Source organism: Mastacembelus armatus, chromosome 6 (genome assembly GCF_900324485.2).
Source record: "Mastacembelus armatus chromosome 6, fMasArm1.2, whole genome shotgun sequence".
NCBI lineage: Eukaryota > Metazoa > Chordata > Actinopteri > Synbranchiformes > Mastacembelidae > Mastacembelus > Mastacembelus armatus.
This window is the reverse complement of record NC_046638.1, coordinates 14536775-14596374: the sequence shown is the minus strand read 5'-3', so window position 1 is coordinate 14596374 and position 59600 is coordinate 14536775. Positions and strand designations below refer to the sequence as shown.

The 59600-nt window shown below is 39.1% G+C and overlaps 5 protein-coding genes across 16 annotated transcripts; 3 read left to right on the top strand and 2 right to left on the bottom strand.

Moving 5' to 3' along the window:
- The first annotated feature begins 3223 nt into the window (after positions 1 to 3223).
- LOC113133565 (uncharacterized) lies at positions 3224 to 7245 on the top strand. 3 transcript variants are annotated; one of them, XM_026312459.1, is made up of 3 exons: positions 3224 to 3490; positions 3794 to 4421; positions 4749 to 7245. In XM_026312459.1, exons 2-3 carry the CDS (start codon positions 3891 to 3893, stop codon positions 5334 to 5336), a joined length of 1119 nt encoding a protein of 372 aa, XP_026168244.1. In that variant the 5' UTR covers positions 3224 to 3490; positions 3794 to 3890; the 3' UTR covers positions 5337 to 7245. The 3 variants fall into 3 exon arrangements, with proteins under 3 accessions (XP_026168244.1, XP_026168242.1, XP_026168243.1); XM_026312457.1 differs by having other exon boundaries at positions 3791 to 4421; positions 4749 to 7244; XM_026312458.1 differs by having other exon boundaries at positions 3224 to 4421.
- Positions 7246 to 8054: 809 nt separating this feature from the next.
- Positions 8055 to 23169, top strand: anpeplb (alanyl (membrane) aminopeptidase-like b). Of its 2 annotated transcripts, XM_026310776.2 has the most exons (20): positions 8055 to 8916; positions 10747 to 10889; positions 11007 to 11140; positions 11405 to 11525; positions 11638 to 11792; positions 12038 to 12151; positions 12438 to 12581; positions 12793 to 12858; positions 14920 to 14985; positions 15126 to 15274; positions 16107 to 16186; positions 16409 to 16542; positions 17174 to 17229; positions 17485 to 17632; positions 17805 to 17893; positions 19758 to 19868; positions 20610 to 20777; positions 20915 to 21055; positions 22108 to 22171; positions 22995 to 23169. In XM_026310776.2, the coding sequence occupies exons 1-20, from the start codon at positions 8309 to 8311 to the stop codon at positions 23139 to 23141; spliced, it is 2838 nt and encodes a 945-aa protein (XP_026166561.1). In that variant the 5' UTR covers positions 8055 to 8308; the 3' UTR covers positions 23142 to 23169. The 2 variants fall into 2 exon arrangements, with proteins under 2 accessions (XP_026166561.1, XP_026166563.1); XM_026310778.2 differs by lacking the exon at positions 14920 to 14985.
- Positions 23170 to 24273: 1104 nt separating this feature from the next.
- On the bottom strand, positions 24274 to 32634 carry arpin (actin related protein 2/3 complex inhibitor). Its single transcript, XM_026310779.1, has 6 exons — positions 32285 to 32634; positions 31556 to 31631; positions 31074 to 31206; positions 28500 to 28706; positions 25997 to 26158; positions 24274 to 25773 (listed from the first exon to the last, which is right to left on the bottom strand). Exons 1-5 carry the CDS (start codon positions 32374 to 32376, stop codon positions 26064 to 26066), a joined length of 603 nt encoding a protein of 200 aa, XP_026166564.1. The 5' UTR covers positions 32377 to 32634; the 3' UTR covers positions 24274 to 25773; positions 25997 to 26063.
- A 1708-nt stretch (positions 32635 to 34342) lies between these two features.
- Positions 34343 to 40882, bottom strand: fam169b (family with sequence similarity 169 member B). 8 transcript variants are annotated; one of them, XM_033325274.1, is made up of 10 exons: positions 40190 to 40299; positions 39631 to 39740; positions 38896 to 39048; positions 38649 to 38751; positions 38486 to 38571; positions 37961 to 38123; positions 37182 to 37364; positions 36648 to 36758; positions 36363 to 36431; positions 34343 to 34584 (listed from the first exon to the last, which is right to left on the bottom strand). In XM_033325274.1, exons 3-10 carry the CDS (start codon positions 39025 to 39027, stop codon positions 34580 to 34582), a joined length of 852 nt encoding a protein of 283 aa, XP_033181165.1. In that variant the 5' UTR covers positions 39028 to 39048; positions 39631 to 39740; positions 40190 to 40299; the 3' UTR covers positions 34343 to 34579. The 8 variants fall into 8 exon arrangements, 7 of the variants coding, with proteins under 7 accessions (XP_033181165.1, XP_026167622.1, XP_033181164.1 ...); XM_026311837.2 differs by lacking the exons at positions 34343 to 34584; positions 39631 to 39740 and adding exons at positions 35461 to 35893; positions 40714 to 40742; XM_033325273.1 differs by lacking the exon at positions 34343 to 34584 and adding an exon at positions 35461 to 35893.
- Positions 40194 to 55064, top strand: ldhd (lactate dehydrogenase D). Of its 2 annotated transcripts, none has more exons than XR_003295960.2 (11): positions 40194 to 40324; positions 43501 to 43622; positions 44249 to 44390; positions 44477 to 44618; positions 45211 to 45370; positions 45520 to 45719; positions 46502 to 46630; positions 47257 to 47415; positions 47838 to 47928; positions 51727 to 51838; positions 54292 to 54319. XR_003295960.2 is itself a non-coding variant. In XM_026311834.2 (11 exons), exons 1-11 carry the CDS (start codon positions 40223 to 40225, stop codon positions 54470 to 54472), a joined length of 1509 nt encoding a protein of 502 aa, XP_026167619.1. In that variant the 5' UTR covers positions 40194 to 40222; the 3' UTR covers positions 54473 to 55064. The 2 variants fall into 2 exon arrangements, 1 of the variants encoding a protein (XP_026167619.1); XM_026311834.2 differs by having other exon boundaries at positions 47257 to 47384; positions 54292 to 55064.
- Positions 55065 to 59600: the final 4536 nt, after the last annotated feature.

Genomic DNA, 59600 nt, shown 5'->3' with positions numbered 1-59600 from the left:
TTGCCACTTTCTTATGCCATTCTACCAAAACTTATACCACCCCATTCTACATCCAGCACAGCCACGCAGACACCTGGAGACCATGCAAACTCCACACTGACAGCCCTGGCAGCATTGTACATTGTTCCAGGTAAAAAAATCTAAACTTATCAGTGGCCCAGGAGTTGTAGCTTTTACATAAATGATAAAAGTTGTATGAAAAGTTTTACACACTACATTACATTTAGTTCAAGAAGGAACATTTAAACCACTCTTGAACCAATATGGCAGTTCCTTCATTTACAAATACTTTCAAAAAATGCTTTGAACATAATTATAATTACATTATTATTATTATTATTACTGTTGTTGTTACTATTACTACTACTGCTACTATTCAATAGTATTATTACATATTATTATATGTTGACCTGTCCAGGGTGTACCCCTGCCTTTCACCCAAAGAGAGCTGGGATAGGCTCCAGCAGATCCTGTGACCCTGGTTAAGGAATAAGCAGGTGTAAAAAATGGATGGCATATTATTATACGTATCATCTTCTGCCCTACCAACACAACACAAACATGTGATCAGCACTTCAAGAAGATCTGTAAAAATGAAGAAGTGAAACGGTCTGTCTTACAGCTCCTGTAGACACCACAGGAGAGATGATACACAGTTCACAGTACTAGAAGAAAAGCTGATAAGTGAGTAGGTTATTATTTACACAGACTAACTGACACTGAGTGACTCTTGGAACAGAAAACTCTAAGTCAACTCAGTTTTTTCTGGAGCTCTCCCAAGGCTATTGAATTTAAAAATCCAAAAATCGATTTTCCAAGGAGTCCTTGAATGCAACATGACCGTCTGTCAGTTCTCACCCACGTTATTCACGTACCCGAAATTCCGTTTATCACAACATGCACTGTACTATTGTAGAAACACTGAGTATTAGAGTATTAGCCTGAGGATTCCAGATGAATGACTGTAAATCCTCTGTCACAAAGTCCCCCTCCTAAAGCTACCCTCTCTGGCTGTACAGTGAAAGTCACAATGTGGAAATTTGTCAACAAACAAAGCACAAACTGCAGGATATCTTGACTTTAATTTATTTGGCTGTTGTGACATACACCAACCCATTAAACTGGCAGAAGTTCTTCTTATTATTATTATATAATGTGATTTTGTGATTTTTATGGGCTGAAGAGGTTTTTGGATGAAAATTAAATGACAAAGACAATAATTACTGTGGAAATCAACTGCTCAAACATATTATTAAGAAGAAACTGTTTAAAACAAGCTTTAAAGTTATGTTCTTATTAGCTCTTAAAAGTCAGAACAAATGTCTATGTTTACTCGTGATGTCCTGAATTAAATAGCAGTGTACCTAATCACTGAATAGGCTACTAAATGAATGTATGCGGTTTGGGTTGAACAGAGAGCAGAGTAAATATCATTTATTTAACTTGTATTTAATGTTTACTCTTTGTAATTGTTATTTAAGTTTAGTTTCAATGGTTCCGGTCGGGAGTCCCTACCAATTGTTGTAGGTGGGGTCTTAATTAGTAGCACACCTTAAGAAGAGGTATCACTTCCCCTTTAGGCACTCACTTTCATTGTGGAGCAAAGCAAACGGGAAGCATGGGAGTGAGAGAGTAACGTTAAGATAAGATAAGAAAACCTTTATTTGTCCCACAATAGGGAAATTGTGTTGTTGCAACAGTAAGTACAGTGCACAGCAGAATGCCAGAAGTAGCAAGATGTAAGATAAATAATAGTAAGATAATTAAAAATATTAAAAAATACTAAGTGGAATAAAACTATGAAGCTACAAAAATTATATATATATATTTACAGTATATGGACATCTATGGATAAATAAATAAATACCAGGTAAAGTGACTACAGTATGTTGCACTGATGGTGATTCACCTTATAATACAGTATTGTACATGATTACAGCAGATGGATCACAAATGTACAGTGTTAGTCATGTTCATTGTGGAGTCTGACAGCAGCAGGAAGGAAAGACCTGCGGAATCTCTCCTTCACACAATGAGGGTGGATCAGTCTGTCACTGAAGCTGCTCTCCAGGGCAGACAGGGCGTCCTGCAGGGGGTGAGACTCATGGTCCAGCATAGATGTTAGTTTAGCCAAGACCCTTCTGTCCCCCACCTCCCTCACTGAGTCCAGAGGACAGCCCCGGACAGAGCTGGACTTCTTGATGACCTTGTCCAGCTTCTTCCTTTCCCTCTCCGTGATGCTGCTGCTCCAGCAGACCACACCGTACAGGATGGCTGATGCCACCACAGAGTCATAGAAGGTCTTCAGGAGTGCCCCCTTCACCCCAAAAGACCACAGTCTCCTCAGGAGGTAGAGTTGACTCTGGCCCTTCCTGTACAGTGCATCTGTGTTATGAGTCCAGTCCAGTTTGTTGTTCAGGTGAACACTCAGGTACTTATAAGAGTCTACTCTCTCAATGTCTATTCCCTGGATGTTCACCTCATACTACTCTTCTTTAAAGGGGAATAAATTTTATCAGTCATCCCATCCAAGTGTGATCGTGCTTCTGTCCAGAGATTACCGCTTGACATCTGCTACAAAGATACACCATAAAGTGCCCCACTCAACCAGAAGGTTACAAGCCGGTTACAGATGGAGATTATGTTGGCATAGTTTCAAAGGACTGGATAAACTGGACTTGCACATCCTGACTGAGTTGCTATATAACCAAACAAAGGCCAAGGCAGATATGCAAATGAAATCTGTCTGTACTTGTGTTTTAAAGAGTTACGCCTGGAGGATGCCAACATGCCTCACCAAGCCCACGATGTTCTTCTAAGTTCACAGTGCCATCTAATGGTGAAAAAAGAATATGGGTATTAAAATTAAAACAAATATTTTAGGTGAATGTGAATAAATTATTGTGGTGAAAAATATCAACTACAATACTGGAAACAACACAGGAAATCAAAATGTTCTTCCTCATAGCTGTACATAAGAGAGTAACAGCCTTTGTTCTTTCTTCCCAAATCAGTTTGACATCTTTAAATGTTACAGACAAATGCTATCAGCTGTGGTGTCATGCGTGAATCAGTTTACAGAAGGTGCTCTGTCACTGCGCAAGAATAAACGCCATTATTCTTCTAAACCATTCCTTTTGGAACTTTAGACTCCGCCCGGCGGTGCGACGCCGCGGTACAAAACATGCCGCCCAGCGCATGTTGATGTCGTCATCACCCAGCAGCCACAACAAAAACAACAACAAAACTCAGCTGTTTGGCAGCTAACTAGCCGGCCTAGTTACTGAGTACTGTTCTTCACAGTTTTCTCTTAAACTCTGCATTTATATCTTTTGGTTAACATTTGCGTGCATGGTCGTATATAAAGCAAATCATGTAAAACCTTCAACAATGCGCAGTAATTAGATGTAAATGTAAACTCCTTTGTTCCTCTAGAAGCTAGCAGGTTAGCTTTGTAACTGAGGACCGAAGGGAGCTGTTCGACTAAAAGGTAACGACGCGATTTCTGTCTCGATAATAATGCAAAACAGTCCGTTATAGTCCGTACGGCTACACGTGTGTGAGTATGACCCTGTTATTGTGACAGAAGCTCAATAAGTGCGAGTAACGGAGCAGCATCACGTTAACGAGCGTTATGCAGCATTACGTGATCTGCCCAGTTGTACCAGGAAGATTTCTGTCTGCTGTGAACTAGTAGTTTGTTGTTGTTTTTTTATGGCTGTTACCTTGAAAACAACAACATTATAAATTAGTTTCACACCGTTTGCTTTCGTTGTTCTTAATACTTCAGCAGACTAAAGATATTGATGGAAAAGCCAGACCACAAGACTACCCGGTGGAGATTGTGACCTCCACCACTGACCACCAACACAGTTTCTTCGTCCGTCATCATGTCACCACGAAAAAGGCCCCTGGTCCCTTTAAACAGCCGACGGAAAGCAGTGGACAACTTCTTCCCTTTCAACTTCCTGCCGGTGGAGTGCCAGCTGCATGTCTTTTCCTTTCTGAATGAGGTGGACAAGTGCAGCTGTGCTTTGGTTTGCCTAAGCTGGAGTTGTCTCGTCCGTTCATGGAAGCTGTGGCGCGTGGCGGACTATTCCCGCCGTGGTGTCTTCCATCTGGGTCAGGAGGGTCTGCTTGTTTCAAACCGGGAGTTTGAAAGGTGGAAATCCTGGGTCCACCTTTACACCCACCATCTCATCTCCCGCCGAGCAAGTCTGCTGACATTGAAGGCCAGTTTTGACCTGGGGGATCGCTGCAACAAGTGGGGTGAGCTGCTGAGCCACCTGCTGGATAACGTTCATTGTAGAGACCTCAGTCACCTGGATCTCAACTGGACCTTTACGCTTCTTGAGCCACTGGACCTCAGGGTCAACTCCAGCTACAGTTCACACCAAGACAGCATTACCAAAATGGACCAGGTAACTACATTAGAATTAAAGCCTTAGCTTCTCATGTTGGTGGTTCCTATCTCTGTAATTGCACACAGAAAAGTTATGTTTATATACAAAAGCAATGATGGCTGAAATCTGAGCTGCTTGAGTATCAGGGTCCTCATATAAACCTTTTATCATCAATTAAAGTGTAAGTAATAACACAGTCTGGCAGTGACCATTTTTAAGCTTCCAAAGAGGGAAAAAGTTTTGGAACCAGTTCTTCTTCATGGCAATATGGTCACAATGAGATGTTACTTGTTATACAGTCATATCTGCAAATACGCAGTTCATCTTTTTCATTTGATTTGACAGGTGACCAGTTTCCAGGAGCTCTTGACTAAACTCACTCACAGCTGCCCACGCATCTCTAAAATGCGGTTACACTTTGACTGGTCCGATTTATCTGTGTCGCTCCTCACCCAGTTCCAGCAGCTCAGAGTCCTCGAGCTTAAATACTTCTGGGTCTTTAAAGGCGTGACTCCCTCGACGCTGCAAACCCTGACCAAGTCCCTGCCTAACCTGAAATCTCTGACTTTACACATCCTGGTGCCATTGAGAAACCTGGGCATCTCATACACCCTGGAATCTGAATCTCTAGAGTTCCTGGACGTGTCGCCCAGCCGAGGTTTAGTATTCTCCTGTCTGAAGCTCCCTGCCCTGCGCGAGCTTCGAGCTAAGAAGATTGTCCGCGGCATCACGCTCGACCGGAGGACCAGACTGAGGATTCAGAGTCGGTGGCCCTGCCTGTACCAAGTACTTCGCGAGGGGACACCTAAGCTTCAGGCCCTAAACAATGAGAGGCTTCTTCCCACATGGAAAGAGGAGAGCTATGGGGATCTGTCTACCATCCTGGAACAGTCTTGTTACTGTGTTCAGCACCTAGATAGCTGGCTTTGGTAGTCAACTGAAGGACAATAAATGAAGTTCAGCACTTGGTCATCCATTCCAGAAGAAAGATATATTGCTTTTACACTCACTGTTTTTGACCTGATTTGAATGAACTAAAGATGCACTGACAAAGACTTATAGTTGCAGATATAAACCTGAAGCAAAATCAAATGCATCAATCGTTGGTAAGACAGCACATGTATAATACTTGTTGTTCCAGTATCTTCAAAAAGCAGCAATGCTTCACGCTGATTGCACTCTATTGTGCTGTGCTGGACAAATGACAGCATTAACTACAGTTCTACCCGAGCCAAGTGTCTGTATTTTAAAAAGACTAAGTGACAGCTGTAACATGTTCTCCAAGCTGTGGAGATTGGCTTTTAAAATGTTCAAGGAAAAAACTATGAAAGCATACTAGTGCCCACTAGTGATGAAAACAAAAACAACAACTGCCCAGAATAAAGGAATGATATTTGGAAAAACACTTAAAATTGTTGTTTCACAGATAAAAATCAGAATATTTTGATAAAAAAGTCAGTTGAGAAAAAAGTCATAATTTGAAGAATAAATGTTTTAAAAAGTTGTAATTTTATAAGAAGCTTTAATGTCAGTGCTGAATCACTTTTAGAAAATAGTTATTTAATGAGAGAAACGTGGAAATTTCAAGAAAATGTCATAATATTATGAGGACAAATGTCACACCCATTAAGTCTTAAATATCAAAACATTGCACTTGTATTTTTTTGCAATATTCCACCGTTATTCTTAATGACTTGTATTGAAATGTAAAAGATTTCTTTCTACAAACATTACAAATATATTCCCAAAAATAATGTCTTTTTTATTCTGATCATTTTTACTATAAATAATGCACATTCACTTTCAAGATAATATGACTTAATTCTCAAAATATTCAGTTATTGTGGCTTTATTCTCCAAATATTCCGGTTTATTGTCAGATTACATGTGATTGTGTGTTTCTGTTAAAGCAGAGACAGCTAATTGTGTTTTTTGAGGTTTTAAGCATTTAACCTCCCTTTCTAAAATTCATCAACTATTGATATTTGACTGCTGTCATACGGAGTTGTTGTTTTAATCACTATAGCAAACAAGTGACCAAATTCCATATTTCCACAACTGGATAAAGTTCCTGTTTGTGATCCATATATTTTACATGCATGTAAATTTGTGAAATTTTGCTTTGTTTTTTTGGGGGTTTTTTTTTTCTTTCTTTTTTCCCCCCAGACTTCCCAAGACATTCCTTCTGATGGCAGAGGAGTGAAATCTGGGCTTTTGCAGTTGTCCTCCTAATCAGCAGAGGTCCTTATTCACAAAGGTTTCTCACCCAAAGGCCTCACAGTAGAAGCAGGATTGAGTTTACAGCTGCACTAGTGTGACATTGTCTCTTGAAACCAATGGACTGTGCATTTCACTGCAGTACTTTTGCTTATGTGCCGTATTATTAGTAGATGTGTGTGTGCTCTTCAGAAGAAACCAGTATACGTATGAGATTTGGTTGATGTAATGAAACTTTTTTGAGTGTAAAACATTTTACGAGAAAATGAGGACCAGTTTGAGTTTTAGACTACCCTTTCAATGGGCGGTTTTGAGGGATAAGACGTGTGTGTGTGTGTGTGGACTTGTCCCTACTGTGTTTACAAAAATCAGCTAAAACTTTCGCAGAGCTACTTGAATAATCTAACTGATGACAGCTCTGATGCCAGAACCCACCTCTGATTTCCTAAGGAATAAATCCTTCCTGAAAAGATATACACACATATGAGTATTTGGTCCTGACAAGATTTTATTAACATCTGGTCCATAAGAGCTTGTTCACATTATATAGTGATGAAGGCTTTGAATTATCTGGAATCCAAATAGAAGGTTCTAATAAATACACACCAGAAGATTGTTTCTGTGGTTTTTATTTGCTTTACCCCTTTTTTTACATGTAGCTATATGACTGTGAAGCAGGAATGTGGCCTCCACCAAGCTCCCACTGCGTTGATGATTTGGCCTTATTGTTGTACCACTTCAGTGTTGCAATACACTTGGGTTGCTTTCATTTCCTAGACCCTCCAACAGCAACATCTGTTATCAGTACAAATACGTGCTGGAGCACACAGCTCAGACCCTCTTTCACCCACCTTGCCTATTTTTGTTACTTCTGAGGTGTCGAATGTGTTTGTGTGTGGTGGTCACAGTTCCCCGATGTTGGAGCTTTCCAGCAAATTCAGTGATTGCCCTAATCACTCTGTTTTCTACTCTCCTCTTTCTTTTCCACTGTTATCCAGCCCACGCAGCATTCCTCTTCTCATATGCTACTTGCTTGTTGGGAGTATGTCAGCTTCATAGGATCTGTATTGACATATATCTTTGGAAGCCATCGTCCAACCCTCTGCATTGCTTTTACCTGGCTGTGGAGGGCAGTAGTTGAAAGAAAGGTGACTCCAACTTGGAACTCTGAACGTTGGAGCGATGATGCCGATATTCGTTGCAGCAGTTCTCCTGTTTAGTGAGAAATGTTGCGCTGATGGTTTGAGTGCTGTGTTCATAGAAAGGGAATGTGAGGAAGTGTGTGTGTGTGTGTGTGTGTGTGTGTGTGATGGAGAATGCAGTGTGAGAATAAGTGTTCCTTAAGGTTTACCTAACCCCTGCATTAGTGGTAAGAACACAGTAACTGACTCCAGATGTTTGAGAGCACAATCTGACAAATTATTTACAATAAAGGCAATGAACATCGGCCAGTTCACACTATGATGTTTTACTCTTTGCTCTTTCAGCAATGCCTAAGTTAATGCTTAATCTAAGTACAGACTCTTAATTGCTAAGGCCAAGCCCTGTTTATGGGAGGGAGGTTACTTGGATGTGCAAAAATCAGTCCTTGCAGACCAGAGGCTTACAACCTGATGAGGGACTCAGCAGACTCATCTCTAGCAGTCAAAGAACGGGACCTTGAGGACTGAGCAAAGGAAGCAGCCACTATGGCGAAAAACTCCTACATATCCAAGGCTGTGGCCACCACCTTTGTCATCCTGACCATCTCTCTCATCGTTGGCATTATCACTATGGTCATTCTGTACAACACAGAGATCTCCACAATGCATCCAACACCCCGTCCGACCTTCCCCTCCACCACCACAGGACCACCACCCGTCATGCAGCTGCCGGGGAATCTCATTCCTGAGAGTTACACGATCTTCCTTCAGCCTCACTTCTACACCCGAATCATTGAGGTGGTAAATGTCACCAGTCCAAACCAGACAATGCTCTTCACTGGAAACTCTACTGTTAACTTTCACTGCGTTCAGAGGACTAGCACCATCTACCTCCACAGCAAGGACCTGACTGTTTCTAATCCTGTGGTAATGAACAAAGACACTAATGAGAAGATATATGTTTATGCAATAAAGCACCATGAAGATGAAAGTAACTTTCTTGAGATCCAGTTGAATGATGCATTGAAGGCAGGAGGAAACTACAGTTTGTTTCTAGCTTTCAGAGGAGAAATATCAGAAAACCTTGAAGGGCTGTATCTAAGCTCATATCTTGAAGGTTCCCCAACTTATGAAGATTATACAAGTGCAGAGAGGTAAGTAAAACAATTTAACAATCTTAAAAGTTAAAGACCTAAAGCTATTATATATGTGTAGAATTTACGATTATTGTGTCTTTCCAAGTATGAACTGAAAATGAAACAATTGTTTCAGGCTAATCTGTAGATTTACCTCCTGTTGCATTGTCTAGTTTTAATTCTCCATCACAGCTGTCACACTGAGACAGTTTTTACCGATTGCGGTTAAAAAAAAAAAAAAATAGCATTAAGTATTTTTGGTTGACATTCATATCTACAACATCTCTGTTTTGTAAACTGGACTTAATTAAGTAGTCACATGGTCAGTCAGCAATCCCAAATGATTTTTGCCTTGTATGCTGCAGCACTAAGTTTTTTGATGAATGTATTTAACTATTCAGTTGACATTACTGATTGATAGAGTAATTATGTTCATTTGATAAATACTGCAGCAAAAAGGGCTTACATTTCTCGTTAAATCAATTTTTATTTCTTAGCCCTAACCGAAGTTTAAGCCTCTCATAATATCACAGCGGTAACCATCAATTGTAATCATCAAATACCACTGTGCTGACGGCATTTTCAAAATCCCCAGAGTCTTTGACTCTCTGGATGAAAAGACATTCCATTTGATGAAAGATTAAAGTAGATATTTAATGAATTTCCAAAGTTGCGTCTCTGTTTCCAAATCAAAACAAAGATTGGCAGCCTGGATATGTAACAAACTCAAAACGTGGGAAGCAGCTTTCCAGTGCTTGATTACAGCAGCTCACAGCTCTAAGGCCCTAAGTTAACATGAAACTGAAACATGAAACGAACTCCTATTTAGACAGCTAACAAAGTATATGAAAGGAGATAACAAAACATACACGGCTTGGAATAATACGCCAGGATTTTTTTTTTTTTTGTTGTTGTCCAGAACCAATAATGAATGAAATTACTGGCTGCAGTTTTGAATTAAGATGTAAAATAAAAAGTAAAACTAAAGAATGAACCAATGACTCTAGTCTACACTTTCACACATTTCTTTCTTGACAAAGTAAACTTGCAAAAGCAACATTTAAATCCATATGGACTGCAGTTAGTGTGAGGCTTTAACAAACACCAGAAATACGATGTCTGTGGTTTTACAAAAACAGAGTGGGTTGTTGTTTAGGATCTAGTTGTTCATTTGTCTGCTTGTGGAATTAAGTGATCTAAATTGAAAAGGAAACACCAACAAACAGATTTTATTTAAAGCAATCAAAATCCACTGGTTTGTGGCTGAGACTATTGGTTTGTCTAATTACTATGATTAATCCATTTATCATGACAGGGCCAAGGGGTAAAAGGAACCCAAATTATGCAATTATCCACAGTATATAATTACTGCTTGGAGATGTGCATTTACCCGCACTGTGCCACTGTGGATGGATGCAGAAAGTTTGTGACATTATATTCTGGTCTGTCCCAGGAGGAAACAGGATTTTCCTCTAGTCACCACACTGGTTTTATACAATCATTTCCACTTATTTGAATTTCTAGACCAAAGTGCTGGTACTTGTCACACAGATGTTGCTTCATGGTCTTGAGCTGGCTGTTGTATGTGTTTTTTCTCACTCCCTAATGTGTAATTGACCATCTGGCTTCCTGTGTACTTTTCAGACACTGTGGACACAAAATGAGCACTGTTTCCACCAGCATCTTAAAGATACAAAAGCATGTCACCAGTGCTTTTAGTTTTATCAACTGAAAGTCATTTATCAAGAATTCTTTATGAAATCCTACTCACTTTTTTATTATTTTTATCTTGTGTTGCTTCAGTATACACCTGAAAACAAAAGGCCGACTGTCTTTATCTATTTATAGAGTTCTTGCCACCACTAATTTGGAGCCAATAGATGCCAGGATGGTGTTTCCTTGTTTTGATGAGCCACAAATGAAGGCTGTGTTTCATGTAACCATAATCCACAGACGAGACACAACAGCTCTGGGAAATGCAGAAATATTAGGTAAAAACCAATCTTCTATGGTAATCAGAATGTTTCGTGTCACATGAATAAAAGATAAATGGTAATGACTGAATAAAACATATCCTTTCTTGTTTTTGGCACTCTGCATTCTTTCAGGCTCCAGTATTATAGACGATGACTGGAAATACACTCGTTTTTATCCAACACCAAGGATGTCTACATACTTGTTTGCCTTCACAGTTTCAGAGTTCACATCAATCCCCTCCCCACATAAACGAGTGGAAATCAAAGTATGTCTTCTATTGTAAGACTCAGAATGAGTGTGCTGGAAATGCTTTGGTATGGCCTTGACCTTGGTGGCTCATTTTGTTGGACTTTTTGCCAGTAAATCTTTATTGGCAGCACCATACACCATGAGCCAAAACAAACTCATTTTACTGCTTTCTGACCTGTTTTTATTTTTTTAGCTATTTGACGTTCATACGGAGCTCACTGTTTTTGTCAAAGTGAGAATGTCCTATACCACACCAATGTTTTTTTTTCCTCTCGTATAGACATTTGCTCGTCCAGAGGCCACTGCAGCAGGATACACTCAATATGCAGCGAACATCACTGGAAAGATTCTTACGTTCTTCGAAAATCATTTTGATATTGAATACTCACCAAAAAAGCTAGGTAAGAGTTGTTTAAACCTACTGGATACCCTCGTATAGTATAACATGCTACTGCCTAAGCAAATTTATATATATAAATAATCATTTGTCCATGATCAATGTGATTCCTTTAGACCAAATTGCACTGCCAGACCTATTTCCTGGAGCAATGGAAAACTGGGGACTGGTCACATACCAGGAAGGAAACCTACTCTATGAAGAAGGAGTGTCCTCACTGTTGCACAAGGCAGATATTGCTACCATAATTGCACATGAACTGGCACATCAGGTAAGAACACTCTGTGTCCTCCCTGTAATGAAAATCAAAATGATATACACTTTTATGGCTCAAGCAGCTGCCTCCTCTATCTGTGTGTAGATTCAGGGTTTACAGACTGAGTGTAACACAGGGTGACACTTTTGCCACATCTAGCAAAAACCATTCATTTAAAAAGCCATACATATTTATATACAGCTATATACAGGGAAATAATCCCACTTCTCTGTTGATGAGTTCTTCTCATTTTTTGACAGTGGTTTGGAAATCTGGTGACAATGAAATGGTGGAATCAACTTTGGCTGAATGAAGGATTTGCCACCTACATGTCCTACTTTGCAGTGGACCACGCTGAGCCTTCATTCAAAATAGTAAGTTCACACTGTTTTCAACTGAACATTCACCCTGGTGCCAGAAAGTCTTTCTGGTAAGGATTGTGCTTTGAAGAATTGTACACAATTTCATTTCACTTCATTTATTTTGACTGTTGGGACCAATGTCTTATGCACTGTTTGGTAGACGTTTTCCTTTGCTGTTGCAAAGCTTTTCACCTTGTGGCAACGATAGTTTTTCAAATACACAGTAACGTCAGGTTGATGCAATTAGGTATGTCGAAAGGTCATGTGAAATGTGGTCTGGTTTCTCTGTTTTCCTCAGAGAGACACATATGTTTTGAGCAACCTTCATAATGCCTTTGAGGAAGATGCTCTAGCCTCATCACACCCTCTCAGTCCTCCACAGGAAGATGTCCGGACAAGTTTTGAGATCCTTGCGATGTTTGATTCGATAACCTACAATAAGGTAGAGAGTTATATGAGTCCAGCAATGAACACACATCATCTCTCATGAGCACTGCAATGGTTTACAACACAGACACACACATAGCCAAGGAATCAATACAGATTGGATTTTTCACTGGATACACAATTTGTGTTTCTATTTTAAGATGCAGGTTATTCATGTATACTGTTAATACTGACATACTGGCATGTATGTGATGTTTACTTTGAAGGGGGGGTTCATTCTGAGAATGCTGGCAGACATCGTGGGTGAAAGAGTTTTCAACAAAGGGATCAAAGTAAGCAGAAACGTTTAACCTTATTCAGATTGCCTGAAATTGTTCTGTTATTTTTATACTTGCCTTTTGCAGGACCTGTCAAGGAAATTGTTCAAGGTTCTTCTTCAGGATGGAGCAATAATTTATCCACAGTGAGCTCCAAAGGTTACTACTTCTGTCAGGACATGTGCACATGGAGAGAGAGGAGATGATCTTTCCCTAGCATTATTTCCTGCAGCACAAACAAGTAATCTCACCAGGTCACATTAAGGGGGTCAAAATGGAAATTAAGAGATTAAAAAGAGAGATTTCTTCACTTGAAAAAACAAAGTGATCTTAGTTTTAAATCCTCCATAATTAACTTAATGTCCTGGCTGGCTGCATAAAGCACAGAAAAGACAAAAAACACTGGGGGCTGTGTTGGTGGGGGTGTGTTGTTTTATGTGCAGGTGCAGCACTGGGAAGTCCAGTCAGAGGACCGGATTTGTGTGTTTAAAGCCTATTAGATACCGAAACGCAACACATTGGTTTCTAATAGTCACAGATAGGATTTTACAAGACTGGAAATTTATCACTGCAGCAAGTATTTCACCTTTGATCGTGTTGCATTCAAGGTGAACAGCAGAAGTATGGCATTCAACTTACAAAATAATCCACCATGAATGCATTCTGTTGTATGTATTGTTACATTCTGTCATGGCAGGACAGACAATGTGCAGAAGTTACATTTGGTATGACAATGTCATGGTTCACCTTACTGTATGGCATGATTTACAATATGCATGGGGATCTAGACTACCACAGGCTGATTTGATGTTTTAATTGGCTGTAGGGAAAGTAAAAATAAAAAGTATGCTTCCAAAATCATGTTCACCTCTTATAGCATTTATCTGGGCTTTATAATGTTATATGTGGTTCAATAGCATTTATATGTATTTGTGGTTCACTTTTGTAACCAAAGACTTGCTAAATGAAAAAAAAGGAAAGTAAACTATACATGGAACCAATTTCACATACATATATGACACAACTGTCAGAACCTCATTAACTTTATTTAAGAAAGATAAAAAGAAGCTGGTTTGGTTGGTCATTGGTGGCACCAAATACTGGCATGCACAGTCTTATGCAGCCATGGCCTCTTCAGAACGTGCTATTACGAGACTTTGGTGAGCCAAAGAAAGTATGCTGTTTTGAGAAATGAAGTGTTAGCATGTTCCTGGCTTGTTATGGCGTTTGTTGTGATCTTGCCAGCTGCATAGTTTGCCAACACCCCCTGTGACTAGTCCCTATGTCATTAAGCCTCTAACACTTTCCATGAAGAGAAATGTTGAATTTTGTTGTGTCTGTTTTTGCTTTGGTTATGTGTGGCGTCCAGGCCTTTACAAAATTCTTATGTTATTTGTGCAAATTTGCCTGCTGGACCAAATTTATTGCTGTTTGTTTCTTGTATGTCTTTCAGTTGATTTTCTTTGTATTGGTGATATTTAATGTGTACTGCATGACTTTCTCACAGTTTCTCATTAGCTCATTATATCAGCGATGTAACTCATACAATATCCTATCCACTGGTGGTCATATCACAAGTTCTCTCTCAATTTGGAGTGATCATGTAGTCAGTTTATTTGAACACTAATAAACAAAATCAGATATGCAACTCTGAGCCATTGACAATAACATTGTATCACTGTTTCTCTGAACTCAAACATTCCAGCATCTGCTTTATGTCTGTTGCAATGGGAAATGACAAAGATATAAGTTCTCAATCTCCCATGTTTTTGGCCAGTTGTATATTCAAATTAATCTACCAAAATCACAAAGGGGCTTTGTATGTACCCCATGGGATTGAGCAGAAGGATTGCTAATGGAAAATAATGCTCGGGATAAAAGTGATCAGATCAATCAAACAAAACCTGTTTTAAGCAAACATTTATTTCAACATTAGGTATTCTCCATATTTGGATACCTCAGTCTCTTACAATAATTGTAAATGTAGTGCTGAAGTGTTGTTCTGAATTACTTTGAATGCATTAGGAAACTACATTAACTATAACCTCTCATGTTCTCTCTGTTTTTCTGTTTAAGATGTATCTCTGGGACTTTAGGTATAAAACCACTGACCAGTATAACCTCTGGGAATATATACAAAAGGTATATACTCCAATGGCCTCTAAGTATTGTGTTTTTGTTTTTGTTTTTTTTTTTATAAACCACATTTTGTAGGTGACTCCTTGATCAAATGATGGTATTTATGTAATAAAATATTATATGACTTGTGCCCTTTTCTTCAGGCTGTAGATGAAGATGGTGGTCATTTCAAGGTTGCAAAGGTGATGGACACCTGGACCAATCAAATTGGCTATCCTGTCATCACCATCAACACTACGAATGGAGAAATCTCCCAGAAGCGCTTCCTGTTCAATGACTCTTCTGAATCTAGGTTTGTGCTAAAGACCTAAATATATATATACTCTACTATGAGTTCAGAAATTATGAAAACATCCCTTTCTGCAAAAGGGACATCACTTCAGTTTTCAGATTGGTTAAGATGACAGTAATTATAGTGAAAATCTACCCTCCATCCATCTATTCATTCATTCATCCATCCATCCATCTATTCATTCATTCATCCATCCATACATCATCTCCTGCTTATCCTAGCACATCCAGGGCCAAGGGGGCTGGAGCCAGTCCCAGCTGCCACTGGTTGAGAGGCGGGGTAAAGAGGAGAGAAGCGTCTTTACCTTTATTATCTCTCCCAAGGCCAAAGTTGAATCATAAACCAGTCGTCTTGTGATATCGTCACCTGGCAACGGGAATTAATGTTATGAAATAATGTAAAACTAGTTTCTGATTTGGTTGGCAATATAAAATAAGTTATTACATCAGTGTCACCTTGTTAAAGTATTTTCCTGCCAGGCTTACAGGAAATCATTGCAGCTATTTACAGTAAATTGTACCTCTGCAGGGTTTTGAAACAATGTTTTCCAACTGCATATTAATTGAACCTGCTGTTGCCTGGTTTTACCAGAGCAGCTCTGGACCCAGTGTTATTATGAAGGAGATTCATGCTGTGTTTACAGATCACTGTGCTTCTGCCACCCTTTACTAAAAATCCTACACTTTAGATTGTATGTTCGATCTTTTGTGTATAAAGTCTTAATAATCATTTATTAATAATATTTCTCTGGATTATAAGTACCCTAGCTACATCATAATACAGTATGTATTTATAAGACCCCGTTCTTTGTGTGTTTTTTCTCTCTATTCAGTCTTTGGTGGTATGTCCCGATCAGAGTCATGTCAAACAAATCTGAATCTTCTCTTGTCTGGTTGGACACCAGTGGGACAGGTAACAAAATATTGAACATGGGTCTGTGGAATAAACAACTAGCTTTCAAAAAAGCTTTTGACAAAATCATTGGACATATGACAGTTTTGATGAGACAGACCAGTTGAGCAGATACACTAGATTACCTTTTTGCAATCCTCGTTTTATGCTGTTATAGATTTGTGATTTGTATTGAGTTATGTTTAACTTGGCTTTAAAAAAAAAACTGCATCTTTTGAACAGTAAAGAAAGATGAATTCATTTCTAAGAGCGGAGAGTGGATCCTGGCAAATGTGAACTGTACTGGATACTACAGAGTCAATTACAACCCAGAGAACTGGGAACACCTCCTGACTCAGCTGGAGACAAACCCAGAGGTTAGTTCTAACCCAAATAATGAGAGCTGAGTACAAACCAACATCTAGATACTGTTCTTGTGACTGTGTAAGAGAAGTTATTTGGTATCAACCCACACAAGCACAGGGAGGACATGCAAATCCCACAAAGAAAGGCCCCTGCTGGGTTTCGACCAGGAACCTTCTTGCTGTGAGGCAACAGTGCCAACCACTTAACCACAGTGCTGACCTAGAAGAATTCACTGCACCCAAAATCTTAACCTGCATTTCCTGAAACTGACCCTTTCAAATTGTTTCTGCACAGTTCACAGAGAGCTAATATTTTTAGTGTGATAAAACATTACAGAATATTTTTAGGGATGTAATATTATTCAGACTGAAATGTTGTTAGCAGTTTGTATTGCTGTGAAAATTTGAAATGTTTTTTTCAGATTCTTCTGATTCTGGTTCATGACTCATTTGTGACCTCCAGGAGATGGCTGCTAATGACTTTGTTGAGTCTTTTCTTCCAGCGAATTTACTCATCCTGTAGTGAACACAAATGTCACTAAAATTAGTTTGACTTTGCTGATGGTAGTATGACTGAGTACAGTTGTAAATATCTTGAGATTTGGCTTCTGTCTGAAAGCAAAAATCAACTTTTATTTTCCAGCGGATCCCACTGATGAACAGAGGACAGCTTATTGATGATGCATTTAACTTGGCAAGGTACTGACTTTAACTTGCACTCTCAGTGCATTTGTATCTAGTTTATCCAGGCCTCTGCCAGTCAGTTTTCTGCAGATTCAATGTGTTGTGAGTCTTCAGTGCCGATGTTGCACATGGTGGCATCAGATTAACAGGGCAGTTGTCATGGTTCTTATCACTCATGACACACTATTTTTAATTTTTTAAAACATGACTGTAAGAAGGTCATATTGATGTCTTATTTGCCACTTTTGATCTAATCTGTGTTTATCTCAGGGCCAAACTGGTCAGTGTGACTCTGGCCTTGAATTCAACACGCTTCCTTCACACAGAGAGAGAGTACCTTCCCTGGGAGTCAGCTGTGAGAAACCTTGGTTACTTTGTCCTTATGTTTGACCGCTCTGAGGTGTATGGACCCATGCAGGCACGTTAAAACATCATTTTAAATTTTTATACTATTCAGCATGATAATATACAGTACCAGTCAAAAGTTTGGACACACTTTCTCATTCAATTCAATGGTAAAGTATGTCCAAACTTTTGACTGGTAGTGTATTTTTGCTTTAAAACATCATTAAAGTTTTCCTTTCCTGCAGGCATATCTCTGCAAACAGGTTACAGGGCTGTACAACTTCTTCAGGAACTACACAGAAAATTCAGAAGTCCCAAAGGACCACTCGTTACAGTAAGGAGAGAAGAATTGTACCAATTTCTCTTGGGAAATTTCTCTTGTCATATTATTGTTTATACAGACTTTATGCTCAGTTGATTGTCAACAGAAGTTCACAAATTCACTGTGAAATCCAAAAGAACCAATACTGAGTAGCTCTGAGTGTTTTCATTGATAGCTTACACATCATCAGCTATATATTAGTGATAGATCTGTGACTTGCACTGGCAGTACTACACTCACCAGCCACTTTATTAGGAACACCTAGCTAGTACTGGGTTGGACCCCCTTTTGCCTTCAGAACTGCCTTAATTCTGTGTGGCATAGAGTCAACAAGGTGTTGGAAACAGTCCCCAGAGATTTAGGTCCATATTGGCATAATAGCATCACACAGTTGCTGCAGATTACTCAGGTGCACATCCATGATGCAGATCTCCTGTTTCACCACATCCCAAAGGTGCTTTGTTGGATTGAGATCTAGTGACTGTGGAGGCCATTGGAGTACAGTGAACTCACTGTCATATTCAAGAAACCAGTTTGAGATGATTTGAGCTTTGCGACATGGTGCATTATCCTGCAGGAAGTAGCCATCAGAAGATGGGCACACTGTGGTACACTGTGGATGGGTATGGTTAGCACCAATACTCTGGTAGGCTGTGCCATTGCAACAATGCAAACAATGCTCAGTTGGTACTAAGGGGTCCAAATTGTGCCAAGAAAATATCCCCCACACCATTACACTACCCCCACCAGCCTGAACCGTTGATACAAGGCAGGATGGATCCATGTTTTCATGTTGTTTACGCCAAATTCTGACCCTACCATCTGAATGTCGCAGCTGACATCGAGACTCATCAGATCAGGCAACGTTTTTCCAATCTTCGATTGTTTAATTTTGTTGAGCCTGTGCAAATTGTACCCTCAGTTTCCTGTTCTTAGCTGACAGGAGTGGCACTCGGTGTGGTCTTCTGCTGCTGTAGTCCATTTGCTTCAGGAGTTGTACCTTCATAGATGGTATTCTGCATACCTTGGTTGTAACGAGTGGTTAGTGGTTCTAACAAGTTACTGTTGCCTATCGTCTCGAACCAGTCTGCTCAGCCCATCTGGCACCAACAACCACGTCATGTTCAAAGTCACTTAAATCCCCTTTCTTCCCCATTCTGATGCTCGGTTTGAACCTTAGAAAGTCATCTTGACCACGTCTACATGCCTAAATGCATTGAATTGCTGCCATGTGATTGACTGATTGGCTATTTGTGTTAAGCAATTGAACAGGTGTACCTAATAAAGTGGTTGGTGACTGTATATTTAGATGGAAACAGTTCTCAATACATCAGGATTTGTTTCAGGTACAAAACACAATTGCAAATTTTATTTTTTGGGTGTGCGGCATATTGCCAAATCAACACGACAAAATGATTTACAAAACATAAAGTGCATAAAGTAGTAATCAAGTTATTAAGAAACCATAAACATGACATTTCCATAAAGACTAATTCACCATAGAGCACTTAATGGACACTAATTCATCTATTCTCTACGTTCACTTTGAAGAACACATTTAAATAAAGCATTTAGCTACTGAAGAAGCAGATATTTACCAACTTGGAGTTAGTTGATATCAAAAACAAGGCAATAATAGGAGTGAATATTGGATTAACACGCGCATCGGATGTATTAACAGGCAACTATTTTGCTTACACATTGAGTTTAGCGCCCCGATGTGTGTGAAAAAATAATCTCAACTCAAGGTGCATTTTCTAGGTTTAATTAGAGTTTTGAGAGCTATCTTTCAGTCTTTAAGACTAATTAGATTACTTTTACCATTATTTACTATCTGCACACCTGTATATAAAATGAAATTATGCTTTATCCCAAGGTGCAATCAGATCACTGCTATAGAGGTGGCATGTTCCAATGGACTCCCAGAATGTGTGTCAATGGCTAGAAAGATGTTTGCCAACTGGATGAGCAATAGCAGTACCAACAAGTATGGAGATGACTGGATAAGTATATATTACATTTAGAATTTGAACATTACATTACGTTTCTAGTCCACACTATCTTTAATGATTTCAAATAAACATGGTTCTGTTTTAAATCAAGTTATTGGCTTCAAAAAAAAAAGTCTAAGTGAAAAAGTTTTCATCATATTCTGTAGCTTCACTCTCCAGCAATTAGTAAAGGTAGGTGTACTTTTATCGCTTATTTGTGTGAAGTGTTTGTGGCTGTTGCTAACATTCTGCATTGTCAACTTTAAAGCTGCACTTCCAGATGTAGCTTTAAATTAGTGGCATTGACTTTTAATTTAAATGTGTGTAGTGCATGTTCTTATTACTTAGCCCCATATGCATGTCAATGTGTTAATGCATTTGCACTTGCCTGTGTATATTTCATGTTTTATGTACAGAAAACATATCCAATAGAGAAATCCTAATCTGATTTGTGAGTTTAAGGATAGAAGGTGCTGTGCGTTGTATGGACTGTAAAGCACAAGATGGGTCCAATTGATTTGAAGTTTTTGCCAGTGGATGCCAATTTCAAAGTGTAGTTTATAGTGTATAGTTGAAATGTTTATAGTGGTGGGAAAAATACATGGAGGCAGAGCCAATGGAAAAAATGTTCCAAAAAAAGGTTAAGTCAAGCAGCCCAGGACACCCAAGAAAATGGAAAATTTCAACAATCCAGATGTAGAGAAAATAAATCCTGTGTATGTGTGTGCATGATTCAGCATCCACCCCAACCTGCGGTCTGTAATATACTGCCAAGCTGTGGCTGCTGGTGGGAAGACAGAGTGGGAGTTTGCCTGGGACAAGTTTCAGAGCTCCAGTGACACCTCAGAGAGAGAGCAGCTCCGTAGAGCACTGTCCTGCACTAAGAAGACCTGGCTGCTCCAAAGGTGAAGTCAGAAACCAGATCATGCACAGACCCAGGACTAAACATCAAGTCCTCATGTGTCCTATATGGAATTTTGAAGTATTAACAAACAACCCTGTGACACCCAATCCCAAAGTCAGTGTCACCCTTATCTTGCAGATACCTGGAGTACACTTTGAACCCTGAGAAGATTCGTCTGATGGATATTGCTTCCACTATCAAGTACATAGCCAAGAATGTGGCGGGGCAGGCGTTGGCCTGGAACTTTATCCGAGCCCATTGGGACTACGTCAGTCTGGGGTATGTTGCTATTTGGACCGTGTATACTGCCTGTCATATTGGTTTTTACAAATTACATATCGTTTAGTGAGTCATGAATGAATATTTGAGATTGTGTAGCTTGGTTTGGCCAATACATACTTAAAATGGAAAAGTATTGCTAGTGTTTTTGGTTTGAGGTTGGTGAGAGGTGGTATTTTGTGTCAGTGCTAAAAGTTTAAATTTAGCTATTTTTATTCCAACAGATTTACAAGAAAATTACAAGTATACGGTTTAACCCCAAGACATATGTCTAGATTGAGAAGACTCAAACCAAAACAGACTTTTATGGTGTACAGCTCTTTAAAGCTCAAACATTTAGTTGTTTTGGCCACTTTGCAGCTGAAGTCCTAATAGCTGAAAGTCACACACATTTGCAATAGCATGACCTTATGAAGTTAATATAACTAACATGTTAGAGAACTGTTTCCTGTTTACACAGCCATCAGACTTGGAGCAGCATTTGCATTCATTGCGTTTCTGTCCATGGATGAATAAGTCCTAAATTTAATATATTATATTTCTGATCTCTACCAGCTACAGAGGAATATACATGGCTTTTTAGTTGCTGGATGGGTATTTGTCAAGTGGACTGAAACATGACACACGACTATTGCTGAGTTTCTGAATTAACAATGGTCTGTGTTTCGGCTTGTCCCACAGCCTCCCGATGGACAAAATCAACCCAATCATTCATGCAGGTTTAAATTTGTGTGTTTCTCTAATGAGTCACTGTTTACAGAGGCTTCTTGATACTGCACTGAGCAGGGTTATAAAACAACCAACAATAATATGCAGTGGCTTATGAAAATATTGCACAGTGTCAAGTACAAAGGTTGTTATTTAATCAGTGCTTATCATTTACTCTTTTTAATAGTGTCTACTGTTTATGCCATTGCCAGAAAACTCAACAGTTTTATTTCATGAGCTTTATATAAAGTTTTAAAGTCCACTTAAAGTTATCTTCATACCACAGCAATAAAACATAGCATTATGGAGATAATGTTCAGATTTTGTTGAAACTGTGTTGCCAGGGATGGAGCCACGCTGATTGAAGGAGTGACCAGCAGGTTCTCGACACAATTTGAACTACGGGAGGTGAGTACTGATGTTTTCTTATGTTAAAATAATTCCATCATTTAATGGTGTCAACTGGAAACTCCAATCTTTCCAGTCATGTACCAATAACTGATTTACATAAGAGTAACTAGATACACCCTGATGTCTTATCAGCATTACTTCCATCATGACCTCCACTATTATTGAGCCAATGTATTATTGTTTTATCTATAATCCATAATTTGCAAATATTTTTTGTGTATTTTGTTACTATCAACAAATCTCATGAATAGATTAAGAGATTAAGAGTTTGTGTATTCAAAGCCATTTTTATCTTATTGCTCTGTGCCCTGAACCTCCATTATTGTCCAGAACTTTTAAAAACACATCAGTGAGTCATGCCCTTGAATGGGTGGCATGTTCCTCCATTAATCTGAACTTTTGACTCAGCCTCAGTTTTCACAAATGTTACACAAACAGGAGTAAATAGTGCATTTTTGGCTGACAAATCAACTGAGGGGTGAAATAAATATGAGGAATTAGGAATAATCAGATTAATCAGGCTTTGGCTACAATGGCAACACTTAGGAGTAGGGTTGATTATTATGGGTTTTGGTCCATTTGATCTGTTTTACAAAGCAATTTGGTTCTACTTCCCACGCCAGAAATATAACTGTCAGGAAAAACTCAGCTGTGTGACATGGCAGGCTGAAAATTGCATTTAAAATATAGACATGTCATGATGCAATATATTTAAATGATGAGAGAACTATATCATAATTACAAGATGTTATTATTATTTTTTTTTTTTGAATGCAGCAATGCTCTGACATCACTATATCATCTTTTTGTGTATACACAGCTGGAACGCTTTGAAATGGATTATGATCTGGGTTCTGCTACCAGGGCGGTATACCAGGCAAAAGAGCAAACCCAAGTCAACATCCAATGGGTCAGGAGGAACAAAGAGAATGTACTAGAGTGGTTTGAAAGAGAAACAGCTTCGTAGAGTAAAAAAAACCCCAAAACATCAGCTTCTATTGTTTAAAAGTTGTTAGTGTAGTACTAACAAATTTATGAGAGTAACATGGCCCTCAAGACAGTGTTCATGTATATATGTGTGTGCATTATTTATACAGGATACACAATGAAATCAACTTCAAAACATTTTTTCAAATCTTTTTCCTGTTGCTGTTGCCAGTAATCAAACCTTTAACTTTTTTAACAGAGGAAAATGGACTGAACCCTCTGATGCTTTAAATGAATATTCTTTAGCTCGAGGAAAAACTGACTGATTTCACACAAGTTAGTTGCAACAGCTAAAATGTGTGTCTGGATGCTGCTAATTTCCAGACCAGCTTTTCAACAATTGCACAACTCATGACACAAAGGAGAGAACCTCTTTGTTATAAGAAACATGTCTATATGTGTTCTATATATTATTATTATTTACATTGTGGAACTTGTTATTTTTAATAATAAAACATCAATACTGTGCTAAACAAGAGTCCTTTCATCCAGTAAATGTACTGCTTGCTTTACCTGGAGCAAACTGTAAATATTCAATCGTCCAAAAGCCAGCATCCCCCATGCCCCTTCCTTTTATCTAAGATTATGAAGTGTTTATTAATATAATGTAAAAATAAATATATTTTAAAATATATTTGTGAATATTTTGTTCTATTTACTTATAGAAGTAGAATTGTATTTTTACTTCATGCTGCGCGACCAAAACCTTTTGCCATCCCTTTGCCACACTATGTTAAAATTTCTAGATTCACCACTGCTGAAAAGATGGGGGGTGGGGTCGGGTATATTTACATAAATACCAATTTATCATCAATATAGATCGTTATCACCACAATGTGTAAAGGAATTACACCTAGTGCTGTTCTGTACACGGTAAAAATTCTAGATGTCTTACTTTTAGAGGAGTCATTGAAAACGTTAGTTTACATGTGACCTGTCTGTCTGTTTTCCGTCATTTCAGGTTTTCTACAGATTTTGTATGCCGTGCTGGCAGCAATATGGGTAAAGCACCTAGAAACCACTAAATGACTCTTAGGACAAACCAGCCACGCATTTCTGATCAAGTCAAGGAAAGGCAGAGTGAAAAATGACTAGGCATGTAAAACTCTGGGGTCATTGGGATTAGCTGTATTTTTTGACTTCATATTTTTTGACTTTGTCTTAGTACTAATTGCTTTACACCAGTTTCTGAATATACAGGGGGAAAATAAGTATATACCAGTGCAGCTATTCATGAAATTAACACCACACAATAATAGTAATAAGGCAATTTAGCAGGATATCAAAACATTCCAACCAAGAGTGTGTGCATTAAAGTGCAACATCACAGGAATAAGTGAAAGGTAATTCCAGTATCTGGTTCTTTTACCAAATAAGAATCAGTTAATTTTACTGCTCTACTCTTCTCAAGAATATCCTGATACAAGGCTCTGTTTGTCTTCCCTTCAGTCATCTGGATTAAGACAAAACCATAAGAAGAGAAACAGTCCCATATTCTGATGCCCGTAAAAAACAGAAAAACTAATGGGCTCATTTGGTTCAGTGCTGTTTCTTTGACACTTTTATCTTGTCATTCCAGTTGGATGCGCATCACTTTTTTTTTTACTGATTAGAGTATTATGATTTTTTTGCCATATTGAATTAATACCAATGTATGGTCTTAATTTCCTGTGAACAGCTACACTGGAAAAAAGTTTAATGCAAATAAAGTTGATACACTGAATGAATACTTAATATGCTCATTAACATTTTTGCAGTTTTAGTTAAAGGTGCAATGTGTAAAATGTCAACAATTTAGTGGCATATAGTGGTGAGACTGCAGAATGCAACTTCCTCCCGGTGGCACAACAATATGGCCGCCTTCATGAAAGGACACCTGCTCCCACTGTAGATTTAAAAGATTCATTAAGAAAACAGCTTGTCTTTTCTGGAGATTTCATGTTAATGTTAATAGATCCCTCTAAATATTATACACAATGTTTAAAGACAAACTCAAAGATTTTATATATTGCTCCTGGGCACTATATGTAAGCACGCTGTGGCAAAGCTGTGACTTTAGGCTATATAAGTAAAACTGCACTTAACTGATTTGATTATAAAAACAAGATACAGGATAGGCTGTCTGCCTCAGGTTTTTGCACAGAACTCAGTGTACTGAGCTGTCTGAAAGAACTCAGACATACACCTTAAAAAAGGGTGTCTCTTTTAGACTAAATGAGTATACTGAAAAACAATAGGTATTTGGGATGATAAGTCATACTAAGGTACAAGGAAAAGAACTTTACATATATAGAGATTTTTTTTCTTGTCTGTATGGAGCTTTTATAATGTTTTGCTTTTACTGCAGTACAGTCCATGTGGACCCAAGCAGGCAATAAACCAAAGTAGTCAAGAAAGAGGGGTTTGAAAGACAAAGCTAACAGCCAGATGCACTGCGCGGAGCTGGAAGAGTCTGGTCCCATAATGTAGAAGTGACACATATATGAGGTTAAGTACCCCAATGAATTGTGGGAGTCCAATCCGGAAACAGAGAGGGAGGAATGGAGCCAATCCAGAGACTGGAATTGGGCCAAGGGTTAAGGCTGAAGGGAGAGATGGTTTCCTTAGTCATCCTGAGAGAAATAAAGTGGGAAGAATTAGTCTTCTCTGGTTTCTGTTTGTCTAAGACATGTGTTCATTCTGAACAACAGATACAGCCACATATGGACTCTGCTGTATATAAATCATTGTAACTCTGAAACCTACACAAACACAAGGTTACACAAGTTTTTTTTAATTTTTTTTTTTTATTACCCCTGTATATGAGCACAGGTTAGAATTGATAGATGTTCTCACCCATTCATCCTCCTCAGCTCCATCTCCTTCTCCTCTGGGCTTCTGAGCACTGCCTGTGCCTGCTTTGTTAGCCATAATCGTCTGTCCACGATGCTCCAGCCGTTTCATCACCAGCAAAGTTACACTTGGTCACTGTGCCAGCATCTACTTTAGCTAAGGAGACTGAAAACACAGAAGCATATGAAGAACCAGCGCTTCCGAAAAAAGCAACAGGCAAAATACAGACATAATTCAGAGACATCATCTGTTCCTGGGCAGCATACTTGCACCATTCTGTTCAGATTTTGATGTGAGGGGAGTTAAAACAGTGAAGGTGTTTAGCTGTGACTGTCATAGACTCAAAAACTGCTCAAATGTACAATAATGTTTAACTTTAATGCAAAACTTTAAATTGCCCATCATGTCACAATGGTTCCCGGACAGCATGTGTAAAATGAAATGCTGTGAACATACTAAAGCACCCCACTGCACTCAGAACTGACTAGTGAATATTAAAGGGCTGGAAGACTCCTCCCGAATGAGAGGTCATAACCAGTTCATTTCCCCTGAGGTCAGTCATGAAAGTGAGAAAGAGACTGGAAAAACTATGAGGTTTAATTTCATTCACTCCCCACTGCCATAAAGATCAGTGCTAGGACAACCTTGGTCAGTGTGAAGACTGTGAAAACCAAAAAGACTGCCTGCCTTTGAAAAACAACCCCATCTGATGTAGTTAGAAAATATATACAGTGGGTACGGAAAGTATTCAGACCCCTTTAAATTTTTCACTCTTTGTGTCATCGCAGCCATTTGCCAAAATCAAAAAAGTTCATTTTATTTCTCATTAATGTACACTCAGCACCCCATCTTGACAGAAAAAAACAGAAATGTAGAAATTTTTGCAAATTTATTAAAAAAGAAAACCTGAAATATCACATGGTCATAAGTATTCAGACCCTGTGCTCAGTATTGAGTAGAAGCACCCTTTTGAGCTAGTACAGCCATGAATCTTCTTGGGAATGATGCAACAAGTTTTTCACACCTGGATTTGGGGATCCTCTGCCATTCTTCCTTGCAGATCCTCTCCAGTTCTGTCAGGTTGGATGGTGAACGTTGGTGGACAGCCATTTTCAGGTCTCTCCAGAGATGCTCAATTGGGTTTAGGTCAGGGCTCTGGCTGGGCCAGTCAAGAACGGTCACAGAGTTGTTCCGAAGCCACTCCTTTGTTATTTTAGCTGTGTGCTTAGGGTCATTGTCCTGTTGAAAGGTGAACCTTCGGCCCAGTCTGAGGTCCTGAGCACTCTGGAAGAGGTTTTCTTCCAGGATATCTCTGTACTTGGCCGCATTCATCTTTCCTTCAATTGCAACCAGTCGTCCTGTCCCTGCAGTTGAAAAACACCCCCACAACATGATGCTCCCACCACCATGTTTCACTGTAGGGATTGTATTGGGCAGGTGATGAGCAGTGCCTGGTTTTCTCCACACATACCGCTTAGAATTAACGCCAAAAAGTTCAATCTTGGTCTCATCAGACCAGAGAATCTTATTTCTCATAGTCTGGGAGTCCTTCATGTGTCTTTTGGCAAACTCTATGCAGGCTTTCATGTGTCTTGCACTGAGGAGAGGCTTCCGTCAGGCCACTCTGCCATAAAGCCCCGACTGGTGGAGGGCTGCAGTGATAGTTGACTTTGTGGAACTTTCTCCCATCTCCCTACTGCATCTCTGGAGCTCAGCCACAGTGATCTATGGGTTCTTCTTTACCTCTCTCACCAAGGCTCTTCTCCCACGATCGCTCAGTTTGGCTGGACGGCCAGGTCTAGGAAGAGTTCTGGTCGTCCCAAACTTTTTCCATTTGAGGATTATGGAGGCCACTGTGCTCTTAGGAACCTTGAGTGCTGCAGAAATTCTTTTATAACCTTGGCCAGATCTGTGCCTTGCCACAATTCTGTCTCTGAGCTCCTTGGGCAGTTCCTTCGACCTCATGATTCTCATTTGCTCTGACATGCACTGTGAGCTGTAAGGTCTTATATAGACAGGTGTGTGCCTTTCCTAATCAAGTCCAATCAGTTTAATTAAACACAGCTGGACTCCAATGAAGGAGCAGAACCATCTCAAGGAGGATCAGAAGAAATGGACAGCATGTGAGTTAAATATGAGTGTCACTGCAAAGGGTCTGAATACTTATGACCATGTGATATTTCAGTTTTTCTTTTTTAATAAATTTGCAAAAATTTCTACATTTCTGTTTTTTTCTGTCAAGATGGGGTGCTGAGTGTACATTAATGAGAAATAAAATGAACTTTTTTGATTTTGGCAAATGGCTGCAATGACACAAAGAGTGAAAAATTTAAAGGGGTCTGAATACTTTCCGTACCCACTGTAAAAGTGTTCTGAGCAGAGTTCAGAAAGATGAGTAGTCTTCCCTCTCTTTAATACTGTATTGTCTACATTTGTTGTTCTGTTTTCAGTACCAAGTGTGTGGAAGCAACTAAGCAGTAAAAACAGTGTGCTTATCCAGACTCACTTATGAAAGGACTGTTTCCTTTGGTCTTCAGCCGGACATCCTGTCCTGTTTCTAGCTCTGTTTTGTCCATTTCTGACTCTGGGTACCAGAAGGCCCAGGTACCGCTGGGTCGGTGCCTGTCAGTTATTTTCACCAGTTCAGGTTTGTTCACCAAGGCTGACAGCTGCTCCTCAGACAGACGGTCTGTCTCCCCTTTAGCTTCCACCTCTGTAAGGACAGAAGATGCTCATCCAATGAAGAGCTCCAAGAGCCACATACACTGACCAGCCACAACATTATGGCCTAATACTGCCTAATACTCAGTTTGCTTTCATAGTTACACTGTGAGGAAGAGCACACATCTGTGTGCCATTCAATGAGAAACAGACTGAAAAGGAGTGAAAATTGTGGTGGGAGGACACCACACAATTTTTTAGGTAAATTCAACAGCATCTCCAGTCTAGTTGTGATATCACCACTATAGTTGCTAAATGTTTCTCTTGGTAGAGAACATACAGTATTTCTCTTTTTCAACCATTTTAATATGGATTTGAACAAAATTGAGTCTATTGAAAAGGATGAATAACATTTAAATCTCCAGCACGTCAACTTCATCATCCGTGAGTACCCATGACATTGTCACCAGTTCACTGTTTGTCATTTCTTAGACCACTTTTGGTTGGTACTAACCACTGAAGAGCAGGACACCCAACAAGATCTGTAGTTTGGGAGATACTCTGACCCAGTCTTCCAGCCATCACAGTTTGGTCCTCGTCAAAGTCACTCAGATCTTTACATGTGGTGTTTTTTCTTGCTTCCATCACATCAACTTTAAGAACTGAATATTCACCTGCTGTCTAATATAATCTACACACTGACAGGTGCCACTGTAATGAAATCATCATTTATGCACTTTACCCGTCAGTGGCCATAATGCTATGGCTGATTGGTGTACAGACAGAGAAAAAACTATTTGAGGGAAGTCAGAGAGACATAGATTTCTCGCCTGCCACACAGGATGAAAGGGTTCAATTCCAAGCCAGTGAAAAAATGGCAGGAAAACCTGTCCAGATGTGCTGTTACTAAGCCCTGTTTTCTGTATGCTGATAGCAGAGTTATCCAGATTCAAATGTTGACGATTTGACATCAATAGGAATGTTTCTGGTTCTTTGAAGCTGATTTGAAATATCTCTGGAGCTGCTGTCAGAGCAGAGTTCTTAAGCCCAAACCTGCAAAAGTGCAGGTTATTGACAATCAGCTGGAACATGACAAAGACAATATAGGATAAACTGCATACATTAACTTATTTTCAGCTCACTTTCATAGAAATATGAAGAAAGTTCATATCATTATGATCATTATGTGAAGACACAGTTTATTGATGAGTTGTTATGGTAACTTAATGTAATCATAATTTATTTACCATTCCTTATCTATGATGAAAAAGAAAACTAAATAAAAGTCTACACACTAAAAATAAACCAATCCACATTCATAAGAATTACATTAGCAAAAATATGAGCTAACAAAGTAAAAAAAACAACAACAAAGGAGCCAGAACATAAAATAAGAATCACTGATGCTGTGTCCAAGCGCATCAGTAGATGTATCTTACGACTATGGATTTAGCATTTGAACACTAGCACCTGTGTCAGAACACCTGCCCACAAGGGAGCGACCTAAATGCTGCTCCTTTGACCACTCAGCCGTCCTGAGTTTTTCTTCCAGCAAGATACAGGAAGGGTAGTTGCAGTAACAGATACATGATTTTGAAGGCTACAAAGATATCAAAGGCAGCTGTCTGGCTTTCATTGCACTGCTTCCAAGAAAACAAATGAAAAACAAAATGTTCATGCAAAATAATAATCTGAAGAATGTGTGTTACATGTAATATGATTTAGCACAGCATGTTGTCTGATGACATTGTGTTGTGGGCCAGTAAAAGTTGAGCCAGGTGTAACTTCTTGCCTGACCAGCCTGCGTTTTTTCAGGCAGGTCTAATGTCAGCCTGGCTGCAGCCTCAGGACGGGAATAGCTATTACCCTAAGGGCTAAAATCAATGAGCTACAGGCTGTGTAGGATGAAAAACACCCCAGACTATGTCAGAATTTGTGATATACTGTAATTGGCCTCATGATAGAGATAGAAGAAAATGACGATAGCCAGCAGGATTCATCCTCTTGGGACCATGGATATCTGTACAGAATTTCATGGCAATCTGTTCAAGATGTGTATAGATAGCATAGATGGCGTACACACTTAAGCTGACTGAAGACATTTGCATGGACAGTTTTAACTGCATTATGTATCAGCGGAAAATGTGCAGATACAGAAAAATCGCTCTACTGCCAAAAGTACATCCAGGTGTTCTGCTCAATTCACAAACAAACCTGTACGTTATAAAACATGGCACATGAAAGACTAAAAAGTTCAGCTGCAGTTTAAAAATGTCTTCCACTGAAGACATCTGATGCAGTGTAGTCGCAGACACATTCAAAGATCCTTATTCAACTACAACTACATGGAAGACATAATTACATTTAGGAAAAAAGGACATAGGAAAACAAACTCAAAAGTTTGTTGTTGTCTACTCACTGTAAGAGGACATGAGGAAGCCAATGTTGACCTTCTTGGTGTCACTGAAGTTTGGCTCAATTTCTTGGCCCTTGGAATCAAACCTCCTCTGATGGATGCGGCTGGGTTTTATATACAACACATAGTAACGGATCTACAATGAAAACAAAAGTGTGGTTTGCGTTCTGTCTGGCTGTATTTGTGTTTAGTCGGTCCAAAATGCTAACAGTGAGAAGGATTTGGTGATGGTGCAACAGTGGAGGAAGGAGTTTCTTTTAAAGCATAAACAGAGCTAGAACTTGCAAAGTTTCTGATGGCAGATGGTGATAGGCTACACGTTTATACTGTTTTTTAAAAGATAAAGACAAACATTACTGAAGTTTGGGGAAATGTTATTTTAAACAAATTATTTATGAAGGATTATTGGAGGGAAAGAAAGTGCTGCTTGTGTGCAAAACAGATGTAGTCTCCTGATGACCTCGCTGGTATTTTGTCTACTGTACCTTCTGGTTTTTAACATCACTGATTGCATGTCTGGAAACATCCAACAGCTTTCCTTCTAGAAGAACCCCCTGTCCACTGTGTGAAAGGAAAACATCAAATACAGAAATCATTCTGCTTCAACCTACTATGCATTCTATTGCTTTTAGGACAGCAACGTCTAACAATATCAAATTTCCATTCTTCTTCCTGTGAACAAGGGAGACCAGTGGCAGATTATTGAAAACTTGAGCTCTGAGTATTTTGAGCTTAGTTCCCAGTATTTTTAGTGTGCTGAAGAAAGGGGTTTGTTCACAGAAAGTGTTATTTGGGTCCTCATTGGGACACAGAAAGTGGCAGCAATCTTAAGAAAATAAAAGTGGATTGGATCGAAAGAATCACAACAAAGAATACAGAATGGGAGTAAAGAGAGAGCAGTGGCATCAGGAAGACAGAAGTAGCTAATAATAAAGTGAAACGTCCATGTAGGGACAGAAATTAGACAGGACAGAAACATAAATATCAATACTTCACTATCACCAAGCCCAGGAGCCATTGACAGATGGAGTGGGCAGAGCACAACAAACTAACTCTAGAAATAATGCTGCTAACTTTTAAAAACGACACAACCCTAACTTGAAACCTAGCTTGAAATGACCTGTAACCTTTCAGATTTTGATTCATAGTGAAATCACTGTAGTTAACTACAGTTCATGTGAACACTTTTCCTCTTTAAGTGTCTGACGCCCTACCTTTCATACGCAGAGGGAGACCACACACGGTCAAACTTCTCATTGTGTACTGGTTTATTCTGCAAAGAGGTGTTGTCATAAATTCGGCTCATTTTTGCATAAAATGTACTTTTCTCTTCTCGGACTTTTCCTGTTTCCTGACTTCCTATCGCCACGCGCAGACGCGTAACGGAGGTGCGCTCGATTACAAAACGGCCTGTCCCGACGGCGACAGCAGCGCACAGACATGTGGGAAATGTTTGCTGAATCAGGCGAGTGGTTTAAAACATCCATCAGTCTATTATCTACATCCGCTTATTCCTACTGAGGGCCATGGGGATCTGCTGGAGCCTATCCACAGCTCTCACAGGGCCACATAGAGACAAAAAGCCTCACACACTCACACACACTCCTATGGGCAATTTAGAATCAACCTAACATGCAAGTGTTTGGACTGTGGGAGGAAACCAGAGTATCCGGAGTAAACCCACACAAGCACAGGGAGCAAACTCCACATAGAAAGGTCTCTGCTGGGTTTTGAACCAAAAAGTCAGAATTTTTCTTTTAAAGTAAAAGCAATGAGATATAAGTCCTTTACTACATGCAGCCTACTGCTACACTGATATGGTTACTTTTCAGATTAGAAATTTACACAAATACAAATATTAAATGCAATTTCCCATCACAACTTGATTTAAAAAGGCTCCAAAGATGTAAAAACTCCAATACATCATAAAAAACAAAGAAAACTCAGTGGTGTCTATACTTTCATTTAAACAAATGACTGGAGTACCAAGCCAAACAAAAGTTAAGTGTGAGGTCAGTCTAGCAGACTCTCCACACATATTTGGACCTAGAAATAGCTTATCTAACCCTATAGCTACTTTAGATGGCACAGCCCTGGCCTCCAGCAATACTGTGAAAAACCTTGGAGTTATTTTTGACCAGGACATGTCCTTTAACTCACACATAAAACAAATCTCTAAAACTGCCTTCTTTCACTTGCGCAACATTGCCAAAATTAGAAACATCCTGTCTCAAAATGATGCAGAAAAACTAGTCCATGCATTTGTTACCTCAGGGCCAGATTACTGTAACTCATTACTATGTGGATGCCTCAGTATCTCCATAAAAAGCCTCCAGTTAATCCAGTGCTTTACAAATAAAACTAAATTGAAATGAATCAAAATTTGAATAACTCCAATCTGTATCTCAAATGTGTATAAGTTCAATTATATAATTTTTATCATTGAAATTTCCTTGATTTATTTATATATTTTTGACTGGACTTTAACTGGATTTCTTATCATGAAGAGCAAAACTGTGGTCTCAGAAGTGTATTGCAATAATGAATTTAATGAATGAATTGAAGGTTCAATGTATAATATTAAGAGCAATCTATTAGCTCAAATATGGTATTCATAAATATGCTGTCAGTGTGTCATCACAAGAAAATAGCAACTGTTGCAATGAAGACAGTCACATCTTTTCTATTAAAAAGCAACTTGCATCCTTATGTATAGTATATTGGTGTACTGCATTAGTGCGTACTGATTCCTTTGTTGCCATGTATATATCTAATACCTATATTGATTAAAGTAATAAAGAATACTGGCTCTTAGCTCACTTATTAACAATCCTTAACTAAAATGAATATCTTATTAAAGTTGTGCTGTGAAAAAGTATTTGCTCCCTTCCTGATTATTTTTTTTCTCATATCTGTCACACTTAAATGATTCAGACAAATGTGAATATTAAAAAGCTGTCTAACCTCCTGAGAACCGAGGAAAATAAGTGTCTTCCAAATTATTCTTTTTTGTAATTTCCTACCTAATTGTAACATGTGCCACACTCAGAGCAAAACTCATGCTTTATGGACCAGTCTTTCATGTTGCTGTGGAGGAATTCTGGCCTGCTCATCTTTGCAGAGTTGTTTTAATTCAACCACACTGGCAGGTTTTTGAGCATGATGGGCCTGTTTAAGTACTTGCCACAACATCTCAATTGGATTTAAATCCATACTTTGACTAGGCCACTCCAAAAAACTTCCAAAATCTGTATTTTTTTTGAGCCATTCAGAGGTGGACTTGCTGGTGTGTTTTGGATCATTGTCGTGCTGCATAACCCAAAAGCACTTAAGCTGGTCACAAACTGATGAACAGAAATTCTCCTTCAGGATTTTATGGCAGAGCTCAGAATTCATGGTTCCATCAATTGTCCCAGTGCTGAAGTACAAACTGGCGCTGAGGTGTTGTAGAGCGTCAAATTATACATAGGTCCCTCTAATGGCCGATGAGAGTCAGGTGCCTCATTATATCAGCCTGAATACAGACACAAGATACACAAAGAGAGAGAGACAGGGGATGGAAACAAAGAGCACAGATAGGAACAGAGCAGCCATGGTAGATTTTTTGACAGTCATTGTGCTCTTGGAGTAATTTTGGCAGGCTGGCCACTCCTGGGAAGGTTCACCACTGTTTCAAGTTTTCTCCATTTGTGGATAATGGCTCTCACCGTGATTAACGGGAGTCCCAAAGCCTTAGAAATGGCTTTGTATTCATTTCTAGACTGGCTGAGAGAAATGATACATGTCAATTATGTTGTTTCTATTTAAGTGATTTCTTGATCCAACTGATCCAACAGGTCTGGCAGTGATCGGGCTTTGGTGTAGCAAGTAAAATTTAACTCAGCTTTACAAGAAATTTGGTTAATCGTATTTCATTCAAGATTTAGCAAGATGGGCAATTACTTTTCACACAGGGCCATTTGGAAAGCTTTGCCCCTTAATAAATGAAATTATCATTTAAGAACTGCAATTTGTATTTACTCATGTTATCTTGGTGCAATAATAAAATGTGTTTGAATTTCCTAATCATGTAAGTGCGACAAATATGCAATGTATAAACAAATTATTTAATTAAATCAAATAATTAATCAGGAAGGGGGCAACTACTTTTTCACAGCCGTGTATGTACTAGACTGGTTCATTGCTAAAAGATTTTGTTACCCTTCGACAGTGCCATGTTAACTGACTGGCTTTCTTTTCTGTTGTGACTCACTGCTGCCTATAGTTACATATTTATCTTTGAGAGTGACATAATCTTCTCACTGAATTCTCAGTAAGAATGTGAGTGACTGTATTTCCCAAAATGTGAGACTCTTTTAAGCTGTTAAGAGACACTGAAACCCACAATCACAAAGACATGCAAGACTGTTTATTTTCAAAATGGGTTTCCAGTTCCATGCTGTCTGTATAATTTATATATTATTTGATTTCTACAATAAGCTAACTATGTTCAATATATGTGTGAGACAGTTAAAACATTGTACTATATCGTTTGTGGTATTTTTAAAATAATTACTACTGTAATTAATATGTCCTTCTGACTTGTTTGGCACTTCTGTGAGTTTCCTCGGCCTCTGGCTTCTCTCTGTGAGGCTGTGCAAAAAGAGAGAGCTTGGATTCATGAGCTTGTTTTATGTTCAGGGACTGTTGTGGTCTGGCAGGACCTCCTTAGTCCAGCTCAGCAGCATGAGCTGCAGGGCTACATCCTGTTCCAGAGATCTTGTTGCTTAGGGAGTGTCCTCCTTGGCTTGGATCACAGTGTTTGATTTGTTGTTCAGAAGAGCCTATTACCAGTGGAATATTCACATTATAAATACTAAGCGAGGTCAGGTTCAGCCTACAAATGTAAGTCTGTTTCTCAAAAGCAGAAGAGACTGGTTAGACATAAAGAATGCTTTCATATCTATATGTATTCCAGGTGCAGGGGACTGACGGTGAACTGAATGGTGAGAAAGCATGGCCTATCCCAGCATGCACTTCCAACTAACAGTCATCAACATAGGTTGAACAAATTGGTGGAACAGTACAACAGGAAATACAATATACTTTATTAAAATAATAACGTTTTGCTTTTGTTGAGATCATGATATCAAACATCTATGCTAATAAACATGACACACTTAAATCACAAATTCTTCACCTGAAACTGTGGCCATTGTTGCAATGCAGGTTTAAAAACATAGGATTTAGTAGTTTTAACAATGTGTCAGTGTGTTTTAGAGAGATAATTTCAGCTACAACTGAGATTCCTACCTTCAGATGAGATCTCTGTGTCATCTCTCATGGTTTCTCCAAATGTTGGGCTAATCTTCTTATTAATACCTAAAAAACATGACTCAAATGAGGTTACATTGTGAAAGCAGCAGACCTGAAGCATGTTCACGTATTTACTGTAATACAACTGTGAGCTGCCACCACTGACTGTGACCTTCTCTGACTAGTTAGGTGAGGGTGAGGCTTGGTTTGAATGATAAAGAAATTCTTATAAACATAGAACCACATAAAACCCAACACCATCTGCACTGTGAAAGCAGTGACCTAGCTGGATGATGAGCCAGATGTTTCGACGTTGAATCCATCCGCCTGGAGCCTCCACCTCATACAGACGCTCCCTATGTTCCTTGTGCTGCTGCAGAAACCTCCTGCACACTGATCACACAGGAGACATAAACAGAGCAGTACAAACAGCACAGTATACTCATTTAAAAAAATAATGTAGAGGTTAAACCCACATCTGTACTGTATTAACACCACACACGTCCTTCCTTCCTACGCTTCGTTCAACTTTCAGATGGGCAACATCCTGTGGTTTCTCTATGGAAATGAGAATAAAATGTCGCAGCAGGACAAACCTGCTTGATTTTTGGTGAAATGTGGAGCATTTGATGTGGCATGAAATATAAATCTGCCATCACTGAGTTCACGTGGCTCTTTCCAAGTAATTGTATGTCAAGTGCAACACTTACAACCCAACTCTACAAAATATGCATTCTGCCAAAGATAAGGCAAATAAGCAAAAAATGGGCTTTGTGGGGAGTGGGATGAGGCGGGATAAAGCAGGACTTAGCTGACCTGCCACCATGCTTGGTGATAACGGAGAGCTGACTCCCAGAAACTGCTCTGTGGGGAATGAGGAGCAGAAGTCCTCTAGCATCTGAAGGCCAAAGCCTCTTCTCCTGCAGCTCCTCCTCACCAGCATTGTATCCAGAACAGACAACTGGTAGCAGGAGCCGCTCCAGCTGTCACACAGGTTGCCTGAAACACACGCACCAGTTTGTCACTGCAGTATTATATTACACACAGTAAGACACTATATCTACCAGTATATAAAGTTTAAATCAGACTTGCAGTATAACAGTACAGGACCTCAGAGCTTACTCTCACCAGCTGTAACTGTACTGTAGGTTTTGCTTTGCTATTGATCCTCAACAAATGAACAAGCTCAGCTCAACCACAATGACAAGGCTTAAGATTTCTTCCTCTTTTCTTCTGGTTTTAATCTTAGGATACACAATATTCTCTTAATGCTTAAGTATTTTATATATCTTTAAATTCTCTCCTCTGCTGTATGCTGATGTAAATTATTTGGTGACATGTTTATGGACATTGTCTTTCAGTGACCATTTTTGTTTAGGAATAATGCTGATATGTTTAGAGATGTGAGTCGTGCAATGTTATGTAAAGTACAGGCAAATCAACAAGTGGCAAATCAATTGTGACCTTAAGGAGGAACATGTTAAAGCTGCACTAGAAAAGATTTACAGGTAAACAAATCCTTTGCAAAACAGCAGATAAGAACATCTCTGCGATATCATTCCTCTCCCCCACTGTTCTCTTCTCCACTGGCCTACCTTTGTGTTTGATGGTGTAGAAGCCGACTGCCTGGCCATCTCTCCACAGCAGCTTGCAGCTCTCCGTGCGGGGATGCAGGGAGAACAACGCCTCCTCCTGTGAAGACTGCTCCACTACCTGACTGAGCAGGAACATAATCACCCTCTCCATAAGTGAACGCACCTGGGAAACAACACACCAGCTCTGATGAAAACAAACAGTACAGATGACCATGCACATAAATGCTGTGAATAAATAAAATTATTTCTAACTGCACGCTTGAAAAAGATATGCACTCTGTAGCTTAACTTGCATGTGTTAAGTACATCTTAGAGAAAATAAAGGATAGAAATCTAAATCCCTAGGTAACGTGCTCAAGACATCAAAGCAAATTTCACACTGTACATTTTTCTTTGTCCCTGTGTTCTGACATTTTATAGATTAAATGTTTAGACTGCTATTTGTGTCCACATTGTTTCTTTCCAGACTGTTTATCCCTGTGTTGTAACACTGACTTGCCAACAGATGTAGAAATACACAGTTACCAACACCAAGCCACTTCTGGATCTGCTGGATGTGCGTAAGACATCATCCACGTGCCACCACTTCTCATGCAGGTATAAAGCTACCACTGGAAGGCAGAAGAGAAAGCATTTGGCTCCATGCATGTCTCTCTGTGTAAATATATATGAGTGCGCAGTCCCAAACCTTGTGCTGGATCACCAGGGGAGTGAAGTGCTGCCACTGTGCAGGTAGGTTGGTCGTCTTCAAAGAGCTGCAAGTGCCTTACATTGCTTGGTGTTATGGCCACCTGTGCAGATTGCAGTGGAAAACCAGCTTCCATTTATTACCTGAAAGTTGAATTTTGTGGTAATTTCTGTCTACACTGCACTGGAGTTAGTATAACCACCACATGCATTGTTAAAAAGTGAGGTGTAAAGAAGAGTTACAGCACCTTTGAGGTCGGTGATAACTCAAACCACTCATTATTAGGCATAGTAGGGCTTGACTCCAGAGAAGAGATGTACTGCTTGGATTCTGACGTCAGACCAGTGCCATCCACAGCTGGAAGATCTACGGGGTACATGGCCTCTCATGGGGAACACAGCTGTTTACGGAGTAATAAGACATTACAAGGGTTTAAAACGTCAAACAGGAACAAAAATGTCTATTGACTTTTTGGAGGTAATGAAACAGAGGTGACTGGTGATTGTCAAATTTTCTTATACATGGCAAATGTTCTTCCACCAGCCTCGGTTGTTTAAAGGTACCTTGCTTGGGTAAATCTAAAATAAGACGTAGAAAATAAATTGTGACCTCTGACAAGCTGTTAGTTCCGTATGGTGTGATCGGCACATACGTTACAGTAATTGATGCATGTGGTCTGACTTTCAGCTAAACATTCACTTTTAAGTCACATTAAAGCCGTCCAAGGTTATGCCGATAGGCGAGATGCTCGATGAAGTGTATTAAAATGAATCAGACAAATGGAAAACCACTTATATGGAAGAGGCTAAACCCGCATCCTTTTAGCGAGATGATTTCTGACACTGTTATTCAAAGTGTGAGTGAGGTGGATGCAGCAAACGCTTCATGCACTTTGAACTGCTAGCCTACTATTGCTAACAAGAGCGACACGTAAGGACGATAAGCAGAATATCGCAATAAAGTCGGCAGCGAAATAACTTACGTTACTACTTTAAAAGTCAGTAGATCACGGCTGTTGACACAAGCTGTCAGCAGCACCTAAATTCACTTCGCTCCCACCTTGTCTTCTTCTTTAACCTGCAGCGCCACTCTCTGATATGAGGGAGACATTACGTCATGGTCAAGCTGAACAGCGTTGGCAACAGAGACCGGAATTTATTTATTTATTTATTTATTATTTTTATTTATTATTATTGGTTATTACTAGAATTAATCCAAGAAAATGACTAAACTCAGAAAATTAAACATAGTTGACCTACAATACATAAAAATAATAGGTGGCGTGTTCATATACTTTATGCGGCAATCATAACTTACATAGATCAAATAACCTTACACGTTTTGTAAAATAGAATAAAGTGGTCTCCAAACACATATTGTCTATTGAAACAAAAAGAGAGCTGAACAGCTTTTTCTGTGATTAATTAGAGTAGAAAATCAATTAAATAACAATACAATAACACATTTTATCTTTAGATTACTGCTCACTAGCTCTATATTATTCTGAAAATATTTCAGCGGAAGTCGTGTGTATCTCCTACCTAAAACGTGAGTCCGTGATCAGTGCAGGTTAAATGATGTTGTTTGGTCTGACACCGGGTCGATGGCTGATGTCGCAGCGTCACTGCCTCCTGCACCTGCAGCGCCGCATCTTTACATCGGAACACCCCCCAAGAGTAAGTCCGTTTTACAATACAGAGACACTGACACTTCACTGGTTCAGCCCAGTGCAGCACCGTTATACAACATGTCATCCAAATGCACCAGAACAAGCTGGAAGGTTTCGAACCATTACTGAAAAAAGTGTGTTAGCTAATGCTAGTTGTAATGTAATGTAATAGCTGAGCAGATAAGGTATTAATAAAATGACTACATTTTATCTGCTCATCGTCAGGGTCACTGAACGATTCAGCCAAACCCTTATCAATATGTGACCCGGGTAATTAGCTGACCCAAGACACAATACTGGGGTTCTTGCAGTTTTTATTTCAAACAGCGCCGCGGGGCGACATCTTGTCAAAAACCACACATGGCAAACACAATTAATACCCCGAAAGAGAATCACCTTCATCAAACAAATCTGACAAACACGACAGTGGGCTTAACTTCTCGACACGGGAGCTCAATCCGCTGCTCCACTACTCCTCGTCACAGGGGTCTTCACCATGCGGCTCATTACAGATACAAAACCCATGCGTAATACTTCGCACGTCTCCATTTTTTGGATCACATTTTAAAACAGGAAGTAACCCAGAGTGCACTTAGAGAAATTCGCTGCAGATTTTCCATTGGCTATGCAATACTGCCCTCTGGTGACCAAATGTAATGCACTGCTTTCTCCATCTTGAGGCACATTTACCCACATCAGAAAACCAACTTTAAACAGTGATAACATAAAATAACCATGAACAATACAAAATATAACAACTTACTTGGTTTAGGGGACATTTTGATACAGGTGAAAAAACTACTTAGTCATTTACTTATACATGAGTTTACCATAAGTTTACCACCCGGCTACAAATAGATAATTAACAGAGCGCAAACATGAGAAAACAATTTTTTGTTTTTCTTCATTTGATTATAGCAGTTGCTTGGGGACGTCTCACCTACTTATATAATATATAATGTAATAAAAACTACTGTTACACAGACACACATCGTCAAACAGCTAATTGTTATCTAAAATGGGTTTGTTCACCTTAAATTTCTTTCATTCATTCAGTCTCTATGCGGTTGTTTATGTACATATCAAGATAACACACTGTACTTTGCCTGACCAGTTAGCTTCCCTCTTTTTAAAGAGCTTACAATTTAAATATGTTTTATAAAAGAAATAATTGTCTGTACATGCTTCCATAGTCACACAATATTTTGCAAAGGGAGGCAAATGGTTTCAGACTTAGAGCAGTAGGGGACAACCAGAATTTGTGTGTGCGGTAGATTCACCTTTTTACCATCAGCTTCGTTTCCTACACAGTTTAATGTGGTAACTTTCTCCTTAACCTTCATTTTTCTTCTTGAAATATTCAAGAAGCCCAGACTGGGTGTTCCTACTGGAACGTTTCATGGTTTTATGACTATTGAGTCAGTGAATTTGCACCTTACTACCCCTCTCTCTGACGCTGTAATTAGTTCCACTTTGCTCCAAGATAAGTCCTTAGACTTAACCTTGTGTTGACTTAGTGTTAGTGTGAACCTATGACAGGACTGAATATGTTCAGGGCTAAACTTAAAATGTTCAGGGATGGAGCTCTGAATGATTATGACTAACAACACCACTGCACATTCCTTTGTCTGGTCACATTCACTAATCACTACCTTGTTGCTCAGCACATCTGTCGGAAGGTGTTATGAAAAGTTGGACATATTAGATGCCTTGGGTTGTGTAAGTTTGAAACGCTGGCTCTTATTACCAATGGGTGTTTTGGAGCCAGTGACTGTTAAGTTTTTTTTTTCTTTTTCTCTCTTTTTTTTTTTTCCAGCACAAATCCTTCCATGCCAGAGTTTCAATTTTCTTTTTAGTGCCAAGTGTTATTTTTCACTGTCAAAGTTTATTTTTCAGTGCCAGTGTTTAACTGTCACTGTTCTGGCTCCATATTTTCCAGTGTTACTCTGTGGAACAATACCATGATCAAGGTTGTAACATTTTTGCCTTTGACAGTGGCTCTCTTAAATGTTAAAGTGAGATATTGTCTAACTTAACATAACACTTACTGAGCCTCCTGTGTATATTTCCATCTATAGCAGCTATAGACTCTGCACCAACCTGACATTTACAGTGTATATACTTCATTGTTAGAGCCTGTCATTGGGGTGTTGTCAAGCGCTATTATCTTTTTATGGTTTTGTAGCTGTATGGGTCTCTCAATTGCACAATTTCTTTGATTTAGTGGAGGTTAAAAAAGTGTTTGCATGCTCCAAGAATAAAACCCAAGGTTTGTTCAATGCAGGCAAGAACTGTAACACTGAGCTGTAAATTTTTGTGTGGGGCTTTCACACCTGAGCAGACAGGCTGTGAACATGTTCATTTTCACACAGTACATATATGGTCTCCTTCTTTTTGTGGCTCCCCAGAGTTAAGGAACAGAACACTGACATTTATCCCATGACATTCTCCTGCTCATTGCCATACAACATTTTGGAGAAAACAGAACATCCGTTAATACTGTAGGCAATATTATATATAGGCAGGCAATATTGTTCCATGAAGTAACCTTGTCCTTAAATATCCTTTGTCTCTATTCTAACACTCTAATTCTAAAACAATATAATACATAATATGTAGGAATGTCCAAATTCAAATGCATTACATTTTTTAGGAAGAATTAATTGCTAAGTTGTGTGTTTATTAGGTACACCAAGCTAAAACTAATGCAGTCTAATAAAACGGTTCTGCAATAAATCCTATTTGGTGTTGATTCAACTGTATTATCATCTTGGAAGGTACAGTTTGTGGTAAAACATAGCATAATTACATGGCCACCATTTAGCACCATGTATTTATACAAGACTTTGGGATGGCTGTGAACTTTTAATCTTCATAGTTTTATTTAGCCTGACCATGCTGTTCTATACCAAGAAGCAATTCTAAAATTCAGACGTGTGAATGACGTATTCTGCCTCTTTTTGCATTGCATGTATGTCATTTGTTCAGTGGCTCCTAATTTGCACAGTCATGGAGGATGTTGGCTCAGGTGCTTTTTGACATGTTCTCTCCACATAAGAGAGAAACCAAGCATATCAGGGACAGTTTTCAGTGTGTGGTACAATTTTATATTTGATCTTTTCTTCCCACTCTCTTGTCATGACTCACTTTGCTTCACTCTGTTCTTCATTTGTGTATGTGCAGTTTGCACAGGGTGCTGTTCTGGACAGCATCCTTTCTGCATTCAGGTCTATATGTGGAGAGGATGGCGTCTTATTGGGTGAAGCTGTCAGAGAACAACATGGGAAAGATGAGTCTCTGCACAGGTGAGTCTGTTTCACTCTCATCCAGACTACTCACAGGCAGACTTGTGATATTGCATGATGAAATTGTTTTCCAGCAGGAATTAGTTTCTAGAGAAATCCATAACACGTACTGTGACATTACACAAAAAGGAAATGGCAGAGATGATAAGAGCTGAACACTAAGGTGTCAATGGTAGAACTAAAAATATCCAGACAAAAAGTTGAATGAAGGAAACACTAGTCAGTAACATTAGTACATTATATGGTTAAATGAGGCTAAAAATCTCCATATGTGATAGCATAAAGTCTGTGACATGAGTAATCTCAATCACATTACACTTAGTTGTTTGTAGTCAATTTAAAAGAACTATGAGATATAATAATGTGGATATTGTTTTGAACGTGGGTTGATGATCATTTGATCCCATCTCCCTCTGCATTTGCTCGTAACTGATTATTTACAGACATTTACTCACATGGATACCAGTAGCATAGGTTGTCTAGAAATGAATCATTTCTTTGTAAATGCTCATGACCACTATAAATAAGTTTTCCCACTAAATTATACAATAGACAGCAACAAAAGACTTGATTTAATGGAAAAATACAGAGAATGGTAAGCTGAGTGTTGTATTGCTGCTGTCCAGATGTTGTCCTCCAGATGTGGTGGTATTTCCGCATTGTGTGGAAGAGGTCAGCGCCCTGGCCAAGGTCTGCCACAACCACCAACTTCCCATTATCCCTTTTGGCACAGGAACCGGCCTGGAGGGTGGGGTCAGTGCAGTAAAGGTGAGTGAAACTGCAAAAAGTACAAAAAATACAAGACTAAATCTGAATGTGCTGCGTGTTTATGTGATTCTTCGTGCTGCACTTAGGGTGGTGTGTGCTTTAGTCTGAGGAACATGGATCAGATTCTGGGCCTGCACCAGGAGGACTTTGACGTGACAGTGGAGCCTGGTGTGACTCGGAAGGCCCTTAACGCCTATCTTCGAGACACTGGCCTGTGGTTTCCTGTTGGTCCGTATTTTTCTGTAGCTCAGTGGGTAGAGCAGAGTAAAGCACTGGTCACAGGTCATGTTTAAAATTGCAAAATTGCTATGAAATCAACAGTGAATAGAGTTACATGGGCATTGGTGTACAGTGCTGTAGCACACAACAGTGAAGATAGCATTTGTAGGGAATGGCAGTAATAAATAATAGGACAAATACATAAAAATAGTAATGAGTACGTATGTAAAATGTTACATTTGTAGTTAGGATTGAGAATTTCATGATCAAGATCACTGGCTCTTGTTAGCTAAAACTTTTAAAATTACAGATCGTCAATTGAGGTTCAGTGGTTTTGGTGGTAGGGTGGTGTGTGGTCCCATTTTAATAAGAGATACTACGTGATCCTAGTAATGACATTATTCTGGTAGAAAAGGTTAAGAGATTTCAAGTCAGAGTGAATAACATTTTTTAAGTTCACCCAATCTTATGTCATTTTTATGGAATTACAGTGGATTTACATGTTCTGTGCATCTATGAATTTGATTATAATAATATATGTATAATAATATATTTGATAAATAGCTTAGGAAATGTTGCTGATGTCCTTTTGCCATCTTAGATCCTGGAGCTGATGCGTCTCTCTGTGGTATGGCTGCCACCAGTGCATCTGGTACTAATGCTGTGCGTTATGGAACTATGCGGGAAAACGTTATAAACCTGGAGTTGGTGCTGGCTGATGGCACCATCATACACACGGCTGGGAAAGGTCGACGGCCAAGGTAACCCTGGTATCATGTTTCAGGATTTTGAGAAGTGCACATCTAAACCAAAGTATACATTTTCTGTTTCTAACTACAAATATGCAATATTCCCTAATATTCCTAATATTCCTCTTTTTCATGCCTTCATTTCCATTATCATTTTTTAGGAAGACCTCAGCAGGTTATAACCTGACAAACCTATTTGTGGGCTCAGAAGGGACCCTAGGGATCATCACCAAGACCACATTGCGCCTGTATGGCCTACCAGAGGCTATGGTGTCAGCTGTCTGCTCATTTCCCTCCGTCCAAGATGCTGTAGATAGCACAGTGCAGACCCTACAGGCTGGAGTACCCATTGCTCGCATCGGTGAGCAGATGTCACAGAGCAGCACCATTCAGTACATAAGTGTTTTATTGAACAAAGTAAACGCTATCCTTAGGTAACTTTGGTGGCAAAAATTGTGAATAATTAATTTGATTTGTACTTTGAATTTTTTATTTGGTTCATATCCCATGCACTGACATGAAGGGGGCAGGGTTTATGACCTATTTTGCAACCAACCAACTTACAGTAGGTTTACTTCTGATTAGCTGTCACATCATTCATCTTTATACAGTTTATGGTTCCACCCATTATAAACTGATGTAAACAGCCAGAGCACAGCCATGGCTGCAGTAACAACCACAATGACAGGATCATTTCATATAGAGATGCAGTTCCATAAAAAATGAACTCTATCCCTGTTATCTCTGGCTATTCAGACTAACCTGGCCCATATGTAAAGCACAACACTAAGGGTGTGTAAAACATTAATGTAATCACTCCAGCAAGAAGCTAAAAGATGGAGTGAGGAAGCCAGATCAATGTGGTTTAGGAGAATTGAGCCAAAACCAGAAAGAGATGAAACTTTATTGATCCCTCTGAGACAATAGTTTCTTGCACTAAAAGGGTAATAGAATCCAGCAGAGAGAAATGAATTATAACATTAAGAGTAAAAATAGATCAATACCACTTATTGGCAGTTGGAAGATATGTTTATGATCATTAAAAGTGGGAAGTGACCTATTTCAATACATCATGCTGACATTTGTCTTTGCTCTTTGTGTGCTCTGACTGTGTGTGTGAATGTCTGTGTGCGTGTTTATCAGAGTTTTTGGATGATGTAATGATAGAGGCGTGCAACAGGTTCAGCTCTCTCTCCTACCCCGTGACCCCAACCCTGTTCCTAGAGTTCCACGGTTCTGAACAAAGCCTCAAGGAACAAGTTAGCACAACAGGTAAATCATGAACTTCACGATCACTGTTAGATGACGGCCTAATATACCTCAAATTAACCTTTTACATTATTATGACTACAATTTTTACTTGACAATATGTTACATTCACAGACGTATTTTGTCACAGAATTAAGAAACATTGTCTCAGTCATCAAATAATACAACCAATTTATGTGACACAAGTGCACTTCATACTTTTAGCAACAGCTGAGACAGGGTGAAGTAGACGTATGCTGGTTTTCAGCCATGCTAGCTGACTAAATATATAGCTTTACAGATCTGTCAGACCAATACTTTATTCCTGTTGGAATATCTCAAGTTTTACATGGATTGAAACTTTGGGGACATTGATTGTCCCTAGAGAATAAATCCTTGTCACTATGGGGATTTTCTTTACTTTGTGTTGTGTTACTTACTACAGGTGTATTAAGGAGAACTGGCTACCAACAAAGTACTTTTTAGCCAATGAAAAAAGATACAGTCTAAGGTGGAAGGAGTTGGCACATTAGTGGTAGACCATCAGCTGCTCTATAAACATTACCTCCACAGGCAGTTCAACAGTGATTTAAGGAAAATCCTACTGGCACAACTACAAAAACAGTTTTGTTCTGTTTGTGCGGGTACAGCGGACATTACTCAGAGCAACGGAGGTGCTGATTTTCAGTGGGCTCAACATGCTGAAACAAGGAATCGACTGTGGAAAGCTCGTCACGATGCCTGGTATGCAGCTCTGGCTCTCAGACCTGGCTGCAAGGTAAAGAAGGCCAGCTGCCAGTTTACCAGAGGTACTAATACAACAGTTTTAAAAGTAAAATATCAAATTAATTCATAGCATACAGGTCTTATAGGTAATGTAATCAGAGCTCCAAGGACATAACGTAATTTTCAATTGGCAGTATAATATTTTTATTACTTACTGCAGTATTACTGTACTTGGTGACTACTCCCACTAAAGCAAAAGGTATGGGGATTCTGGATACTGCTTCAGTGTGCTGTCTTTTAATGGTGAACAACAGGGTAGTTAATTACTCCTGTGCTTGAAAGGCTTTGTCTGATACCTCTGTGCTGGCACCATAACCGTTCTGAGGCACTTTTATGTCTCACTTTATTAAGGTTTTAAATCCTAGTGATCGAAAAAGACAGCCATTTCATGCTGTTCCAATTCTGTGACCTTATCCTCCTTATCTGTGTGTGTGCACATGTGTAGGCCTATGCTACAGATGTGTGTGTCCCGCTGTCTCGACTGCCTCAAATCATTGTGGAGACAAAGGAGGACCTGATTGAGAACAGGCTGACAGGTGAGCAGAAATATATAATGACATAATGCTTGATATGATTCATTGTGAGTATAATGCCTGTAGCTGCATTATTTCTAACTTGTGAATGTATCAGAGTTAGCACAAACAAAACATTTACACCATTTTCACAGGAAAGAACTACATTGCCATCTTATGGCTGGTAATTGACCTATGTCCTATGCCTAACTCCTATGTTTGCCACTAATTAAAATTAGCACATTAGTTCAATTCTTAAATGATCTGTTAAAGTCAAATATTAAACAGGCTGATTACAGTCATTCAAAATTACCTTTAGATCAAGTGCTGATCAAAGAGTACAGTGTTATATAAGACTAAAGTTATATGACATTTTTTGCCAATAAAGTGTACATTTAAATATACCAGTCACCTTTTTGCACCAAGTCTGGGCATAAAATTTCCTTTTCCCAGATACTGGGTCATATTTGAGTGGATATTTATTCGTGTGGGTGTAACCAGCTGCCAGTCAGTTGTCACAATCAAATAAACAGTGTCCTTTTCTCCTCAGTGCCAGCATTCATGGCTGCAGTGATGTGGAAGTGCAGGGCTATGTTCAAAATCACTTACTACTTACTTTATAGTTCACCATGTAATATGTATACCCTTTGGTAACAGTGTGTGAATGCTGAGTATGTATATCTATCCATTATATAGTGCAGTCTAATACAGGTAAAAGTGATTGTTTGCTTGTGATTTTTGTTTTTTTTGCTTACTATTGAGTGGACTGCTGAGCAGACATATGGAGAATGAGAGAGTGATTCTGGGACACAGTGTCTGCCCATTATCATAGCGAGTGTAGCTCTTGATGCATGGCTGCAACTAAGCACGTTTCTGAATCAGGCTATTTTCAGTTGCTGGTATTCAAATGCAGCTGTTTCAATTGAGCTGCAGAGCACCAGCTTGTCCCATTAGTTAAAAATACCATGTATTATTTCCCAGAGGCTCACAGGATGCCTTCAAATTACTAAAGATGTTTTTAAGTAACAGTGATATTTTGTTTCATTATCTATAAATGATGCTCATGGGTGTTGTCACCTTTTTCTCACCACCTTAAAAAACTGTTCTGGCAAAACCCCCCGTGAGTTTATTGAACTGACAGAGTCTGTTCTATTGCTTACATCTTTTAGTTAGGAGGAAGAATTTAATTTTTTCAACATATACATTTCACTTTGAAGTGCAGTATCAGACTGAAGGTTTTTAGGTTCCAGGTTTTTAGTATATTTTTTATTGCTACATGGCAAACAAGTTACCAGTAGGTGCAGAAGATTCTCAGAAAACAAACAAGACCCAGCATTCATGATATGCATGCTCCTAAGGCTGTGCAATTGGGCAATTAGTTGAAAGGGGTGTGTTAAAAAAATAGCAGTGTGGCATTCAATCAGTGAGGTCATCAATTTTATGAAAAAATCAGGTGGCCCCTATTTAAGGATGAAGCCAGCACTTGTTGAACATGCATTTGAAAGCCTGAGGAAAATGGGTCAAGACATTGTTCAGAAGAACAGTGTACTTTGATTAAAAAGTTGATTGGAGAGGGGAAAACCTATAAAGAGGTGCAAAAAATTATAGGCTGTTCAGCTAAAATGATCTCCAGTGCCTTAAAATGGAGGGCAAAACCAGAGAGACGTGGAAGAAAACGGAAGACAACCATCAAAATGGATCGAAGAATAACCAGAATGGCAAAGGCTCAGCCAATGATCAGCTCCAGGATGATCAAAGACAGTCTGGAGTTACCTGTACGTACTGTGACAGTTAGAAGACGTCTGTGTGAAGCTAATGTATTTTCAAGAATCCCCCGCAAAGTCCCTCTGTTAAAAACAAGGCATGTGCAGAAGAGGTTACAATTTGCCAAAGAACACATCAACTGGCCTAAAGAGAAATGGAGGAACATTTTGTGGACTGATGAGAGTAAAATTGTTCTTTTTGGGTCCAAGGGCCATAGACAGTTTGTGAGACGACCCCCAAACTCTGAATTCAAGCCACAGTACACAGTGAATACAGTGAAGCATGATGGTGCAAGCATCATGATATGGGCATGTTTCTCCTACTATGGTGTTGGGCCTATTTATCGCATACCAGGGATCATGGATCAGTTTGCATATGTCAAAATACTTGAAGAGGTCATGTTGCCTTATGCTGAAGAGGACATGCCCTTGAAATGGTTGTTTCAACAAGACAATGACCCCAAACACACTAGTAAACGAGCAAAGTCTTGGTTCCAAACCAACAAAATTAATGTTATGGAGTGGCCAGCCCAATCCCCGGACCTTAATCCAATCGAGAACTTGTGGGGTGATATCAAAAATGCTGTTTCTGAAGCAAAACCAAGAAATGTAAATGAATTGAGGAATGTTGTTAAAGAATCATGGAGTGGAATAACAGCTGAAAGGTGCCACCAGTTGGTTGACTCCATGCCACACAGATGTGAAGCAGTTATAAAAAACTGTGGTCATACAACTAAATATCAGTTTAGTGATTCACAGGATTGCTAAATCCTAGAAACAAAAACGTTTGTACAAAATAGTTTTGAGTTTGTACAGTCAACGGCAGACTGCTATTTTTTTGAACACACCCCTTTCAACTAATTGCCCAATTGCACAGCCTTAGGAGCGTGCATGTCATGAATGCTGGGTTTTGTTTGTTTTCTGAGAATCTACTGCACCTACTGGTAACTTGTTTGCCATGTAGCAATAAAAAATATACTAAAAACCTGGATTATTCTGGTTAGTCACATTGTACTGCCTTTATTTTGAACAATACTGTATTATTCAGACGTTTAAGATCCACAGGACTGTAGCCAATCTCCCTGGATGTGGCCGCAAGAGGAAAATTGATGACAAATTGAAGAGACGGATAATACGAATGGTAACCAAAGAGCCCAGAACAACTTCCAAAGAGATTCGAGGTGAACTCCAAGTTCACTGTATATCAGTGTCAGATCGCACCATTCATCGCTGTTTGAGCCAAAGTCAACTTAATGGAAGACGACCAAAGAGGACTCCTCTGTTGAAAGAAATCATAAAAAAGTGAGACTGGAATTTGCCAAAATGCATATTGACAAGCCACACAGCTGCTGGTACAATGTCCTTTGGACAGATGAGACAAAATTGGAGCTTTTTGGCAAGTCACATCAGTTTTAGGTTCACAGACACAAAAATGAAGCACACAAAGAAAAGAACAATGTACCTACTGTGAAACATTGAGGAGGCACACGGTGTCTTAAATCTGGGCAGGGTACAATGAAATCTCAAGACTATCAAGGCATTCTGGAGCGAAATGTGCTGCCTATTGTCAGAAAGCTTGGTCTCCGTCACTGTTCATGGGTCCTCCAACACGACAATGGCCCAAAACACACAGCTAAAAACACCCAGGAGTGGCTAAGAACAAAACACTGGACTATTCTGAATTGACCTTCTATGAGTCCTGATCTAAATCCTATTGGACATCTGTGGAAAGATCTGAAACATGCAGTCTGGAGAAGGCACCCTTCACAAACTGTCTTAGAACTGGAGCAGTTTGCTCACGAGGAGTGGGCCAAAATACCTGTCGACAGGTGAAGAGATGAGAGTTACAGAAATCAGTTGATTACAGTGACAAAATATTAAGTGAATTGTACCATCTTTTTTGTCCAGGCCAGTTTTGGCTTATATATGTTTTTTTTTTTTCTCTTCCATAAGGATGTTTCTGCTAAAATTATTATATTCCGGTGCATCTTATAGTCCAGAAAATACGGTAATCATTTTGTATATTTTCCTGTGTAACAAATGTGAGTTTTATCTTCAGGTCCCATAGCGGGTCATGTAGGTGATGGTAACTTCCACTGTCTGGTAGTGGTGGACCCCAACGACCCAGAAGAGCTGCACAGGGTGCACCTCTTCACTGACAGGCTGGCAAGGTATTGTATGTCTGTGATCTGTCACCTGTCCTGTACTCTGACACTGTATTCTCTCAAATCCTCCGCCAGACAGGACTTTTCTACACATGTCCCTAATGAAATAACTCTTATATTTGTCTAAGAATATTGTTATTATTTTACACTAAAATCTCTTTATAGTTGACACTTAGGTTTCCATGTACTGACTTTAAATATTTCATAAAAACACTAGTAAGCGTAGTTCAAGTGCATCAATAAATGTTCAGATAAGATTAAGGTCGATTCCAATGATAGTAGTTGGCCTTTTTTTTTTTTTTTTTTTTTTTATTTGATATGAACAGGTCTTCCAGCCAATCACACAGCAGAAATTTACAAGCACAAGTTTAGCACATGTTTACAGTTACCACCCACTTGTGTTATAACTTTGCTCTAACAACTGATTCCATCATTGTTCTGACACAAAGCACAAGCAGCCAATGATAATGAAAATAGCGCCGCACTGAACCAGTCATGTGGTTGGAAGAGAGTTAGAGCAGTTAGGTTGATGCACACAGCACAGATCGTGGAGGAGCAGCCAGCAGCAGCTCACATGCTAATGTTTGGCCTGTTGTCGCTGTGTAAGCCAGTACGTCAGGAGTAGGGCCTGATTAAAGAGAAGATGAACAGAACAGAAAATGTTGATGACAACTCAAGTGTCAGCGTTAATGATGAAAACACCCAGACAGACATAGCCCAGGGCTCACTTTTGTGGAGCAGTTTTAACTCTTTTTTTTTTTTTTTTTTTTACACGTAATCCATCCATCCATCATCTATACCTGCTTATTCCTTAACCAGGGTCACAGGGATCTGCTGGAGCCTATCCCAGCTCTCTTTGGGTGAAAGGCAGGGGTACACCCTGGACAGGTCACCAGTCCATCACAGGGCCACATAGAGACAAACAACCTCACACACTCACACTCACTCCTATGGGCAATTTAGAGTCACCCATCAACCTGACATACATGTTTTTGGACTGTGGGAGGAAACCAGAAAAAATCCACGCAAGCACAGGGAGAACATGCAAACTCCACTCCAAACTCCACTCCACACAGAAAGGCTGGGTTGCAAGCCCTGGACCTTCTTGCTGTGAGGCAACAGGGCTAACCACTCAGCCACCATGCTGCCTCAGTTATAACATACCTGTTTTTATATACTTTCAAATACCATATTCATGCACAAATTTTCAAATACATATTGTTCCAAATACCAGAAGAAAAAAATGCTACAAGCCACAGGTTGAACCATCTTTAGCTAGAACAAGAACCAGGAGTCCTGAGACAGATGGTGTAGCCCCTACAGAGCCCTGACCTCTATATCATGGAGTCAGTCTGGGATTACATGACAAGTCACTGAGTCAGTTTAAATTTACAGACGAGCTGTGGCAAGCTCCTACTTACAACCTTCCTGTCAAGTATCTTGAAAAACTATGTGCACCTAGGAATTTGCCTAGAAGAATTGGTGCTTTTTGAAAGGCAAAGGGCGGTAAGAGCAGATGCACTGTTGTATGAACCTAACTGATAACTGAAAACAATATACCGTATAGCTGTATTATTTGAAAGCTTCCCTTACTTCACATTTTCTACCTCAGGTTTTTGCACAGTGTTGTACCTATAACTAAAATATTAACAGCAGGCAATTTTGGAGGTAAAATAATGTTTGAAGTTTGAATCCTCTGCGCTGTGTGATTCCTCATCTCTTTGTGCTTATGTGCTTGCTTAGCTGACTTTGAAGAGATTTATTCCAAAAAAGAACATGAGCATTAACTGACTTCAGTACTGTAATTTTAGTTCAGACTGAATTGATATTTATATGTACCTTTTCAAATGTCAGAAGCTACTGTACTGTCACAGTGGATAAGAAGGTCCTCTACAGGGCCTTTTAGTACAAATGTGTACTCCTCTTCTACATGTATTTTTGGCTGTGTAAGTGGAGTACAGTATGTCATGTGTATTAGCATCATAACTCAGACTGTCTGACTTAACAGACTTCAATGTTTGTATGAGCCTAAAGGTGATTCCATTCACATAGTAAAATGGAGATAAGGTATAATGTGAAAATATTGACAATATATATTAGGTTTAAAATGTCTACATATGTGGCCCTGCGACAGACTGGTGACCTGTCTAGGGTGTACCCCTGCCTTCCACCCGAGAGAGAGCTGGGATAGGCTCCAGCGGATCCCCGTGACCCTGAACAGGAAAAGCGGGTATAGAAGATGGATGGATGGATGGATGTCTACATATGAGTTTGGTGCAGTTAAGATTAAGCTACACATTATCGCATCTTCTGTTTTTAAATTATATTTGTTTCGTGTTACATAAATATTGTGATATCTGTAACATTTTATAATTAAAGACAGGGTCAATTAAAACCCTCAATATATACTGGACACTATTTTTTGCTGTAAAATAATGCTGTTTGTTTTTCTCCTGTAGACGAGCCCTGGCCATGGATGGCACATGTACAGGGGAGCATGGAGTGGGTTTAGGGAAGAGAGCACTGCTGTGTGAGGAGATGGGATCCATGGCTATCCAGGTCATGCAGGGTCTCAAAGACACCCTTGACCCAAATAACCTGATGAATCCTGGGAAAATTCTTCTGCCAAAAGCCCTCTAAACCCTTTTCTAAACATTGAGAAAAGTCTCATGGCTTGATCAGTGACTGATGTCACAGTGGAAATTTATGAAAATATGTACCACTGAAGCCTCATTAGACAAGGATTGACAGACACAGATCTTTCAAAAGTAAATAGGAAGGCATTGCACATGTTGTTCATGTTTTCCCCATGACGTACACCATGTGCTCGTCATCAGTAATGAGTTCTTTTACATTAGGGATCTAAAAATAAGTGAATCATGAAAAGCTAGAATGATTTGTGGCGACTGTCCCTGACTACCTTACTATATGTGACTTTACATGCAAACATTACATGTCTATATTTCAATAAAGGTTGCTGTGCTACCTGCCAATAACAAACAGTTATAGTTGAATCTTTAGCGCACTGGTTTTGGACTTTTTGATACAAGGTTTTGTTTTGAAATAGAATATTATGTTGAGCCTGAAGCTGGTTTCTGTCTCTGTCCTGAATTTCTTTATAATTGTTTATCTGATAACAAGCAAAGATGTAAAACCTTATCAGGTTCCAGCTTCTCAAATTCAAAGATTTACATTGTAAACTGAATACCTTGGATAAATCAGGCAATTTGAAGATGATCTGTTTTTCTCTGTTTTCATGTTTAAGTTTTGCTATGAAAATAATCAGTTTTTGCATAGTGTTAAAATCAGATCTGTGTAGCTGTCTAGAAAATGGACAGATAAATAGCCAATAAAACCTCATATTTCTCACAATATTAAATCAAAAATTTATAACACTATTTCTCAACTTTAAAGAAATAGTCTAACATTTTGGGAACATATTTTTTCCCTTTTTTAGGAAAGTGTGTGAGAAGATTGATACCCCTCACCTTTACTTTTGTGAAATGTGTAGGTGGAGCCTGGAGATGGTTAGCTAAGCTTAGCATAAAGACTACAATTGACAAGAGAAATCATTTTCTAAAATAATGACCCTTTTCAATCAAACCTTTATTTACAAAACACATGAAACATAACTGGAGTCAACCGAAGTGCATAACATCAAACTTAAACACAGATAAAGATTAGCACAAAACAAGATGGTTCACAGAAAAGAACACCAGTACCACAATGAAAATTACTACTCTGTCCTAACTCATACATGTACAGACCACCGTGGTAAAGCAATGTACTTTTAGTTTGGATTTAAAAAGTGATGAGAAACTGGTCAGAGATCATAGGGTAGACCTTTCCGTAACTGTGAAGGCTACTGAAAAAGGCATGATCACCCCAGTGAACGCATCTTAACTGTGGGATGTCTAAAAGAAGCCAATTCAAGGCCTAAAGCACCCTGTTAGTGTTGTGAAAAGATAAAAAAAAAAAAAAAATCAGATAGCTGAGAGCCAGGCCATGCAAAGCCTTAGAAGCACACAGCAAGAGCTTAAAATGAATCCAAAAACAAATCAGGAGCCACTGGTGCAAAAACAAAGAGGGCTGATATGCCTACCTTTGCAAGAGTTTGTGAGAAACCAGGCTGCTGCATTCTGTACAAGCTAAAGGCAGGATCGAGAGGACTGATTAATACCAGTATACAGCACATTCCAATAATTGAGAGATGAGTTGATAAAAGCATAAATAACCGTCTCTAGCTCGTTAAAAGACAAGAGAGGCTTAACTCTGGCAACACAGTGCAGTTGGAAAAAACTAGCTCACACAAGAGAGTTGATTTGTTTATCAAATTTCACATTGCTGTTAGAAATAACCCCCAGATTTCTGAAGGGAGAAAATAAAACCTGGATAGTAAACCCCCAGACATGAATATGATGACCTCTGTTTTACTGTCAGTTCGAAAAAAAAAGTTTTCAAAGAGACAACGCTTAATATTATGGAGACAATCAAATAAAGACTGAAAAGAGGAGCCAGCTTCATGTTTCGTTGAGAAGTACATCTTCAGCAAAAACAACAAAATGAAAGATTATGCCTTTCAATCACTCTGAGAGAGCATATATGAAGAAAACAAAGAGGGACGCCACAGGTAAGGGAGGCAGACAAGAACCAATGTTCATTAATCATTACAGAAAAAGTCCTATTGGTCAAATAAGGAAGAGGAGTACCCCCAATCCCCTAACATCAGCCAACTGAGGAGGAGGAGGAAGATTTAGCGATGCACAGCATTGAAGGCCACTGAGGGGTCCAGGAGCAACAACATAACAGGATTCTTGTTAAAAACAATTCTCTCTGAAACTTTGGCTATGAATGGTAACTGAGAAACAGGTCTAAAGTTGGCAAATCACGATTTGTTTGCTTTTGTTTTTTTAAGATATGGCATAATCATAGCATGTTTGAAGGCAGGTGGTACAACCCCGGAGTTAAGACAACCATTAAAAAAGACTGAACACATTGCCCCAAGGTTCTGAATACCTCCTTAACCAGATGATCTGGAATAATATCCCATGAAGAGACACAGGATTTAGTATAATAGACAGCCTTAGTAAGTGTCGATGTCTCAAACTGGTCAAAGACAGCAGGGCATAAAAATATTCCATGCAGCTCAGATTGAATAACACTGAAAGCAGGGTTTGAAGCAGGGAAACCTTCTCAGTAAAGTGTATCAGAGAAGACATCAGAGAAAATGGAGGAACATAGATTCAATACAGAGTTTATAGTACTAAATAAAACTCTCAGGCAATTAGAGTTGTTGTTAATTAGACAGAAACCATGATTTAGCGAGTTTCCTGGCAATCAAACAGTCTCTAAAAAAAAGCCCGAGACTTGAAGCAGTTAAGTCAAATGTTCCCACTTCCATAATGTAATGATGTTTCCATTTTCAGGAAGATTCTTCTGATTAATTTGAAGTTATATTTTTTCACAATGTTCTGCTACAGACTTTAAATTCACATTTGAATGTAACTCTCTAAAGCAGTCATTTTTTAATTATGCTGGCAGAGGCCCTGTTTCTAAAAATGCCAATAATAATAATATTCTTATGTATGTAGATAATATATAATGTTAGCAGCCTGTTAAGAAGTGAAACTTCTAGTTTTTCTAGTTCAGATTTACAGAATTTACAGAACTTAGTCTTGCAGCATCCTAAGCCATTCTAGAACCTATCCTTTTTTTAGCATTGACTGCACCAGAGCATAGACAGTTTAAGGTGTTTTAAAGGTAGCAGAGCAAAGTACTGCGAGACATCATTAATATGAAGAAGTACATCTTGGCATCAAGGCTAGCTGCACTACAGGATGTGGATTTTAGACTTCAAGTTCCCATTTATCTGTCTGAATGGTTATGAGATATGTGCTTTTTCACCAAGACAAACCGTTCTTTTAGAATGATTTGCCTCTTGCTTATGGGGACACTGTAATAAGATGTAGGTTGCTTTCACAAAAAGATTCTATAAACATCTCGACAGAAAGGTGTGTGGCAAATTATCATCCTCTTACAATGAAGAAGCACTACTCTAAGCACTACTCTGCTCCACCATAGAGTGTCAGTAGTGCATCCTCACAGCTCACCTGGGGACAAACATGCAGCAGCTGTAATGTGAATCACCTTAGAAGATGGACAAAATTAAATGCTGTTTCTCACTGCGACTGAACTAAATAAAATTCCATCTACTGGTTTTATTCAAATATGTGATCTACTGTACATCTGCCTTGATTCAGTTGTGTTTTAACTGACCCTTATGTAATGGCTATAGCTACAAGTGAGGACAGAGTTCTTCTGTGTTCCTGGGAATTTAAGAGGTTTAATGAATTGAGGATGTAGCCTGCGTACTACACATGGTGTGTGATTTAAATCTGATTAGAATATTGTAACCTAAAAATCTCAACAAATTTGACTCTTGTTTTATAACTCTAAATAAGGAGTACAATTAAAGTACAGTTTAGACCACAGCATACCAGGAATACAATACACTTTAGACACTATGTGTTAAAAAGGCTGTAACTCCCCCACAAACCTTCCTATACTGATGTAAGCCCACTCAGATTTAAACTTAAACTTGCTACTTTCATGTTGTTTTATTTCAAATTGAAGATGCTGCAGCGCAGACCTTGAAGAAAACAGAATGTGTAACTGTCCAGATGCTTAGAATCTGGACTGCAATATAGTAATGTTTGTATGTTGTGTGTATGCGTGCACAGAGAAACAGAGAGGGGACCATTTATAGGCCTGCTGTCTTTAGCAGGATAGATTAACACCTATTGCAGAGAGCAATTTACCATAGTTTACCTTATTGGGTAGCAAGGCTAGGAAGACTGACTGTGAAATAAAGAGCCAAACAGAAAAAAAAAACAGCCTAATTACACACACACAGCTGCACACACGCACACACACACACACACACACACACACACACACACACAGAGGATTAGACCATTTAATCCCAAACAAAACATGTGAGCCAGTAATCCCAGTAATTTAGCATATGGTGGAGAGATCTGTGCATAACTTGGTAATGACAAACAATATGCTGGCCTGGCTGAAGGCCTGACAGTGTGGGGGAGCAAAACAAGCTCATGAATAATGGATAACATCAGGTAGGTCCAGCTCAGTTCCTCAATCAGCAGATTCATTAAGGAATATTTTCCTTGAAAATGAAAAGGAACTCCCTGTATCTTCAAAGATGTCAATCACGCCTATAATTTCACACTTGCTAATGTCAATAATTGCTCTCTAAGATATTAATACATAGTGGCAAGTGTTTAAAAATAGTACAGAAAAAAAATGACGTGTGCTACATTTGCTCATAATGATGCTCATATTTTTATTTGATATAAATAGAAGATTTGAGATTTATGCATATAGTTTTTGCTTTTAATCACAAATTATGTTAAAAAATTTTGATTTAAAAAAAGTATGGTAAAACGTTTGTGCTCGTAAAATCAGTCTACCCAGCAGACACTGCCACACCTCCTTGTATTCCAAAACGACCCAGGCTTCAAGGTAACTCTACTTATGAATAATGATTTTAGCAAGTACAGGTGTGGGATGTGTGACACCCAAGAGACATGCAATAAGACGTTTTTTGGGGATGGGATCATTTGATCATGTGTAATTTTGGATACAGAGATTTCAAAACCCCTGACCTCAACAGAAAACTGACCGCCTGTAAACATTTAGTCAAGATCGGTCATCAGTCACATCCAGTTTCACAAACTCGACCAGATAG

Coding starts and splice junctions, on each gene's coding strand:
- LOC113133565 (XM_026312459.1), top strand. CDS start 3,891: ATGTCACCACGAAAAAGGCCCCTGGTCCCTTTAAACAGCCGACGGAAA. Junction 4,422..4,748: donor GCATTACCAAAATGGACCAG/GTAACTACATTA, acceptor TTGATTTGACAG/GTGACCAGTTTCCAGGAGCT.
- anpeplb (XM_026310776.2), top strand. CDS start 8,309: ATGGCGAAAAACTCCTACATATCCAAGGCTGTGGCCACCACCTTTGTC. Junction 11,793..12,037: donor CACATGAACTGGCACATCAG/GTAAGAACACTC, acceptor ATTTTTTGACAG/TGGTTTGGAAATCTGGTGAC. Junction 19,869..20,609: donor AGCAATAGCAGTACCAACAA/GTATGGAGATGA, acceptor TGCATGATTCAG/CATCCACCCCAACCTGCGGT.
- arpin (XM_026310779.1), bottom strand. CDS start 32,376: ATGAGCCGAATTTATGACAACACCTCTTTGCAGAATAAACCAGTACAC. Junction 31,207..31,555: donor GTGATGTTAAAAACCAGAAG/GTACAGTAGACA, acceptor TTTTCATTGTAG/ATCCGTTACTATGTGTTGTA. Junction 26,159..28,499: donor AGGAAACAGTCCTTTCATAA/GTGAGTCTGGAT, acceptor CTGTGTTTTCAG/TCTCCTTAGCTAAAGTAGAT.
- fam169b (XM_026311838.1), bottom strand. CDS start 39,027: ATGTACCCCGTAGATCTTCCAGCTGTGGATGGCACTGGTCTGACGTCA. Junction 38,572..38,648: donor CCCTGGTGATCCAGCACAAG/GTTTGGGACTGC, acceptor TCTGCCTTCCAG/TGGTAGCTTTATACCTGCAT. Junction 36,432..36,647: donor CTGGCTCATCATCCAGCTAG/GTCACTGCTTTC, acceptor CATGTTTTTTAG/GTATTAATAAGAAGATTAGC.
- ldhd (XM_026311834.2), top strand. CDS start 40,223: ATGATGTTGTTTGGTCTGACACCGGGTCGATGGCTGATGTCGCAGCGT. Junction 40,325..43,500: donor CATCGGAACACCCCCCAAGA/GTAAGTCCGTTT, acceptor GTGTATGTGCAG/TTTGCACAGGGTGCTGTTCT. Junction 43,623..44,248: donor AAAGATGAGTCTCTGCACAG/GTGAGTCTGTTT, acceptor GCTGCTGTCCAG/ATGTTGTCCTCCAGATGTGG.